This window comes from Xenopus laevis, chromosome 5S (genome assembly GCF_017654675.1).
Source record: "Xenopus laevis strain J_2021 chromosome 5S, Xenopus_laevis_v10.1, whole genome shotgun sequence".
Lineage (NCBI taxonomy): Eukaryota > Metazoa > Chordata > Amphibia > Anura > Pipidae > Xenopus > Xenopus laevis.
Window position 1 is genome coordinate 53,424,397 of NC_054380.1, and position 72,089 is coordinate 53,496,485.

The following is a 72,089-nucleotide window of genomic DNA, read 5'->3' on the forward strand; positions in this document are numbered from 1 at the left end:
CACGGTCAAGAAGGGCGATCTACCAGTGGAAGAATGACAAGCGTTGTTGTGAGCGACATGACTTCTCAGGAATTGTTCCAGTGCTTGGTTTACTCTCTCTGCTGCATCATTGGATTGAGGATGATAGGCAGAGGAGAATTGAAGAGCGATACCCAGGTTTTTACATAAAAAGTGCCAGAACTTGGACACGAACTGGGAACCTCTGTCAGATACAATCTCTGCTGGAAAGCCATGGAGTCGAAAGATGTATTGAATAAACAACTGAGAAAGTTCAATGGCAGAGGGAAGCTTGCAGAGAGGAATAAAGTGCGCCATCTTGCTGAAGCGTTCAATAACCACCCAAATCACGGTATTCCCCTTGGAAGGTGGTAATTCGACAATAAGGTCCATAGCCAAATGAGTCAAAGGATGAGAAGGAATTGGCAGGTGTTGTAAAAGCCCACTAGGGCGAGAGTGGCTGGCCTTAGATGAAGCACAGATGGCACGGGCTGCCACGAAGTCTTTCACATCCTTCCGTAGAGAAGGCCACCAGAGGAGTCGACTGACAAGCTCGAAAGTCTTTTGAGTTTCTGGATGTCCAGCTTGCTTGGAACAATGACTATGGTATGCGGAATTCAGGTGGCACTTAAACCATTCCAATGGGGCCAGAGCAGACAACTGGACTGATAGGATCTTGCTGGCCAGCTGGGGAAATAGGGAAGCTCGTGATCTTCACTGATGTGCCCTTCAGGGAGAATGCTTCGGGATAGGGTATCCGCCTTATGGTTTCTGGAGCCTGGGAGATACGTAAGGACGAAATTGAATCGAGGGAAGTAGAGTGCCATATCCTGTGCCATATAGCCTTTTTTCTCTGCCATTGCTACTCAGCAGCTTGTTTATATGAACTATAGTAGTGTTTCTGAAGCAAACAGATCAGTTTTACCAGTGCAGGGCAACAGTACATGATACTGTCATTACTTTAAAACACTTTAATTTTTTGATGTTACTGGTCCTTTAAATAAAACATATGATGGGCTCCACTGCACACAAAGTTCTGGGCCCCTAGATATCGGCAATTCCTGTCAGTAATAACCCCTGCCATATACATAATCCCCGACTTGTGTTTTCAAAACTCGATAGGCTACAAATTTTTAAAGGGGAAAAAATTGATATTTTATATAAGCTTCAGCATACTGAAATAAGAAACTTTTTAAATACAATACAATCAATTAAAAATTTTGTACTGTTTCTGAAATAATGAAGCTCATCTTCACTGTTCCTCTCTCAGCATCTGTTTCTCTTCATTCTCTCTTCATGCAGCAGTTGGCTGTCAGATCAGTGATGTGAGGGTCGAGAATTTCTCGACCCTAACCGCCCCCTTCCAAACTGCACCTGGCCCGGGCCCGCTGCTGCCCTCTATTTATAAACCAGCGCCCGCAGCTTGACCAGCTTGACCTGGACCCGCCCGTGACCCAAAAGAATTTGTGCAGGAGTCGGCCCGGACCCACCCAACCTGCGGGTTTCGTGCCAGCCAGCATATGACTATGTCAGATATTCATTGACAATTAGATCCAATATATCTTATAGGGGGGCTCCTTTTGCCTAGAATATGTATTTGAGCTCACTCTATTGAAAACTACAAATCATGTCTCTCTACTAGTGATGGGCGAATTTATTCGCCAGGCACGAATTTGCGGCGAATTTGTGCGATTCGCCGCCAGCGAATAAATTCGCGAAACGCCCGCGAAAATTTGCGTCAAAAATTTGCCGGCGTCAACATTTTTTACGAAAAAACTGGCACCGGCGTCAAAAACGGGCGCCGGCGTCAAAAACTAGACGCCGGCGCCGTTTCGCAAATTTTTCGCTGTTTCGCAAATTTCGCGCCCATCACTGCTCTCTACATGCAGAATTTATGCAAAAGGCAGTTATTTTGTTAGCTATTTTGTTAGTTTAGATCAAGTGGTATTTGTGTAATCAAACCCCCACCCCCATAAGATTATTGAATTGAACTGTCAATGACTGACAATGATCTATCGCGAAAATAAAATTTTAATATAAGATAGAGCTCATGAAAATAGTAAATTTTGTAAATATGTTTGATTAAGAGATATGTTTAGTTTATCAGTTATACTTCTTTTTTTCTCATGACTGACTCTCTGCATTCTCTCTCTGTCTGTTAGTACTGAGCTCTAGGTCAGGTCGTGTTTTAAATGACAGATGAAAGCATGCTTTTTATTAGTTGCTAGGCTATGCACAGCTCTTTCACCTGCAACGGTTTTTTTCAAGTTTTTTTTTTACAATCAGAGGGGCACCCAGAACCCAGATGATCAGTGGGGTAATATGGACAATATTGGAGGAGCAGCTCGGAGAGGGGTAGTGCGAATACAAAGAAAGAGCAGAAGTCCTGGCAGCAGCAGCAGGCTGCACAGGGAGCTTCCTTCGAGAGACAGAGTCTCAATTTGCGCGATCAACCTTTGAGACAGCGCGCACTGCCGGTGTCAATTTGTGTCAGCGCGGTGATGAGTACCGCACCTCCCCGTGCAGCCTGTTGAGCATCCGGTCTTCTCCCTGAATCCTGCCATGCACAAAAGAAGGGTCTCACCTACGCCTGAGCCAGTGCCAGCAGTGGGGCATCAGAGCCCTGGGGCTATTAGATTTTACCTTTTTTTTAAGAGCACTTACCTGAGCAAGGAGCTGGGAACGCCCGGTGCTGGCACAGTGGGAGGGTAGGAAACCTTGCTGTGGCAGAGCAAATAGTGACAAAGACAGAACAGACACTCCCTCTGGTGTGAGTGCCCCACTTCCAAATAATACCAACATTGTGTATACTGCAATACTGTATGTTTCTTGTAGAATTACTGGCCAAATATATCCCCACGGAAGGGTACTATAGTTAATATAAGTACAGCTGATGTCACTCCCGCCCCCTGCGGGAACACACACGTGTGCACGTTATGCTGGTACAACTTCGAGGAGTGCAGGAGCGGGTCTGGGCCCAGTCCGACCCTGCTACTATCTTATATCCTTATAATATATCTATTGAATTGGAAGCAATGGTTTTTGCAAAGTTTGTTCAACAAAAGTGTGTGGTTGTACCCTGAAACCATCATGAATTTCAATTTTCTGCATTGATTTAATGCAGCAGAAACAACAATTAAAGATATATGAGGATTTCACATGGTAGCAATCACCTTCCACGCCAATGCCTTATGACAATTTACCTCTTAGGCTATTATACAATATATGCACAGGTGTATTGAGGAAATATAATATACATCAATGAGAATGCCTCAATGCATCAATGAGAATTGAGGAAATATAATATACATCAATGAGAATGCCTCTTCAGACACATTTACCTTCACTAATATGAAGATAGCTCATATTTGCCATTGTTTCATTTTTTTTTACCATTAAAGTATATCACATACTTGTGTTGTGTCTTGGGCTGTGCATTTAAGATATAGATTTGTATTTGACATGTTTTTCCATAAACTTCAGTGCAAATTATAAATGGCTCTGAGTATACACAGAGGAAATTATTTATTAAAGGAGAACTAAACCCTAAAGTTAAAATACCCCTACCCCCTACACTACATAGACCCTCCTCCACTAATCCAACTCAGAGAACATGTTGGTTATTTATATATATGTTGGTTATTTATATATATGTTGGTTATTTATATATATATATATATATATATAAGGGGACTTGTGTTACTGTTTATTCCAATGCTCTCTCTGTGACAAATACTGAGTGTGACCAAAATCCCCTTCTACTGGTCCCATTTTATCCGTAGCTAACTGACTAGTACACATCTAATCCAAGATGGTGTTTCTTCTTTGTTCTACTTTCCCGCCAAAAAGCTTAAAACAAAGGAGCTCCCAGGATAGCCCTCCAGAAGAGTCGGACAAACCCCTCCAAGGTATTTCCCCCTGCCCTAATGATGCAGCAGGGCCCCTGCTTGGGTGGGGTTAACCAGAAGCAAGGCCGGCCTCCCAACCAATCAACCCTGGGGGGTGGTGAAAAGGCCAGAAATACCAGAGGGGAGGGATAGAGAGTTGTTGTTGTTCGTCTGGGGTGTAACCTGGCTGCGGCAGGGCACCCTCCTCTGCGGTTCCTTGGAATTGATCCTAGCTGAGGCAGGAAGACTCCCTCCAACGGTTTGGATTTCCCTACCTCCCAGAGGACTGTTTATACCTGGATCTCCTTGAGGTATTGTTATTCGGTGGATTTACCCAAAGGCACTTTGCTCCTTACCCCTTTGAAATTGCCCAAATGAACTCCCTGACTTTGTATTTGTATTTGCCTGGAGGGTGTGTGCATCTTGCTGCGGATTGCTCCAAGGGAAGCTCTTTCTATCTGACCGGGAGTGTTTTGGACTTGGGGATTTCACATGCTAATTCCGTGTTCCTGATCTACTGCTTGTTTTATATCTGAAATAAACTTCTGTGTAAACCCTTCTTACAAGTGTGGTATTTCCCTGTGTGTGCTAGTTGGTCATAGGTCACACGTTTACTTGACATTTCTGGTGGCAAGCAGTGCGGATAATGGAAACTAGCACATTAGAGAACTTCGCAAACCTTACAGCTCAGGAGATTACTGAGCTCAGGCTACCAACGCTACAAAGGGTCTGCAGCACATGGGGTATTGACACAGTGGGAAAGCGGAGACAGGAACTCATAGAACTTCTCACACCCCATTCTCTACCTACCCAGGAAGGTGATGCCCAGGGTGACCCAGAAACCCCTGAGGAGGGAGAAGAAAACTATAATTTGCACCAAAATGCAGCTGGGGAACCTGAGGACAACACCGTTACCTTGTTTCAGAAACACCTTGCTGCTATTGGTCCAGGGCTGACCGGAGCAGAACGGCTAGAGGTATTGCGCCTAACTATACAGGGAAATCAGCCTAGGAACTTGAGTTCTGGGCCCACGGCAGGGCCAACCATTGCACGACAGCCAGTTGTGAAACTGACTCATGCTGCCTTCCCTGCCTTTGATGAGTCTAAGCAGAGCATAGACAGCTTCCTTCGCTCCTTTGAAGGTTTATGTGAGGACCACCAAGTTCCCCAGGATGAGTGGGTGCTTATTTTGGCTGGTAAGCTCACTGGTAAAGCTAGAGAAGTCTATTTGGAAATTCCATACTCCCAGCGACCCTTCTTACAAGTGTGGTATTTCCCTGTGTGTGCTAGTTGGTCATAAGTCACACGTTTACGTGACACTCTCTCTGTTGACTGTGCCTAATTAACGGCAGCTAAACCTTCAGCCGAGCAGCGATGGTAGCCGGTCAGTGTGACAGGAATTGATTTGATGCAGTTGGACGCAGAGCTTAGGCAATGGGACCAGTCCCTGGATCAACTTGTACTATGAGCTATCTTCCATAACCCTGTATTCCCTCACTTGCTAAACACCATCCAACCCCTTCTTATACCTATCTAATGTATCAGCCTGTACCACTGATTCAGGGAGACAATTCCACATCTTCACAGCTTTCACTGTAACTAACTCCTTCCCAATATTTAGGCAGAACCTGTTTTCTTCTAATCGGAATATGTGACCTTGTGTCAGCTGGAAAAAACTACTTTCCAGCTTTCAAATAGGGCTCACTGACCCCATCTAACAACAAATGCTCGGTAAGACTATAAATGTATTGTTATTGCTACTTGTTATTACTCATCTTTCTATTCAGACCTCTCCTATTCATATTCCAGTCTCTTATTCAAATCCATGCATGGTTGCTAGGGGAATTTAGCTTCCACAGTAGCAGTTAGTGTGAGGATGCTATTCAGCATGAAGGAGGGAGGGACTTTGCTAGTTGCTAAGTGACATCATAGCTAGTGAGAAGCCACTCCCATTCAGCAGTAGCTTGAACTGTCTCTCAGAGAAATCACCCTCATTGCATGTAATAATATATTATTTAACAAAAAAAGTAAACATTTCTGCTAAAGAAATATATTTGAAGATGATATTATTTCCACCTCAACTACCCATTAGGAGAATTTTATTTTCACGATAGATCCCCTTTAAGAGAGAATGAAGAGAAACAGATGTTTCTTATTTCAGTAGGGTGATGCTTATATTGAATTTTCGTGATAGTTCCCCTTTAAAAATGAAGCATATAATACTTCGGCTGCAAAGCAGACCTCATGTTATTCCTTACCTATGTGCCTATTCGAATAGTTAACCTACACACCAATAATATTTCTTAACAACCATCATTAAAATAATACTGTAATATTCCATATTAGCCAGGAATTTACCTAAAATTGCTCTCCACGCTACTGGAAACACTGTAGCGACTAGTTCCTATCCCTGGAAAGGACCGTGTCTCTAGTGGATAGGAAATAGCTGATTCATATGGCAGTGAGCTAGTTTCTATCCCTAGAAAGGACCTAATGCCTCTAGTGGTGAGGTACCAGTAAAGGGATATAAACTAGTCAGTTCATATAAGAACAAGCTAATTCTAGGTAATTCCTATCCTGTCTAAGGACCTTCTCTAACAGAGTCATTGACATACATCATAGGACTGATCCTAGGTACCAGGGTTTAGTAGTCTACTAACAATATCCAATTCCAGGTTCCCTCTGCCCAGTTATGAGTTATGACCTAAGTTTATTTGTCCATACAAAATCCTTGAAATTCTAAGTCTGTCAAGGTTTGTTTAGAGCTGCCAATGGATGAATACTGTGATTAGCATTTCTTTAAGTTGCTCCAAGACACCGACTATAGGGTCTAGAGGCAGCCCTTTGGGGGTAACATAACATCCTGCCTATGATCTGGTGTTTTTATGTTGTTTCCATAAACGCTACTCTAAATGAGCAGACAGCTATGGTACTGGTTCACTTATATTGCTATCCCTGAATTTGCAAATAGGTATGTCCTGTTTCCCCTGTACCTTACCTGGCCAAAGGTGATCAGTGGAAGCCATTAGTCTGGCTATTTCATTTTTACATGATTTTCTAGTAGATTTAATGTATGAAAATTACAGAAAGATCCATTATCTAGAAAATCCCAGGTCCCGAGCATTCTGGATATCAGGTCCCATACCTGTACTATCAACGAAAGTCTGACTTTGACAAGTGTAACATTGTGCAGGGTCTATTTCAAGCCAAGTAGGTAAATTTACCTTTAAACTTCTAGAACTTCTAAAAATTAACTGAAAAAGGTCATTTTATTTATAATTTTATTGAAAAATAAACATGTAGCAGGATCAGACAACAAATCTTTGACACAGTAGCATGGTATAATATAGTTAGGCTGAAAAAAAAAAACACACGTCAATCAAGTTCAACCTTTTAAGTCTAAATATAACCTGCCTAACTGCTAGTTGATCCAGAGGAAGGTGAAAAAACCCTTTTGATCGAAGCCTTTCAATTTGCCTCAGAGGGGAAAAAAATTCCTTCGTGACTCCAAAATGGCAATCGGACTAGTCCCTGGATCAACTTGTACTATGAGCTATCTTCCATAACCCTGTATTCGATCACTTGCTAAAAAGCCATCCAACCCCTTCTTAAAGCTGTCTAATCTATCAGCCTGTACAGCTGATTCAGGGAGAGAATTCCACATCTTCACAGCTCTCACTGTAAAAAACCACTTCCGAATATTTATCCGGAACCTCTTTCTTCTGTCAGCTGTAAAGACCTACTTGTAAATAAAGCATTACAGAGACTATTATATGATCCCCTTATATAATTACACAGTATATAGTATCATTTCACCCCTTAAAGTGATACTGAGAAGTCCCTATAAAAATCATAGCAATGTGTCAGTATCAAGTAGTTGCTGCACCCGGAATAGTTCCCCTCAAAGCAGATGACCCTCTGAAACTACTAATGGATCTTCTGCCTTGCTTCCGTGATGCTGTGCTGGGGGCGGAGTGATCCTTCCATAGGCTGAAGTTCTGTTTTCATCTGTAATTAGCCTATGGAAGGATTGTGCCGCCCCCAGACCAGTGTCACTGAAACAACACAGAAGATCTTTTAGCAGTGTCAAAGGGTTGGGTCAACGCAGGTTCGCAGGGCTGGTGAAGAGGAACTATTGCGGGTGCAGCACCTGATACTGACACGTTCATATGATTTTTAAAGGATTGTGTCAGTATCGATTTTAGCCCCTCTTCTCCAGTGTGAACATCCCCAACTTGGCCAGTCTTTCCTCATAGCTAAGATTTTCCAGCTTAGTTGCCCTTCTCTGTACCCTCTCTAATTCAATAATGTCCTGTTTGAGTGATGGAGACCAAAACTGTACGGCATATTCTAGATGGGGCCTTACCAGTGCTCTATAAAGTGGAAGAATGATCCCCTCCTCCAGTGAATCTATGACTCTTTTAATAAAGCTCAAGACCTTATTTGCCCTTGATGCTGCTGACCTGCATTGTTTGCTACAGCCAAGTTTATTATATAAAAAGACGCCAAGCTCCATCTCCATTATGGATTTGCCTAGTGCAGTCCCATTAAGGGTATAAGTGGATATTTTTTTTTAACATATGTTTTTATTTATTTTCCAAATCAAATAAATAACAAAGTAACAAAATGGAAATTTGGAGTTACACAAATTATACAAGAGAAAAGAATCCATTGTCAATACAAGCTTAGTGATTTATCTGAAAACCTGTCAAATTGTGAGTTAATGTAGGTTCACTAGGACATTTTGAACATGATCCCTTAACAAGCCTTCAAATAACCTGCATCTTTTTTACTATTAATATACTTAAAAAACTTTTTGGGGTTAGTCAGCCTCAGCCGCAATGCTCTCTTCATTTCCTTTCTTTGCCTTCTGGATTTCTGTTTTATAACATTTATTTTAGTGTTTATATTCTTTTTGTCCCAACAGACTTGTAGTTTTTAACCCTGACAGCCGATTTGTTCTAAATTCAAACATCTACTGCCAAGCAGTTTTTAGACAATTTGTACTCTTTCACATTAAGGGCCTTTCCTGTGGGGGTCTTTTAGTTTACCCAGGGAAACAAAATATTGGTTTTTTTTCAGGACAACCTGAGCTTTCAAAATATGCTAGAATTTTGGTTCAATTCCACTTCTGTAAAATGATATAGGCTTCTAAGTGTCTAATAAAATGAAAATCATGTTTCACATAGTACAATCACATATATCAGAAACATAATTTATTTTATGTATGAGAACACAGCAGATTTGTAAAGTTCTCTGTTTCCTGAACGCGCAAATACCAAATAAGGAGATTTTGTGGACTCACCATTAAATCTCTTTTTCTTCAGTCACTTGGGGGACACAGGAAACAGTGGGTATAGCTCGTATCACTAGGAGGCAGGACATAACCAAAAGAATAAGTAGCTCCTCCTCCACTGGCTATACCTCTCCAGTGGGCAGAGCCCTAATCAGTTTGTACCAAAGAAAGTCGAAAAATGTGACCCACGTTGGCTATTGTCAAACCATGTCTAATGAAAACCGTGGGCCTCCAACAGGGAGGGAAGTCCTGTGTCCCCCAAGTGACTGAAGAGAAAGAGATTTAACAGTGAGTCCACAAAATCTCCTTTTCTCCATTGTCTGTTTTAGTGACACAGGAAACAGTGGGGAATACCAAAGCTGTCCCCAACATAGGGTGGGCAAGAGGTCCTATGTGGAAGAGATCTCTGTGGCTTGTAAAACTTTCCTGACAAACCGTGTCAAGTGCTGAAAAGGTGTCAAAGTGGTCCTTTCCTTTCCGAGGATAGGAACTAGCCGCTACCAAAAAAGAAGGCGATTAAGATGGTGGCCTAAGACACGCAGGGACCCTCACCCACTGTCAGACTACTGTGAGGAAGGATCCCGAGTCCATAGCAGGACCTCGCCTCTTCTGTACATTATCTGCATCTGACAGCCCGGGACACTTTGAGGAGTGGTTTCCTCTTGGCCCCCCCCCAAGCTGTCTCAGTGCTTCTCTTTACCGCCTCAGCCCAGTTCCGCCCAGCAGCATCATGGGGGTGCAGGGCTTCCAGGAGTTCCTGGAGAAGTGTTGCCCAGGGGCTGTGGTGTCTGTGGACTTGTTGAAGTTGGCCAGGACCATAGCCAGACAACAGCACAGGGCCCAGGGGTTCCCTAGCACTGGATTTAGTGGGCATGTGGTCCTGGTGCCTGGCCATGCAGTCCTAGCGCCCACATAACCCCCTCCGATGCGAGCGCACATGCAAGCCCCCTGGAGCACTGGGGAGCTATGCTCCCCGGTAAACGGCTGGGCGCCATGCCACCCCTAATATTCTCACCACACACACAGCCCCAAACCCACCCTCACACAGGACGCCAAACCTGCCCTCACAGAGGGCCCCAAACCCACCCTCACACAGGGCCCTCACTCTCTAGTACCACCCTCACACAGTGCCCTCACTCTCCAATACCTGCCCTCACACAGGGCCCCAAACTCGCCCTCACACAGGGCCCAAAACCCACCCTCACACAGGGCCCTCACTCTCTAGTAGCCGCCACCAGCCTCCCCATAGGTCCCTTTACTGGTAACCATAAGCCCCGGATGTTACCGGAGTATGATTCATTAGCCCTTCATTATAGAGGGAGGCCGTGCTGGGTTGTTACCCAGCATGGCCTCCCTCTATAATGAAGGGCTAATGAATCATAGTGATCCTTTCATGGGAAAGAAATAGGTCCGTAGGGGAATGGGACAAATCCCTAGATCTGCCCCCTGTCATGAGACTGACTGATACCAGGCCCTGGCTGTCATATTGTATTGACAAATCTCACATGATCATCTGTAAGGAGCAAGCAACTTCTGCACAGTGGTGTCTTCCAAGGGGTGGTTCACCTTTAAATTAACTTTTAGTATATTATAGAATGGCTAATTCTAAGCAACTTTTCATTTGGCTTTCATTTATTCTTTTATATAGTTTTTGATTTATTTGCCTCTATCTTTTTTTTTCAATCAATATTGAAAAATCAATATATCTAAAAAAAAACCCATAAATCATAAAAAATGAAAACCAAATGCAAATTGTCTCAGAATATCTCTCTTCATCATACTAAGAATTAATTTAAAGGTGAACAACACCTTTAAATGCTGGGGCCAGAAATGGGCTGCAAGATCAATTCTGTGCACCGTTTATAACCACGGCAGGACATACTGGGTGCTAGTAAGGCCTGCTTGTAATTTATCTGGCAACCTCTTATTCTGTTGTTGCTGTTCTCATGCTCTGCAGAGACTCAAAGTTGGGGCCTGTCAGCCTTGCTGCAACCCTCTTCAGTTTTGAGTTGTAGTTCCATAAGAGTTGATTGGGGAAGGGTTAATCTGAGTGGCAATCATATTTTTTTTTTATTTATTTAACCTCTTAGTGACCAATCTGCACTTGGCATTGTTATGTATGTGCTGTTCCCCTTGGCTTGTGTAGCGGATCTATTTGCTAACACTTATTTTTTCAATAAACCCCCAAATGAAATGAAATGTGCTATGCTCCACATATTTTATATTATATTTTATTCCCCCTTTATTCATTTCATAATCGCTGCTGAGTGCTTTTTCTAACCATGGCAGCACCCTGCAGCTCGACTTATCCTACATGGGTCATATAAAAAACTATTAGTTATCAAGGAGGGTTGAAGTGAATTTGAGCGAATTTTCGAAGTAAAAAAATTCAAAATTCAAAGTAATTTTTTGGATACTTTGACCATTGAACAGGATACTACGACTTCAAATTTACTTCGACTTCGCTTCGAAGTTAAAATCGTTCGAATATTCGACCATTCGATAATCTAAGTACTATCTCTTTAAAAAAACAGAAAAAATATAGTATCCCAAAACGCTCCGCCCGCTTGGCTCAGGAAAAGGGTGCAACTTTCCTCGATCAGGTCACCAGTATCCTGATATCTGTAACTTGATTTGTAGAGAAATGAGGAGAGCACTCTGCAAGCAAATATGCTGTGGTTATCTTTTTATTGCTTGACTACTTGTACAAGTAGTCAAGCAATAAAAAGATAACCACAGCATATTTGCTTGCAGAGTGCTCTCCTCATTTCTCTACAAATCTCTTTAAAAAAACGTCGACTTCAATACCAAATTAAACCTGCCGAAGTGCTATGTTAGCCTATGGGGACCTTCTACAACATTTCAGAGGTCGAAGTAAAATCCTTAGATTGATCGCTGAAATTGTTCGAATTGTTTGATTCAAACGATTTAATCGTATGATCGAATGATTTTACTTTGATCGTTTGATGGCCAAATTCGGTGAAAAATACTTTGACTTCAATATTCGAATTAGAAGTATTTTAATTCGATGGTCGAATTTCTAAGTATTTTACACTTCGAAATTCGACCCTTGATGAATCTGCCCCTTAAAGCACATTATTGTGACCAGCTTATAGATTTAGGCAATAATACATGTTTTATGGGCCCGTTTCATGGCTGAGATACGACCACAAATCCCACACCCGAGTGCTGCTTTGTGCTAAAGGTAAAACATAGATATTCTGTTTCATATGAGTTTTCTGATGAGTCTCTTATTAGACTGGCACTAGCAGCTGTCCCTTGTAACCATGAATATGGCCTCCCAAGTAGAATACCCGGTACAACCCTCTGTATTCCTGCGGGCCCTATGCATATTTTTTTTAAAAAACTGTACCCGCAGAGCAAGTGGTTCCCCCTACATACAATATTTAGTGTTTCACAATTCATTGTGTTGGTGTTTTAAAGGAAAAGTATAGGTATGGGACCTGTTATCCAGAATGCTCAGGACCTGGGGTTTTCCGGATAAGGGATCTTTCCCTAATTTGGGTCTTTGTACCTTAAGTCTGCTAGAAAATCACGTAAACATTAAATAAACTGAGTAGGCTGGTGTTTTATATATATATATATATATATATATATATATATATATATATATATATATATATATATATATATATATATATACTGTATATATATATATCTTAGTTTGGATCAAGTGCAAGGTACAGGTATAGGACCTGTTATCCAGAATGGTTGGGACCTGGGGTATTCCGGATAAGGGATCTTTCCCTAATTTGAGTCTTCGTACCTTAAGTCTACTAGAAAATCACGTAAACAATAAATAAACCCAGTAGGCTGGTGTTGCTTCCTATAAGGATTAATTATATCTTAGTTTGGATCAAGTGCAAGGTACAGGTATGGGACCTGTTATCCAGAATGGTCGAGACCTGATGTTTTCCAGATAACGGATCTTTTCTTAATTTGGATCTTCATACCTTAGGTCTAGAAGAAAATCATGTAAACATTAAATAAACCCAATAGACTGGCTTTGCTTCCAATGAGGATTAATTGTATCTTAGTTGAGATCAAGTAAAAGCTTCTGTTTTATTATTACAGAAAAAAAAAGGAACTCCCTTTTTAAAATGTGGATTATTTGGATAAAATGGAGTCTATGGTAGATGGCCTCTCTGTTATTAGGAGCTTTCTGGATAATGGGTTTCCGGATAATGGATCCCATACCTATATTGTTTTATTATTACAGAGAAAAAGGAAATAGTTTTTGGGTGATTTGGATAAAATGGTGTCTGTGGGAGACGGCCTTTCTGTAATTCATAGCTTTCTGGATAATATGTTTCTGGATAACGGATCCCATACCTGTACATCCTGATTTAAAGTGGCTATAATTTGCTGTTGCACAAGGTGACCTGGAACCCCATGAAAACTGCGGTACAAATGTCTGATGTTCGCATAAGCTTATGCTTTAAGAAGCAAAGACATCCCCGTACAGTGAAATGGAATGTATTTGCTACATACAGTATGCCTGGTGTTGTACAGTAACGCGGTCTCTAGTTTGTGTAGGTTTAGGCCTGGTCTTTTGGGTTATACCTGGGAATTCGTGAATTTTCAAATTGCATTGGGGGGAGGCTTCTGCAGATATAATATCAAGTTACAGATAATAGTAAGGTGAACGTGCTCCACTGAATTGTAAGTTACTATAATTATGGTACAGTTATGGGATCCGTTATCCAAAAACCAATTCTCCAGAAAGATTCGCTTTATGGAAAGGCCGTTTCCCATAGAAACGAAAATAGAAATTTTATACAAATAATCCAGATTTTTTTAATGGAATCCCTTTTCTCTGTAATAATAAAACAGTACCTTGTACTTGATCCAAACTAAGATATAACTAATCCTTATTGGAAGCAATATCAGCCTATTGGATTTATTTAATGTTTACATGGTTTTCTAGTAGGTATTAAGAGCCAAATGATGTACAGGTATGGGACCTGTTATCCACCTGTGATCCAGTACGGGTATGGGACCTGTTATCCAGAATGCTTGGGACCTATTTACCAGAACAGGTATGGGAACTGTTATGCAAAATGCTCAGGACCTGGGGTTTCTGGATAATACATCTTTCCATAATTGGATCTGCGTATCTTAACCCTTTAAGTGCCAAGAACGTAGCTCCTACGTTCTTTTAAAAAAGGCTTTAAGTGCCAAGAACGTAAAAGCTTTACTAAGTCAGCGCTCCCTCTGCACGCGCAGCAAAAACAGCGTGCAGAGAGGAGCGATCAGCGCCACAACCCCCTAGGCAACGAGCTTACCTGCAGCAGATCGCCGATCCTCGCCGACACCCTTCTCCAGGAGCGACACAGACGCAGCAACAGCTTCCTTGTCGCAGGACCCGGACCTCACGTGTTCCAGCGCCGCCCACGCACTTCCTGCTGCTCTGACTCATCGATCCTGGACCCTACAGCTCTGAAAAGGACCCCCTTCATCTAGATTCGGTAAGTGCCCCTTTTTTTTTTACTTATTTAGTACATTTACAAGCATTTACATGTACACAATGCACATATTAGTAAAAGTATTTTTTTTTTTTTTTTTGCTTTTCTGACTTTTCTGATTTTTTTGATTTTTCACACTTTGGCACTTATTTACACACTCACATACACATATGCACAAATGTATACACTTTTTAGAGCTGTACATCCATGCATACACAAACACACACTTATAGGGGTTTTTTGACTTTTTTTTTTTTTTTAGCTCTTCATTTTCAAGTTTCCCTCTTGTTATTTCCCCAAAAAACGTTCGATTTCATAGCGTGACTACTGGATCAAGCATTCTGACCACTAACCACGCTGTCAGAAAAGTTATTTTGTTATTTCGTTGGTTTTCCTAATTGTATTTGATTTTTTGTGATTTTTATTGCAGTTTTATGCTTGCATTGTTTTTCCTTGTGTCATTTTTTAGCATCGTTTACACTTTGATCATTTGGGGCTGAAACACATTTTTAGCAATTCTGTGTTCGTCAGAATGTGTACTTTACAAAAATATATGGTTTTGGGGGGTCTTTGTACTGTTAGGGGGTTTTACGGCACATTATATGCAGTCAGGCGAATTGACAGCCGAGAAAATTCTTATGCACTGTTTTCATTTGGGGTCCGCACGTGCCCACCTGCTTTGGTATATCTATGCATATTGGGCATCATACTGTTCAGTAGACCCTTGGCGTCAATATTTATGGTGTTTTCTAATTGTATGTAAGAAATTGGGTGAGATAAATGCGACCAACTGCAATATTTTTAGGCGATTTTCAGAAATATCATAAAAACTGCTGCCTTTAGCGTTGCTTTGCAGTATGTACGTTTGGAGTAGAAAGACAGTTTTAGCAAATTTTTATTCGGCAGAATGTGTACTTTCCAAAAATATATGGTTTTGGGGGGTCTTTGTACTGTTAGGGGGTCTTACGGCACATTATATGCAGTCAGTGTGCTATGTTCACAGAAGGCGAATTGACAGCCGAGAAAATTCTTATGCACTGTTTTCATTTGGGGTCCGCACGTGCCCACCTGCTTTGGTATATCTATGCATATTGGGCATCATACTGTTCAGTAGACCCTTGGCGTCAATATTTATGGTGTTTTCTAATTGTATGTAAGAAATTGGGTGAGATAAATGCGACCAACTGCAATATTTTTAGGCGATTTTCAGAAATATCATAAAAACTGCTGCCTTTAGCGTTGCTTTGCAGTATGTACGTTTGGAGTAGAAACACAGTTTTAGCTAATTTTTATTCGGCAGAATGTGTACTTTCCAAAAATATATGGTTTTGGGGGGTCTTTGTACTGTTAGGGGGTCTTACCGCACATTATATGCAGTCAGTGTGCTATGTTCACAGAAGGCGAATTGACAGCCGAGAAAATTCTTATGCACTGTTTTCATTTGGCGTCCGCACATGCCCACCTGCTTTGTTATATCTATGCATATTGGGCATCATACTGTTCAGTAGACCCTTGACGTCAATATTTAGGGTGTTTTCCATTTGTATGTAAGAAATTGGGTGAGATAAGTGCGACCAACTGCAATATTTATAGGCGATTTTCAGAAATATCATAAAAACCGCTGCCTTTAGCGTTGCTTTGCAGTATGTACGTTTGTAGTAGAAAGACAGTTTTAGCAAATTTTTATCCGGCAGGATGTGTACTTTCCAAAAATATATTGTTTTGGGGGTCTTTGTACTGTAGGGGGGTCTTACAGCACATTATATGCAGTCAGGGATGCTATGTTCACAGAAGGCGAATTGACAGCCGAGAAAATTCTTATGCACTGTTTTCATTTGGGGTCCGCACCTGCCCACCTGCTTTGGTATATCTATGCATATTGGGCATCATACTGTTCAGTAGACCCTTGACGTCAATATTTAGGGTGTTTTCCATTTGTATGTAAGAAATTGGGTGAGATAAGTGCGACCAACTGCAATATTTATAGGCGATTTTCAGAAATATCATAAAAACCGCTGCCTTTAGCGTTGCTTTGCAGTATGTACGTTTGGAGTAGAAAGACAGTTTTAGCAAATTTTTATCTGGCAGGATGTGTACTTTCCAAAAATATATTGTTTTGGGGGTCTTTGTACTGTATGGGGGTCTTACAGCACATTATATGCAGTCAGGGATGCTATGTTCACAGAAGGCGAATTGACAGCCGAGAAAATTCTTATGCACTGTTTTCATTTGGGGTCCGCACGTGCCCACCTGCTTTGGTATATCTATGCATATTGGGCATCATACTGTTCAGTAGACCCTTGGCGTCAATATTTATGGTGTTTTCTAATTGTATGTAAGAAATTGGGTGAGATAAATGCAACCAACTGCAATATTTTTAGGCAATTTTCAGAAATATCATAAAAACCGCTGCCTTTAGCGTTGCTTTGCAGTATGTACGTTTGGAGTAGAAAGACAGTTTTAGCAAATTTTTATTCGGCAGAATGTGTACTTTCCAAAAATATATGGTTTTGGGGGGTCTTTGTACTGTTAGGGGGTCTTACGGCACATTATATGCAGTCAGTGTGCTATGTTCACAGAAGGCGAATTGACAGCCGAGAAAATTCTTATGCACTGTTTTCATTTGGGGTCCGTACGTGCCCAGCTGCTTTGGTATATCTATGCATATTGGGCATCAAACTGTTCAGTAGACTCTTGAAGTCAATATTTAGGGTGTTTTCCATTTGTATGTAAGAAATTGGGTTGGATAAGTGCGACCAACTGCAATATTTTTAGGCGATTTTCAGAAATATCATAAAAACCACTGCATTTAGCATTGCTTTGCAGTATGTACGTTTGGAGTAGAAAGACAGTTTTAGCAAATTTTTATTCGGTAGAATGTGTACTTTCCAAAAATATATGGTTTTCTGGGGTGAACGTAATGTTTTGTACCTTTGCCTTTCACAAAATACTGTATATGTGCTGATTTTGCAGTACCTGGAATTACAGAACTCGTATGGGGTGTCTTCTTTCTGGTGCCCCTATATGCCACATACTTAGGTGTACCTATGCATATTGGGTATCATACTGTTCAGCGGACCCAGACTTTCAAGTTTAGGGAGTTTTATCTTGGTATATAATGATATGTAGGAGATACAATGCTTTAGAGTTGGAGTATTGAGGAGATTTTTGTATATGTCATAAAAACTGCGAAATGTAGGAAAGCTTTGCTGCTTGGTAATTTGGAGTAGAAAGACATGCATACCCATTTTAGATTCGTCAGAATGTGTACTTTCCAAAAGTATATGGTTTTCTGGGGTGAACATGCATTTTTGTACTTTTGCCCCTCATAAAATGCTGTAAATGTGCTGATTTTGCAGTATTTGGAATTACAGAACTGTCTTCGTTCTGGGACCCCTATACGCTACATACTTAGGTGTACTTATGCATATTGGGCATCAAACTGTTCAGCGGACCCTGGGCTTTCATATTTAGTGTGTTTTATTTTGGTATATAATGATATGTGGGAGATACGATGCTTCAGAGTTGCAATATTGAGATGATTTTCGGTAATGTCATAAAAATTGCCAAATGTAGGAACGCTTTACGGCTTGGTACTTTGGAGTAGAAAGACATGCATACCCATATTAGATTCGTCAGAATGTGTACTTTCCAAAAATATATGGTTTTCTGGGGTGAACATGCATTTTTGTACTTTTGCCCCTTGAGAAATGCTGTAAATGTGCTGATTTTGCAGTATTTGGAATTCCAGAACTGATAACTCATATGGGGTGTCTTCGTTTTGGGGCCCCGATACGCCACATACTAAAGTGTACCTATGCATATTGGGCATCAAACTGTTCAGCGAACCCTGGGCTTTCATATTTAGTGTGTTTTATCTTGGTATATAATGATATGTGGGAGATACGATGCTTCAGAGTTGCAATATTGAGATGATTTTCGGTAATGTCATAAAAATTGCCAAATGTAGGAACGCTTTACGGCTTGGTACTTTGGAGTAGAAAGACATGCATACCCATATTAGATTCGTCAGAATGTGTACTTTCCATAAATATATGGTTTTCTGGGGTGAACATGCATTTTTGTACTTTTGCCCCTTGAGAAATGCTGTAAATGTGCTGATTTTGCAGTATTTGGAATTCCAGAACTGATAACTCATATGGGGTGTCTTCGTTTTGGGGCCCCGATACGCCACATACTTAGGCATACCTATGCATATTGAGCATCAAACTGTTCAGCAGACCCTGGGCTTTCATATTTAGGGTGTTTTATCTTGGTATATAATGATATGTGGGAGATACGATGCTGTAGACTGGACACTTTGAGGTAATTTTTCAAAAATGGAACACATTTTTATAAAAACTGCTAACTTTAGGAAAGAATTGCAACTTGGTAGTTTGGAGTACAAATATATATTTACCCATTTTGAACTCGTTAGAATCTGTTCTTTCCAATAAGGTGTAGTTTTTTTAGGGTAAACCTACTGTTAGTGGAATGTTTGGTCTTGAAATCAGATGTATGCAGTTTTGTAGAGCAGTGCTTTGGAAATTTGGTAGTTTACTGCTTCGAAGTTTTTGATCTATAGAAGTAAGAAATCTCCATAAAACTATATATATTTGGTATTGGCGCGTTCAGGAGACACAGAACTTTCCAAATCTGCCATGTTCTCATGCATAAAATAAATTATACTTCTGATATATGTGTTTTTATCATGTGAAACTGTTTAACTGTTTTTTTTTTTTTTTTTACATTTAGAAGCCCATATCTTTTTACTGGAGTGGAATGACAACAAAATACTAGCATATTTTGAAAGCTTAGGTTGTCCTGAGAAAAACGATACCTTGTTTTCGTGGGTAAACTAAAAGACCCCCCCAGGCAAGTCCCCTAAAGTGAAAGAGCAAAAAATGTTCAAAAACGGTCTGGCAAAAGAAGTTTCAACTTGGCCAAATTGGCTGGCAGCGAAAGTGTTAAGTCTACTTGAAAATCATGTAAACATTAAATAAAGCCGATAGGCTGGTTTTGCTTCCAATAAGGATTAATTATATCTTAGTTTGGATCAAGTACAAGGTACTGTTTTATTACTACAGAGGAAAAGCAAATTGCTTTTTAAAATTTGCATTATTTAAATAAAATGGAGTCTATGTCCATGCTGTAATACTTTGTTGCACAAAACATCTCTCCATATCTGTGGCAGTTGTACTTGGGTTTTATGGTGGGAACATTACAAGAAGAGTATGACACACAGCTCCGACATGCATAGGGCAGGCAGAGTATGGCACACAAAGGAGGCATAGAGCAGGCAGAGTATGGCATACACAGGGAGCATACGGAAGGCAGAGTATGGCACACACAAGGAGCATAGGGCAGGCAGAGTATAGTACATACAGGGAGCATAGGGCAGGCAGTGTATGGCACACACAGGGAGCATAGGGAAAGCAGAGAATTACACACACAGGAGGCAAAGGGCAGGTAGAGTATGGCACATACAGGGAGCATAGGGAAGGCAGACTACAGCTGGAGACAGGGAAACCTATCAGGACGACTCTAATATGAGCAGTTCACAGGCCCGGATTTGTGGAAAGGCCAGAAAGGCCTGGGCCTAGGGCGGCAGACTTTTAGAGGGTCGGCATGTGCTACATACAGTGACACAATGCTGGTGCCCCTCCAGCAGTTTGCATTAGGTGTGAACAGTGTGGGCACTTTCAGTCTGAGATGTGAACAGTAAAGGGCTTTAGGAGTGTGAACAAAAGAGGGGTTACAGGTGTGAACAGTGTAGGATTTTACAATCTGAATTTGAAGTCTGTGCAGTGGCCAGTTAATCTCAGTACATTTTAAAGCTTGCACCTGGTAAGCAGGTTTTAAATGATGTATTATGGATAAAAAAAGTGTTGGAATAGAAATAATGTTTCTTGTGCTAGGGGTGATGTTACCAGTTCAGATACACAGCAGCCCTAATGCAGTAAAGGCCCATGTTTCCTTGTGAAGCTCCATATGTCTTATCTTGACCAGCCTTTTTCTTGGTTCTTTGGTGCCACCCGAGCTCCACATTTTCCACTTGTACAGGGCCGCTGGTGCTTTCTAGGAAACGTGTCAATCATGTGCATGAAGGCTTATGTCTTGGGTGGGGAGAGAGTCAGAGACTACTTTCTAGTCTTAAAATATAATAACATGAATTGAATATATTTACTGAAACTCTGTTTCTGCATTCCAGGTGTGTTTTCAGTACTGTGAACATACACCAAACCACTCCAAATTGCCACCCCACCCAATTAATTTCTGTAGAAATTGCTTGTGCCTGTAAATACATTATTGCATTAGCTAGCACTTGCAAGCTGTTCCCATAAGAATGAATTGACAAACATTTTGCTCAACAAAACCTTTGGTGTTGCATTACACTTATAGGAGGGAAAAGATATGTTATCTCACGTTCTCCACAAAGTGTACACATACATTCACTTTATCCTTTCCCTTCAGTTTGTCTATAATTTGCCTTCATCTCCCTTGTGCAGCTAAGTTTTAACCATATCCTGTCCTGTGTAGCAACCCGTTCCACAATAACTTCTCCCCACTTATTGAAATACATTTTGCATATAAATGTAGCTGCAGCCTACAAGTGTTTACCAGCCCTGTCAAGTCTCTATAGTAAAGACAATGGGATGACAGAACTTATCTTTAAAGGAACAGTAACACCAACATTTTTTAACACTTAATTCATCCTCAAATAAGCTATAGAACTAGGTCTGGTTTACTCAAATTTTTTTTTTTTTAAATCTTGAGCTTGAATCTGACTTCCAAAGTGCTCCATAGCAGAAAGGTGATGGCAGCTTGAATTCCTCTGCTATGCTGAGCTTAAAGGAATTGTTCAGTATAAAAAGAAAAACTGGGTAAATAGATAGGCTGTGCAAAAAAACATGTTTCTAATATGGTTAGCCAAAAATGTAATGTATAAAGACTGGAGTGACTGAATGTTTAACAGAACAGAAAACTACTTCCTGCTTTGAAGCTCACTTGGTTCCCACTGATTGGGTTTCTTATAAAACAAGAACATGAGTAGATTTCACTTTCATTCTTCTTTAACTTTTTAGTGTTTCTTATTTGTTCCATTCTCACCCCACCCACCCCATCTGTTACCCCTCCCAAATGTGACCAATACCCTGAATAAAGACACACACAAAGCAACTTGATGTTAAATCTGTGTAAGTCACAGTTTTATTGATAATAATTAGATAAACTGCACTATTTGATCCAGAGGAAGGCAAAAAACCTCTGGCAAGCTTGGGACAATCTGCTTACTAGAGGGAAAAATTCTTTCCTGACCCCTTAACGGCGATCGGATTAGCTCCCAGGATCAATGCGCCAAATTAAATCAAGTGAAGCAGGATGAAGGAAACAGAAGGGAATATGGCAGCATACACATGCGCGCCTTTAAGCTACAAGGTGAACACTACATTCCATTCTATTGGACCCCAGACAGCCTGTAGACCCGGGCTTCTGCAGTCTGAGGGATGGAGTGGACAGAAATGCAGGGTCTACCGAGTGGCTTGAGGGTGCTCTTGTCTATGGAACAATATTTTAGGTGTAAGTGTGGCACCACTGGTGGAATTACAGTAGAAATAATTGGGGAAATTAGGGACACTGTGGTTGGAATTGCGGTGGAGGGAACTTAAATAGAAGGGAATATGGCTGCATAAACATGAGCACCATTAAGCTACAAAGTGAACCCTGCATTCCTGTCTTTCCATTGGGCCCCAGGCAGTCTGCAGACCCGACTTCTGCATTTTGAGGGATGGATTGAAAACGATGTGCGGTACAGTGTAAATTTCGACGGTGCTTGTGGCTGGTGGGCTCTCTGCAAAACCAAACAAAATAACGTTAAACTTGTACCCAAGGGTTTTACCTTAGCAAGTGATATCTCTGTAGAAATTCTATAACATTTTGGGGGATTTTAATCAGTAATATGGCAGTTATGCAAATTAACATCACTAAATGCGAATGTACCATTTCCCTCTGTGATTATGGGACAAGTTGCAAATCACAAGTTTCTCTGCATTTTCAAGCAATTTGATCCCAATCCCTTGCCAAAATTATGAAGATACACTTCCTATTAGTTTCTATGGCATCTCAATAGGTTTCAGCTGCGCAGGATTTATATGTTCTTTTTGTGATTGTTTTTCACAAAATCACAGCATTGCAATGACTTTCAATACATCAGCCCTAATACAAAATAGTAATAATTGAACAAATAAATTCATTAGATACTGTACCTGGATATGTTTCCATGTACTTGAAAATTGCCCAGTTTATCTGTTGTTTGTAGAGGGATTTAAGCCGAATCATTTATAAGGTACAAGGAGGCCAATAAATCATGCAAAGAAGCTATAAGGCAAGCTAAAATTGATATGGAAAAAGATATTTTTTTAAAAAGAATCCAAAATAATTTTTTAAATATGTTAATAGTAAAAAAATTAAGCAGGAAGGGGTGGGACCTTTAGTATCAGAGGGTGGTCTGAACTGTTTTTCATCTGTCTACACAAATGAGGAACCAGTTAATGAAGGTTTCCTTCTTAATAGTCCCAATTTTAGTAATAAAACTAATGATGCATGTTTAACACATGAGGAAATTCAAAAGAGACTAGAACATGTTAAGATTAACAAAGGTCTGGGCCCAGATGGTATTCATCCCAGGGTACTTAGCGAGCTTAGCTCTGTGAAAATTTACTTAATTTTTCAGGATTCATTGAGGTCTGGCATAGTGCTGAGAGACTGGCAAATTGCTAATGTGGTGCCTCTATTCAAAAAAGGATCCTGTTCTCCCGCCTCAAAACTGTAGGCCAGTTAGTCTGACATCAGTGGTAGGAAAGCTTTTCAAAGGGTTAATAAAAGATGGACTTTATAGCAAATCATAATACTATGAGTGTGTGCCAGCATGGTTTTATGCGTAATAGATCTTGCCAGACTAACTTAATTTCTTTTAATGAAAAGGTAAACAGGGACCTCGATTCTGGGATGGCAGTGGATATGATTTACTTAGGCTTTGCTAAAGCATTTGATACAGTGCCACACAAAAGGTTACTGGTTAAATAAAGGAATGTTGGCCTGGAACATAGTATTTGTACCTGGATAGAGAACTGGCTAAAAGATAGACTACAAAGTGTGGTGGTAAATGGAACGTTTTCTAATTGGACCAGTGTTGTTAGTGGAGTACCACAGGGCTCTATACTAGGTCCCTTGCTTTACAACTTGTTTATTAATGACTTGGAGGTGGGCATTGAAAGTACTGTTTTATTTTTGATGAAACTAAATTGTGCAGAAAATGAGGTTCAATGTTAATAATTGCAAGTTTATGCAAAATAATATAAATGCAAGTTATACACTAAATGGCAGTGTGCTGGGATTTTCTATAAATGAGAAGGATCTAGGGGTTTTTGTAGATGTCTAATTCTGGGCAGTGTCATACTGTGTCTACTAAAGCAAATAAAGTTCTGTCTTGCACAAAAAAAGGGCATTAACTCAAGGGATGAAAACATAATTATGACTCTCTATAGGTCTCTAGTGAGGCCTCATCTAGAGTATGCAGTGCAGTTTTGGACTCCAGTCCTTAAGAGGGATATAAATGAGCTGGAGAGAGTGCAGAGACGTGCAACTAAATCTGTTAGAGGGATGGAAGAGGTTGGGGTTGTTTTCACTGGAAAAAAAGGCATTTGCGAGGGGACATGATTACACTTTACAAGTACTATGTATACTATGTAACTATGATCTCTACAGACAGAGCAAATAACATGGCAACTCTCACTAGTAAGTTTTAACTGTAAATATGGGAAATGTAACGCTCAGGGCAAACACTAAACTAAACCCTGTTATATTTCTATTTAATGACATTAACATGAAAGATACACAATGTTAATAATTGGGTTAGTATTCCCTTTAACCCCTTGGGTACCTTTGTCAGCAGCCACTTTAGAGAGCAGCCTTACCTGGCGATAGCCTTTTATGTAAAGGCGGTCCTTGCTTGAACACAAGCCCATCTTCGACACCCCTGCAATATTATATAGAGATTTGGGAAGGTTAGAGTTAATGTGGAGAGGTGCCATATGTATAGGGACAGCACATAGGAACAAGCACGTTTACTAATATGATTTATCTGCCACGATATTATGCCTCTTTTTTGTGCTTCTACTGAACCTGTTGAACTGGAACTATTCAAATGCTCCGATTGGTTGCCCACCTGCCTTAAATTACATAATATATCATTTGCCCCACCCTGGAAATTTTCCAAGGGAGTCCCATGTTAGGGGTGCCCTGGAATAGAAAAGCATACAGTCTAGTTTATAGTAGTGGTATAAAGTACATTGCTGGGATGGGGACTGTACATTGGATTTCAGGGACAATAGTGGGTTGGGACCAACCAAGGGTGACTGCAGGGACAGATAAATCCCCCAACTCACAAAGGTGAGACTAAAGAAGAACAGCTATAGCTACATCTATAATGAGCAGCATGGCAACTTCTACAGCCAAGGGATAAGCTAACCTTACTGTTGCAAGCGCATATTATAGAGGGGGAAATACAGGACCAGTACCTTTGTCCAGAGGATCCCAAATGAGAAAATATTATTAATCTCTGGCAGGGGGTCACTCAAGGTCTTCTTTCTTCTTTGTCTTCTCTCTTCTCTTTGCTTCTCTCTCTCTTCTTCTTTTGCGGTCTCTCTCACAATCACTTTCTCTCTCAAATCGGTCTCTCGCAAATCGCTTGGAATATTTCACTTTTTGGGGAGAAATAATAAGAGATTGTGAGCAGGAGCATAATGGGTGCTGTGGACCCTGACACTTCTAGAGCCCCAGATGCCCTAAATGGCAGTCAGCTCTTTATCCTTCTACACTGTGATTAAAAATAGTATGCCAATGCATAAACTACAGATCCCATAATGCATTCACTATAAGGCTGTAATTGGAAGTGAGGGAGTCTGACTGCTGTTGGGTGTGCTATTTAGCTAACAAAAATGTTGGACAATCAGGATGTAGGCTTTTATCACTGGCATGTGGAAAGGGCCTTCATCATCTCCCATTATGTACTATAAGGGTTGACCATAAGAGGTAGGTAGCATTTGTATTGCTTATAATGTCATGATCATGGTGGGCTTGTAACAGCACTACAGATCCCATCATGCCCTATTAATCCTTGGTTATATTAATACAGGGGTCATCTCCATATTCCTATTGGGTTCCCTTTCCCCAGTGTGCCTGCTTCCCATAACCAGCTGTGTTCTGATCAGTGCCCCTGCACCCATAATCCCAGGAATCCTAAGGGCAGATATTTATTCTTCTGATTTGTGCTACTTGTCTTTCTACTTAAGCTGAACTGTCACCCACTCTAGTTCTAAGGCCACTGACTGTTTCTAGGATGAGTGCGACCGTTGTAAAATGACAGTTGGCAAATGACCGTTGGCATTTACAGCAGAGGCAGAACATTTTTTCTAATGCTTCAAATGCAACAACAAATAAACCAAACACCCATTGCCTTAGAACTATAAGTTTTTATGGTCTCACTCCTATTAGAGATGGCATATGGGGAGATTTTAGGCACTTTGACACCCACATGTGTTAGTTGATTGGGGGTCAGGGCTGCCATCAGAAACCCATTTTCAGGCGATACCCTGTATAAGTTTAATATCTAGGTATCTGTATCCAATTAATACTGAGTTTATTTGAATATATGTTCCGTGCTTCTCAACAGGCTGCAGTTCCCGTGTACAATTGCAGAAACTTCACATGTTTAGAAAGTAATACCCAGAGAGCACAATGTATCTTATACAATCATAGTGTATTTATTGCAGGAATGTAATGCCAAGTTGCCTTAAATTACCCCCCCCCATTTCTGCTTGTCACACAGATGCCATTTGGAACAGCTTCATGACAAGCAGCTCCCCAAGCAATTAGATTGGTAGGCAGTGTGGCAATTTTGGGAGCGATGGCCCCACTACCCAAGCTACTATAAATGATGGGTAACAAAACACCCAATATTGCCCTTTGTGTAATCTAAATATGCCCCCTGTTCCCCGTGAATGGATCTGCTGCACTCCAGAAATGAAATAACGGTCATCTGTACCTGAGCCGTTAAATCACCTTCCTTGCAGCTTTCAGCCAATCAGAGCTGAGCTGGGAGTGATGTCACTGAGATAAGGCATGATATTCCAGTAACTGACAGCCAATCGCATACATATCAAACTTGCACATTCTGAAACAACACTAATAAACTATAAACAGCAGCTTTAGAACCAGGGCCCCCATCAGATCTCCTGTGACCCCTGACTAGACCGCCCTGTTCCCATTTAATGATGGCCCTGCTTAGATCTCTGTCTGTAACTGAACTACAGCTCAGCTACTAGTTATCACGGGGACAGCTGGGTAGTTTAGCAATGGCTAGAGACATACAGAGATCTCTGAGGCAGTAACGGGGCCCCCTCTGAGGGGCTACAGGGGGTTCTGCATTTAGTGTAGGAAGTGTAAATTCAGTAACAAATTTCACATATAAAACAAAAAGTTTGATCCTGTTGTGGCACTTCCACATATTCCTGCACTAGCAGGAAGGATGCTGGTTGTTGTATGCTCCTGTATCTGAAATAACATTTTTTCTATCATATTCTTGCATACCAGCTTAGTTATTACCACATTTGACTTTGTCTAGCGGCAGGCTGTGCCCTTACATATGTTGTCAGGGTTGGGCTGGGGCCCACCGGCATTACTGTCTCAGGGCTCTGCCCCGGCCGTACCCCCCCCCCAGTGTTAGCAGCTGTCAGTGAGCTTTTGAAAGACACATAGGTTCAGAGGTTTTTCTGCTCACAGTGAAAGCTGCAGGGGTCTGTTCTGAAGCACTCACTGAAGCACTTAGTTAATCATGTCCAGAGAGAGTTGCTGACTAAAAGGTGGCCATACACTATTAGAGGTCGCCAAACGAGCGAATCCTAACCCAATATACCCACTAACAGCTGGGCGATATCAGGTTAATCCGAACATTTGGCCCTGGGGCCAAACGATCAGATTACAATGCTGTGAATGGGCGCCGACGGGTCACAGGACCGCATCAACTAGCCGATGCGATCCTGGATCAAAGAAAAAAATCAAACTTGCTCGATCTGTATCTGCCCAATTGTTGGCCTGATATCGATTGGGGGGGACCCGTTGGGAGTCCCCACACACGGGCAGATAAGATGCCGAATCGGTCTAAAGGACCCATATCAGCAGCTTTAATCTGGCGTGTTTGGCCACCTTAAAAGCTGAAAAGCAGGAAGTTGGGTTCTGTTCTATTCTGTTTGACATCCAATCACTCCAGCCTTTATACATGACATTTTTGGCTAACTATATTGAAAACATTTTTTTATTTTGCACAGTCTATTTACCCAGTGTTTTAACTTTACACTGATCTGTTCCTTTAATATATATATATATATATATATATATATATATATATATATATATATATATATATATATATATATATATATATATATATATATATATATATATATATATATATATATATAATGATTCCAAGTGGGCAGCACACCGCCTTTGCAGCTTACCTCAGGTGCAAGGTAAAATAGGTAGATAATGTAGTAAAGATGACCAGCAACACGAGTTTTTTGAAAGAAACAAATTGTATTCAAGTTACATGCAAAGCCGACGTGACGTTTCGGTCCCTGAGTGGACCGAAACGTCACGTCGGCTTTGCATGTAACTTGAATAAAATTTGTTTCTTTCAAAAAACTCGGTGTTGCTGGTCATCTTTACTACATTATATATATATATATATATATATATATATATATATATATATATATACTCACAATATTAACCCCAAAGCAATGATCCTCTCCTTAAATAAAAGTCCCTCTCGTGACCGTTATCCCATGTTCTATTACTTGACTGGGCGCTCCACATTTTCCGTCAGCTCATGAAACACCAAGGCAACAGTTTCTATACAATTTATTGTTCCCAAGTTGTCCATTACATTATTCTCCATTAAGGGAGACTTTCAGTGCATGGCAGAAAAGCAAACCTGTTTATGGTTAATGAATCTTGCCATTGTTGCACCGTAATTGTGTGAGAGTAATGGTAAAAAAAAACCCCCAGCTCCAACAACAATATTGTAGCTGCATTTGGGTGTCTAAATATTGAATACAATCTACCTGACATAAGTTCAATGTGATCCCCCTCATCCCACATAAATTCAGAGGCAGTGATCCCTTCAATCCATACAAACATCCAGCGACAAAATGAACTGCCCAAAACCTGAGGTAGAGGTTGCAAACTGTACTAAACCTACAATACAAGTTGACAACCCTGGTAATTTAGTTGCAGATCCTGTCAAGAGTCCGCACATAGGCGGATTTTCTATAATGCTAGGGAAGGCTAAGCCTCCCCAAACCTGTCTGACACTTTTATAAGTGTAAAGTAAAGTAATAAAAAAAACAAAAAAAAAACAGAGGAAAACAACATATAAAACCCTTTTCCCTGACCTTTGCTAACTGTGTGGTGAGAAGCATGGGAGGAGTTTGCAGGGCCCCCTGTATTTTCTGGCCTGTGACACTGCAGTGTAATCAGGCATCTTCCTTCATTTAGGCAAGCTTGCATGCTGATTGGTTTGCCCTGAGAGTTTAAGTCCCAGTACTACTTCTGAGCAATTAGATTGGCTTGAAGGTTAGCTTTGAACCTCTCTCCAACCAATCCAATTCCTGCACCGGGAGTTAGACTTTGAGGGCAAAACCAGCAGCATGGAGTGGAGATGTCACAGAGAGCTGGAATTTCTGTAAGGATTTATTACATTTCTGCTGCTGACACAGAGGTAATCAGCCCTCCACCCCAGTGACCCCACTCCTCTGTTAGTTCTATAAATAATGCCAGTTTTAGACCTTAACCCTTTTAAGTGCCAGCAGAATTTCACATTTTGGTTACGCGAAATGCCAGCCGTTTTTAAGCATTTTGTGCTCTCTCACTTTAGGGGCATTTTCTGAGGGGAAACCTAGTTTACCTAGGAAAACTATACATTGTTTTTTTCGGTAGAAACTGAGCTTTCTAAATCTGCCTGAGTTTTCATGTATTTCCACCTGTGCAAAAAAATTTATAGTGCTAAATACCAAAAAAAATGAAAAATCACCATTTTTCATCGTATATCAATTTATACCAAAAAAATATTTCATTTTACGGATGAAAATCCAACTGATTTGGAAAGCCTTATGTCTCTCGAACGTGCCAATACCAGATATGTATAGTTTTATGGAGATTTAGGACTTCTGTACAGCAAAAACTCCTGCAGTATATTACCAAATTTTGAAAGCACTAAGGCAGAAAATGGCATGCTTTAGATTCCAAGGCAAAAAATCCTGAAACCGTAGGTTTACCCGAGAAAACCATACATTTTTGAAAAGTACACATTCTGCCGATTACATAATGGGTAACTATGTCTCTCTACTCCCAACTACCAGACATAAAAGCTTGTCTGAACATAGCAGTTTTTCTAAAAAAAATTCAAAATTCTGAAAAATCACTTCAAAGGTTTTATTTTGCTGCTCCGCATATCCCAAACTATATTAGGTACCAAGAAAAAGCACCTGAAATATGATTGCCAGGGGTCCACTGAACAGTTTGGTACCCATTATGCATAGGTTTACCAAAGTATCTGGCATTTAGAGACACCAATATGAAGGAAATTATTATCGGCTTAGTCCCCAAATAAAGCCAAAAGTTAACTGCTCACCCAGCGCAGAGTAGGACCCAGGTGTAAAGACCCTGGGTCTATCGTTGGAGGGTGTAGTTTCAATCAGTACACAACATTCAAGTTTCAAACACGGCAATCTTTGTATATATGAGAACTCACCGAATTTGCAGAGTGGCCCGGGTGCAGCGCCCCGAACCCGTAGCTGGGGGAGTAATTTCAACGTAGATAGCGAAGAAGCACGCACTCCATGGACCAACAAATATAATAACAGATCTTTATTGGAACAGCTAAAACAATGATCCTTACGCGTTTCGTATCCAAAGATACTTAGTCATAGGCATAATTGAAAACAGCCGTGAACTGACATTTAAACAGGTAAAAAGGATATGACGTATAAATCAGTGATCCTAAATTTTTAAATTTTAACCCTAAAATTGTTTCAGCTGAAACGAAATTTCTGCTCTTATACATATTCTTAAATCAAGTTAAATAATTATATAATTCTAAATTAATTTACAAAGTCACCGTTAATATGATATTTCTTCACATATTTTTTATATAAGACCATCTATTATATACCCAGATAGAATGCTAAAAAATCATAAGTTACGTAAGTTAAGATCGTAAGTTACATAAATTTTAATCGCTTCAAACTTAGCATCAAATTCAAGAGTATTCATTTACGTCATGAAACTTATATTAGATATAGATTTGTATCACATTGTATTCATATCATGGACTCGTATCACATTATATTCATATCATTATCAAACGTTGAATTTAAAGGAGAAAAGACGGAGGCGTAACTCAGATCATATTACAGCAAAGACTCAGAGAATGGCGATTAGTTGAGCTTCATTAAAATGTCTATCGGTTGAACTAAAGTATTAAATCTGATCTATTACCAACTTCATTATGCTTTAGATCGAAGCACTATGCCAAATTAGATTACTATCATCTTGAAACAAGTTCCCCAAAACTTAGTGTGTTTTTACAGATTTAATTGCAACAAATAAATAATCAAATAAATAAATAAATAAACAAATCCATTCGTATATATAAATAGTGCTAATAATAAATCACTGATAATAAATAAAATCATAGTGATGTCAGTGTCCTTGGTGAATAAAATTTTGTTTTATTTTATTATTTTATTTTATTTATTTATCTAATGTGCTATTCCGTTATTTTAAAGTGAAATACCATATTTCATTTTATTTAATTAATCTTAAATTCAATTATACTTTAACTAGTGTCTAAAAAATATCACAATTTGTGCTTATGTGTTAATCCATTGATTATTATATCATTTTACAAGAATGTGTTTTAAATAAACTAATGTGCTAATTAATGTTCTAATTTTTAAAATTTTAAATTCAAATTTTTTAAAATTTTTAACATATTAAATCATTAAATTATTACGTTATTAAATTATTAAATTCTTAATTTTCAAAAGTGACTTCCATATATCTATATCAAGTTACTAATTCATAATATAATATAGACTTGCCCAAACAACCCACTTAATGTAAATCATATGTCGTACTAAATCTTGTCTCATGATTCATAGTGCTTCATATCCATCTAACATATCAATTCCATACGAAATTTAGAATATTAATCATTAATCCAAACCAGTCTACAATCAAAAACGAAACCCATTTTCATATTATACAGGACCTTAAACGTGACAAGAGATGTCAAACCGCAAGTTCAAACCTAATGGCTGTCTAGTTTCTAATGTAAAAATCCAATATGCTTTCCTGTAAAACAGTCTCTGCATCCGATCTCCACCTCTTGTGGTTGGGGTAATTTTCTCTATCCCTTGAATTCTTAAATGTGAGCAATCACCATTACTACAGACGAGGAAATGCCTCGAAACCACTGTAGAAGAACTGCGTGAGACTATCTGGCTGATGTGTTCCCGCATCCGACATTTAAGCTTTCTAGAGGTACAGCCTACATATTGAATACCACATTTTGTACAGGTAAGTAAATAAACAATATAGGTCGAATTGCAATTAATAAAATCTTTGATCTTAAACTTCTTTTGGGTATTTCGGCTAATAAACTCCTTCGATTTAAACATAAAAGCACAAGTTATGCATCGCATTGCACCACACTTAAATGTTCCGGTAGTATTCAGCCAAGACGTTCTCACTACATTTCTGTTAACCTCACTTGGGGATAGAATGTTGCCCACTGTCTTGGCTTTCCGCGTCACAAATTTACAGCCTTTCTCCAGGACCTTTCTTAAGTTTCCATCTCCATTCAAAACAGGGAGATATTTCTTAATTATTTGCTTAATTTTATAGTACTGCTTACTAAAAGTCGTAATAAACATTGGCATTTCCTCCTTCATTTTTCTCTTCTGATGGTTACTACTCATATGATCGCATAAGAGCTCAGATCTCTCCGTTTTTAACGCTCTACCAAAAGCCTCTACTAAGTGTTCTAAGTGATATCCTCTTTCAAGAAAGCGATTCCGCAGCTTGATAGATTGCAATATAAATTCTTTATCTGTGCTGCAATTTCTCCTTAAACGCTGAAATTGACCTATGGGTACAGCCTTAAAAACATGACCAGGGTGGCAGGAATCAGCCCTCAAAAGTGAATTTCCTGCTATTGGCTGTCGAAAAACTGTGCTATTAATTCCGTGATTCCCTCCAGTGAGTTTCAAATCTAGGAAATCTATAGAGAATCTGTGAAAAGTGCAAGTAAATCTCAGGTTCCAATTATTATTGTTTAGTGTTTTTACAAAATCCATAAAATCAATTTCAGTGCCCTGCCATATATATAAAAGATCATCCACATATCTTTTGTAAAATTTAATGTGTTCCACTCCGTGCACCAATCCATCAAAGAAGTGCACCTCCTCCCACCACCCCATATAGAGGTTGGCATACGTGGGAGCGAATTTCGCACCCATTGAGGTGCCACATCTTTGAAGATATAAAACGTGATCAAATTTAAAAAAAATTATGTGTAAGCAAAAATTCAAGTGCATTCAAAATGAAAATTTTAATATTTTCTTCATAATTACTATAATGATCCAAGTGATACCGTACTGCTTCAATCCCCTTGTCATGTGGGATGCAGGAATACAAACTCACTACATCAACTGTAGCCCAGCTATAAAAACCGTCAATCCAGACAAAATCTTTCAAAATCTGCAGCACATGTTTTGTATCTCTTAAATATGAATCAAGCCGCTTTACTAATGGTTGCAATAGCATATCAATCAGCTCAGCCAAATGCTCATTAAGCGAACCTATACTCGAAACAATAGGTCTACCTTCAGGGGGACGCTGTTTCTTATGTACCTTTGGCAAAACGTGAAATATGGGGATTTTAGGATTAGCAGGTAACAAATAATCTCTTATCTTTTCATTGTAAATACCATTACAAAACCCAATATTCACCAAATCCGTCAGTGTACATTTAAAAGAGCTTTGGGGATTTATACTTAGAACCTGATATGTACTTCTGTCGTTCAATTGTCTTTCCACTTCATTTATGTAAGTCATTCTATCCAAAACTACAACTTTTCCCCCTTTATCAGCTTTCCTTAATACGATGTTAAAGTCATTTTTTAATGTATCAATAGCTAACCTCTCACCTGCAGTTAAATTGGTTCTATAGTCCTGTTTCTCTAAGTCATCAAACTTCAACTGCCTTAAATCTCTTTCAACCAAATCCTGAAATGCATCAATATGCAGTCCCCTAAAATGAACTGGATTTGGTTGAAAGAGATTTAAGGCAGTTGAAGTTTGATGACTTAGAGAAACGGGACTATAGAACCAATTTAACTGCAGGTGAGAGGTTAGCTATTGATACATTAAAAAATGACTTTGACATCGTAATAAGGAAAGCTGATAAAGGGGGAAAAGTTGTAGTTTTGGATAGAATGACTTACATAAATGAAGTGGAAAGACAATTGAACGACAGAAGTACATATCAGGTTCTAAGTATAAATCCCCAAAGCTCTTTTAAATGTACACTGACGGATTTGGTGAATATTGGGTTTTGTAATGGTATTTACAATGAAAAGATAAGAGATTATTTGTTACCTGCTAATCCTAAAATCCCCATATTTCACGTTTTGCCAAAGGTACATAAGAAACAGCGTCCCCCTGAAGGTAGACCTATTGTTTCGAGTATAGGTTCGCTTAATGAGCATTTGGCTGAGCTGATTGATATGCTATTGCAACCATTAGTAAAGCGGCTTGATTCATATTTAAGAGATACAAAACATGTGCTGCAGATTTTGAAAGATTTTGTCTGGATTGACGGTTTTTATAGCTGGGCTACAGTTGATGTAGTGAGTTTGTATTCCTGCATCCCACATGACAAGGGGATTGAAGCAGTACGGTATCACTTGGATCATTATAGTAATTATGAAGAAAATATTAAAATTTTCATTTTGAATGCACTTGAATTTTTGCTTACACATAATTTTTTTAAATTTGATCACGTTTTATATCTTCAAAGATGTGGCACCTCAATGGGTGCGAAATTCGCTCCCACGTATGCCAACCTCTATATGGGGTGGTGGGAGGAGGTGCACTTCTTTGATGGATTGGTGCACGGAGTGGAACACATTAAATTTTACAAAAGATATGTGGATGATCTTTTATATATATGGCAGGGCACTGAAATTGATTTTATGGATTTTGTAAAAACACTAAACAATAATAATTGGAACCTGAGATTTACTTGCACTTTTCACAGATTCTCTATAGATTTCCTAGATTTGAAACTCACTGGAGGGAATCACGGAATTAATAGCACAGTTTTTCGACAGCCAATAGCAGGAAATTCACTTTTGAGGGCTGATTCCTGCCACCCTGGTCATGTTTTTAAGGCTGTACCCATAGGTCAATTTCAGCGTTTAAGGAGAAATTGCAGCACAGATAAAGAATTTATATTGCAATCTATCAAGCTGCGGAATCGCTTTCTTGAAAGAGGATATCACTTAGAACACTTAGTAGAGGCTTTTGGTAGAGCGTTAAAAACGGAGAGATCTGAGCTCTTATGCGATCATATGAGTAGTAACCATCAGAAGAGAAAAATGAAGGAGGAAATGCCAATGTTTATTACGACTTTTAGTAAGCAGTACTATAAAATTAAGCAAATAATTAAGAAATATCTCCCTGTTTTGAATGGAGATGGAAACTTAAGAAAGGTCCTGGAGAAAGGCTGTAAATTTGTGACGCGGAAAGCCAAGACAGTGGGCAACATTCTATCCCCAAGTGAGGTTAACAGAAATGTAGTGAGAACGTCTTGGCTGAATACTACCGGAACATTTAAGTGTGGTGCAATGCGATGCATAACTTGTGCTTTTATGTTTAAATCGAAGGAGTTTATTAGCCGAAATACCCAAAAGAAGTTTAAGATCAAAGATTTTATTAATTGCAATTCGACCTATATTGTTTATTTACTTACCTGTACAAAATGTGGTATTCAATATGTAGGCTGTACCTCTAGAAAGCTTAAATGTCGGATGCGGGAACACATCAGCCAGATAGTCTCACGCAGTTCTTCTACAGTGGTTTCGAGGCATTTCCTCGTCTGTAGTAATGGTGATTGCTCACATTTAAGAATTCAAGGGATAGAGAAAATTACCCCAACCACAAGAGGTGGAGATCGGATGCAGAGACTGTTTTACAGGGAAGCATATTGGATTTTTACATTAGAAACTAGACAGCCATTAGGTTTGAACTTGCGGTTTGACATCTCTTGTCACGTTTAAGGTCCTGTATAATATGAAAATGGGTTTCGTTTTTGATTGTAGACTGGTTTGGATTAATGATTAATATTCTAAATTTCGTATGGAATTGATATGTTAGATGGATATGAAGCACTATGAATCATGAGACAAGATTTAGTACGACATATGATTTACATTAAGTGGGTTGTTTGGGCAAGTCTATTATATTATGAATTAGTAACTTGATATAGATATATGGAAGTCACTTTTGAAAATTAAGAATTTAATAATTTAATAATTTAATAACGTAATAATTTAATGATTTAATATGTTAAAAATTTAAAAAAAATTGAATTTAAAATTTGAAAAATTAGAACATTAATTAGCACATTAGTTTATTTAAAACACATTCTAGTAAAATGATATAATAATCAATGGATTAACACATAAGCACAAATTGTGATATTTTTTAGACACTAGTTAAAGTATAATTGAATTTAAGATTAATTAAATAAAATGAAATATGGTATTTCACTTTAAAATAATGGAATAGCACATTAGATAAATAAATAAAATAAAATAATAAAATAAAACAAAATTTTATTCACCAAGGACACTGACATCACTATGATTTTATTTATTATCAGTGATTTATTATTAGCACTATTTATATATACGAATGGATTTGTTTATTTATTTGATTATTTATTTGTTGCAATTAAATCTGTAAAAACACACTAAGTTTTGGGGAACTTGTTTCAAGATGATAGTAATCTAATTTGGCATAGTGCTTCGATCTAAAGCATAATGAAGTTGGTAATAGATCAGATTTAATACTTTAGTTCAACCGATTTTAATGAAGCTCAACTAATCGCCATTCTCTGAGTCTTTGCTGTAATATGATCTGAGTTACGCCTCCGTCTTTTCTCCTTTAAATTCAACGTTTGATAATGATATGAATATAATGTGATACGAGTCCATGATATGAATACAATGTGATACAAATCTATATCTAATATAAGTTTCATGACGTAAATGAATACTCTTGAATTTGATGCTAAGTTTGAAGCGATTAAAATTTATGTAACTTACGATCTTAACTTACGTAACTTATGATTTTTTAGCATTCTATCTAGATGGTCTTATATAAAAAATATGTGAAGAAATATCATATTAACGGTGACTTTGTAAATTAATTTAGAATTATATAATTATTTAACTTGATTTAAGAATATGTATAAGAGCAGAAATTTCGTTTCAGCTGAAACAATTTTAGGGTTAAAATTTAAAAATTTAGGATCACTGATTTATACGTCATATCCTTTTTACCTGTTTAAATGTCAGTTCACGGCTGTTTTCAATTATGCCTATGACTAAGTATCTTTGGATACGAAACGCGTAAGGATCATTGTTTTAGCTGTTCCAATAAAGATCTTTTATTATATTTGTTGGTCCATGGAGTGCGTGCTTCTTCGCTATCTACACCAATATGAAGTTAGCACATCCAAATTGTTCAGGACTTTACTTCAGCTACTGAAAAATCAACACATTGGGGTAAAAACACAGAAATATATGTTTACCCCCCAAACCCATATATTTTTGGAAAGTACAAATTCTACAGAATCTAAAATGGGTACCCATGCCTTTCTGCTCCAAACGACTGAGTCGCAAGGCTTTCCCAAAATTGTCGGTATTGGTGAAATATCTGAAAATTGCCTCAAAGCTTCAACTTCCCAGCACCATATCACCCATGTATCATTACGTACCAAGAAAAAGCACCCTAAATATGATTGCCAGGGTTCCTCCGAACATTTTGGTGGCCATTGTTCATAGGTTTACCTGGCATTTAGAGGCCTCAAAATGAAGTTAGCGCATACAAATAGTCCTGGGGGTAACTTCAGCTAATGAAAAATCAACACATTGACTGCATTTTTGTGGGGTAAAAACACAGAAATATATGTTTACCCCCCCAACCCATATATTTTTGGAAAGTACACATTCTACAGAATCTAAAATGGGTACCCATGCCTTTCTGCTCCAAATTACTGAGTCGCAAGGCTTTCCCAAAGTTGTCGGTTTTGGTGAAATATCTGAAAATTGCCTCAAAGCTTCAACTTTCCAGCATCGTATTGTCCAGGTATCATTACCAGCATAAAGCATCCTAAATATAAACATAGGGGTCTACTTAACAGTTTGATGCCCAATGTGCATAGATATACCAAACTATGTGGCGCACAGCGACCACCAAATGACAATAGTGTATATACATTTTCACGGCTGACACGGTGGCTGTTGCAATATAAGCAACTGGTGTGTGTATTATGCGACATTAGACCCTTCTAATAGAACAGAGACCCCAGAAAACCATATATTTTCAGAAAGTACACATTGTGACGAATCCAATATGGGTAAATATGTGTTTCTACTGCAAACTGCCAAACTGCAAAGCAATGCTGGACGTAACGGTTTTTATCAAATTTCTGAAAATTGTCACAAAGCTTGAATTTTACCCCATTATATGCCCCACATTTTGTAACGTATCAGCATAAAACATCCTAAATATGAACGCCGGGGGTCTACTAAACACTTTGATGCCCGATATGCATAGATATACCAAACTATGTGGCGCACAGAGACTCCCAAATGAAAATAGTGTATATACATTTTCACGGCTGACGCAATGGCTGCAGCAATATAAGCAACTGTTGGGTTGTATTATGCGACATTAGACCCCCTAACAGTACAGAGACCCCAGAAAACCATATATTTTCAGAAAGTACACATTCTGACGAATCCAATATTGATAAATATGTGTTTCTACTTCAAACTGACAAACTGCAAATCAATGCTGAACGTAACGGTTTTTATCAAATTTCTGAAAATCGTCACAAAGCTTGAATTTTACCCCATTATATGCCCCACATTTCATAACGTATCAGCATAAAACATCCTAAATATGAACGCCAGGGGTCTACTGAAAACTTTGATGCCCAATATGCATAGATATACCAAACTATGTGGCGTACAGAGACCCCTAAATGGATATATAGTAGATAAAATTTACAAGGCAAAACAAAATAAGGCAGTAAAGAGTGAAATGCAAAAAAATCCAATAAAACCACAAAAATCAATGTTTTTTTTCCAGACTAGTGTAATCGGCCGTCAGAATCACAGTTTGGATATTTTAGCTGGGCCAAATAGGTTATACGGCTAGAAACAAGTGAACACAACATATGCAGAGCTGAAAATGCAATAAAATGGCTAAAAATGCACCAAAATGCCCAAAATTGCAATATGATCACCAAAATAACATACAAAAGGTATTGCACAGTACGGTTAGCGAATACGCTATTCGTAATGGCAATAAAACATTTTTTTCAGCTAAAAAAAGAGACGATGCGATAAGAAAAAAAAAAAAAAACAATGCCATGTATGTGCGTGTGTACAATTGGTAAATTACATGTTATGTGCACTTGTACACGTGTGTGTGAGTGCAGTGAGTGTAAGTGACCCCCCCAATCCCCAAAAATGTATGTGTAAGTGTGTGTAAGTGTGAATCTAAGTGTGTATTACTGTAATAAGTGTGTGTTGGTGTGTTTGTGTGTGTACTAACCTGAAAAAGTTGCTGGAGACTGTTGCAAACGATCAGGAAGGGCCCCAGGAAGAGATCTGCGACGTGATTCCTGTCCCTCTGCTGTGGGGGCGGAGCTGATCTCGGCAGTGTAGGCTGCAGCAGCAGGACACGTAAGTGACACGTGCCTGCTGCTGTTTTGGGGCCCCTGGGCGATCGCGCCCCAGGGGCCACTCGATCCCCTGCTCTGCTCGTTGCCTAGGGGCAGGGGATCGAGGAGGAACGGAGCGAGCGGCTCTAACAGCCGCTCCTCCGGTCCAGAACCCGGCATTTCAAGTACCTTTGCCACAGAACGTAGATTCTACGATCTGTGGCATTTAAAAGGTTAAGGAGGCAAATGCTTTGATAATCCTGTTTATATGTGTTTGCGGCTTTCTAACTTTTCCCACCATACCAGCATTAACCCTTCTCATGCCATAGCAAACCCTGCTATTTTTTTACTAAAACCCTTCCCATGTGGATTAAACATTGGTTTTAATACATATTAAAAGCTATAAATACAAGATAGCTGCTTAAATGGTAGAGTGATAGATATGAACAGCAGATTAACATGTATGGGCAAGATAAGGGTTAATGCTGAATGCAGTATTCATTCATCCTGATCTGAGAAGATTATACATGAAATTACCTTATACATGTACTGAGTCTCTTCAACAAGAAACTGCACTGCAACTGCACTGCATTAACCTATGATTTTACTGAGGTAGTTTATACAGATGGCATTAGCATTGGATTTCTCCTTCATTGCTTTCTGGTGGCATGATAAATACAATTTGCACAGCATTTACTGTATGTTACCCAGTGTTCAGGGGGGCATTTTAAGTGATACTGGCTACTCATTTACCCTGGATCCATCTAACCCTAATGTTTCTGCATCCATTAGATAATGTGCCTGGTGTACCATTATTCGCTATACTGAGGGGGTGTCACTGCCTACTGCCACTCACTATATATAATATGCCTGTTATGAAATTATTCACTCTGATTATTCACTGGATTGGATCAGCTGGTTGGGAAGGCAGTTAGGCGAATTTCATTTAAAGAAAAGGTTTAGTCAGACTTTTTTTTTTAGTTAAAAAATCCACTTTATATGCACATTACATAGTTAAATTGGGTTGAAAAAAGACAAAAGTCCATCAAGTTCAACCCCTCCAAATGAAAGCCCAGCATCCGAACGTTGGGCAACAAAACACCACAAAATATTTTCTTATTGCCCATAAGGAGATTTACTTACCGATAAATTCCTTTTGCGTAGGCCCGTACTGTCAGTGCAGGACGTCTGGGGTTAATGTTCTCCCCTCTGGAGGCAGGACAAACAGTAACTCTTTCTTGAGCTCCTCCTCTTCCCGTTCTCCACTTCCTCCCATCAGTTTGTTATAAAGTCTGCGAGTGGAGAACTGATATCTTACTAAGTTACGCAAAAAAACGCGGCATCCGCAAAAACAGGGTGGGATGCTGCACTGACAGTACGGGCCTACGCAAAAGGAATTTATCGGTAAGTAAATCTCCTTTATGCGGTCGGCCCTACCTGTCAGTGCAGGACGTCTGGGGATGTCCCAAAGCCGTCCAAAAATAGGGAGGGAACTATATACATGTAAAACTGAATTAAACTGAATTAGCTGCTTGTAGAACCACTCTGCCGAATTGAAAGTCGGCTTTGTGTTGTAAATTCAGTCTGTAAAATCTGGAAAAAGTATGCAGCGAAGTCCAAGTTGCAGCTCTGCAAATGCTCTCCGGAGAAACATTGTTGAAAAATGCCCAGGAAGTACCGACCTTCCTTGTAGAATGAGCCTTAGTATGAACAGGAGACGGTTGATTTGCTAGTGAATAAGCTGTATGTATGGTGGACACTATCCATCGAGCAATAGTTCGTTTAGATGCTTTGTTACCTGCACTATGGCCACCATGTAAACAAAGAGAGACTCTGACTTCCGAAATGATTTGGTCTGAATGACATATTTCTGTAAGGCCCTGACTGGATCAAGGGTATGGAGATTGGAATGTTCTTCATGTGCAGCACACAAGAACCTTTTCTTGTCGTATTCTGGCTTGATAAAATTCTAAAAATTCTGGAGAGGAGGAAAATATGTCCGTCCCCGAGCAGGACAAACAAAAAACTGATGGGAGGAAGTGGAGAATGGGAAGAGGAGGAGCTCAAGAAAGAGTTACTGTTTGTCCTGCCTCCAGAGGGGAGAACATTAACCCCAGACGTCCTGCACTGACAGGTAGGGCCGACCGCATAAATACAGTTATTTCAGCACAGGTACTAGTAAATCAGAGGGTATTTATTAGGGATGCACCGAATCCACTATTTTGGATCCTTTGGGAAAGATTCGCCCAAATACGGAATCTGAATCCTAATTTGCATAAGCAAATTAGAGGTAGGAAGGGGAAAACATTTTTCGTTTTGTTTTGTGACAAAACGTCACACGATTTCCCTCCCCGTCCATAATTTGCATATGCAAATTATGATTTGGTTCAGCCGGGCAGAAGGATTCGGCTGAATCCAAATCCTGCAGAAAAAGGCAGAATCCTGGATTCAGTGCATTCCTAGTATTTACTGGATTACCGTAAGCACTTTCCACTGAAGTCAGTGGGAACTGTGAGTAGTTATCGGGTTGATAATTATTATACAAATTACCTTGTAAGTTAGTCTGTGTATAGCCAACTTTAGCCTCCCCATATAAAAAAAGCCACCCTCCGGTATGAGTCCGCAGCCGGTCACTAGAACCCATTAACAATTTCCCATGTTTGAATTTGCCGCTCACGAATAGGTAAGGCGCAATGGAGCGGTCACATGTAGGATCACATGCCCGTGACGTCAGGTCCTTTCCTAGGATTAGGAACTAGCCGCTACACTGGAAACACATTTCGTCGCGGGTTTATGGCGTATGTGTACGAGCGACGCCTTTTCTCTATTTTTTTCTCCAAGGGTGTAGAAGGAGAGAGGAGCCTTGTGCTGGTTCCCTAAAGAGATCGTCACTCCCTCGTGGATAAGGAAGTAGCAGCATGGTTGTTGTGGGGAAGACGAGCGCCTTTGCGGCAGGTGTTTGCGGGGCATTGTTCCTCGGGTATTGCATTTACTTCGACAGAAAAAGGAGGAATGACCCCAACTTCAAGAACAGGCTGCGAGAAAGTAAGAGATTTGTGGTAGGCGGCCGGCATTGCGCGTAGATAAAGTGGGACACGGATTATCAGTCTATAGACCTAAACCGGTTATTGTCCAATTATAGCACGCTGGTCACTGACAATTCTAATCGGGTGTTGAGTTCTTTTTCACCAGTAGTATAAGTGGTCTAGATTGGATGTGATTGCTATAGGCGAAAAACTAATTCTAAATGAAATGACACATAAATTCATATTACAGTGTAAAACTTTTTTCACTGATTGTACCCTGCCAATGGAATGCTTTACCATCCTGCATTAGAAAAGCCCCCACACTAAGGGGCAAATTTATCAAGGGTCGAATTAACTGTCAAATTCGACTAGGGAGTTATTCAAATTCGATTCAAGTTTTTTTAAAAAAACTCTAATTAGATTTTTGAGATTTAAAATACTCTGGCCCTTTAAAAATTCAAATTTGACTATTTGCCACCTAAAACCTGTCGAATTGCTGTTTGAGTCTATGGGAGATGTTCAGGGATCAATTTGTAGTTGTTTGCAGCCTTTCTGACATTTGATTTTTTTTCGGAGAAAAAACTCGAATCAAGTTTTTTAAATTCTAATTGAATTTAATAGATTTTTTTTAATAAATTTCAATTGGTCAAATTTATGGGAGCTATGGGGAGTTTTTAAAAACTGATATGAATTCGAAATTTGACCTTTGATAAATGCATCTCTAACACTTTTCTCGAAGCTTCTTAAAAACCACCTACTAGATTAAGCACTTCTCTAGCCGTCCTCTGCAGCAACACATTCTTATCTTACACACTTATACCCACCCTCCTTTTTGTTTGTTTTGTTTCCTCCACCTAAGGGCTAGTCCACACGGGGAGATAGCGACGCGTTTGCGGTCGCGGCGACAAAGCGCCGCGACCGGCGCAGGCGACAGTTTTGTATGGGCGCCTATGTAAAAACGCCTGTGCTAACCACACGAGGCGATGCGCTTTTCAACAGTCGCCTGAAAAAGCCTGGCGAGGCATTTTCAGGCAACTGTTGAAAAGCGCATCGCCTCGTGTGGTTAGCACAGGCGTTTTTACATAGGCGCCCATACAAAACTGTCGCCTGCGCCGGTCGCGGCGACTGACCGCAAACGCGTCGCTATCTCCCCGTGTGGACTAGCCCTAATAGATTGTAAACTCCTTGGGACAGGGGTCTCATCCAAACTTTTGAAATCTCTTGACTCTTAAGCATTAATTTTTCTATTCTTACTATATAACTTCATTATTACTTTACCCCTGTTTGTGCTCATACATTGTAAAGCACTGTGTACAATGGTAGTGCTATATAAATATATACATAAATACCTTTGTCCTGTTTTAGATGTATTTAATACATTGTCAGACTTTCTTTTGTATCACAAAACTGTTTTGCTAAGCTGTGGTTGTTTGGGTTTTGCAGAAAGAAGAAAACAAAAGATTGCCAAAGAGAGAGCAGGACAGTCAAGGGTAAGATACACTGAAGACAGTGCTTTGGGCAATACCACAGTACTGAGTACTATATTCTAATAGTATATATTTTAATTTGAATTAAATTATTATTATTTATGTTATTAAAGGAATTATTATGCACATAGGAAAAGTTATATTGTTTGAGTCTATTTGTATGTGCTTTTCTTCTAATAAAGTTTAAGGAATTGTTCAGTGTAAAAATTACTAACTGTGTAAATAGATAAACTGTGCAAAATACAGAAATATTTTTAATATTTAGTCAAAATGTTATCTATAAAGGCTGGAGTAAACAGATGTCTAGCATAATAGCCAGAACATTACTTCCTCCTGTTGCCTGTACATAACCAATCTGTGATTTGAAGAGGGACCATATGGGACATAACTGTTTAGTTAGTTTGCTTTTGAATCTGACCTGTGTGCTAAGAAACAAAAGCAAACTGAACAGTTACAGTATATCCCATGTGGCCACCTTCAAGTCGCTGTCTTAAGAGGTTAGAGAACTGCAAAGTAGAAAGTTGGGTTCTGGCTATTATGTTAAACATCCAGTCACTCTAGCATATAGATTACATTTTTGGCTAACTAACTGTAATAGGAAAAAAATTTTATGATTCATTTACTAAAAGTATTTTTTCTTACTTGTAGTTACCAGATCTTAAAGATGCAGAGGCTGTCCAAAAATTTTTCCTTGAAGAAATTCAGCTTGGAGAGGAGTTGTTGGCTCAAGGTAAGAATCATTTTATAACACCTTCGCCTTACACCCTTTATTTATTTTTTGTTGGTTATTACTAAAGTCTTCAGTGGTCTAAATCATGCATTACTAACAGGCATTATAAGCTGAAGTCTCGTGAGATATTTAGCTATGTTTAAAAGCCCAGTTTGCTTCTTCTTTGACATATAATACTCTTTGTAACCAGTGACTAATATTTCACATTGAAAGATTAGCTATATAGAGCTAGTATATTTATTTATTTTTTTTTGCCCCATATTACTTTTCTGTTAAAAAAAGAAAACAACACATTTTCTGTGATGAATAATTAACCTTATAGCTAACCAGATTTAGTTGAGAAATTAGACCAAATTTGACCACACAATCTCACCATGTATGTCACCTACAAGGGCAATTCCCAATGATGTATCTAAATAGGCAGGATATTAAAACACGATGATGTGAAAGGAGGACAGCTTCTCCGCACTTCCTCTCATGTCTGCTTTTTCTGCCTGAACAGAGTTATTTGACCATTTGTGTGGATGACTTAATGGTGCAACTGCCTTAAAGGGCACCTGTTGTGTAAAAATGCTATCCCCGCATTCCGGTTGGGGATAACGGTAGTTTTTTTTTTTTTTTTTTTTTTTTTTAAATGCCCCCCGCCAGTGCTATCCTACCCGCACCGGAAGGAAGCTCTCGGTGCAAGCAGCCATGTCCGGTCACTCGCATGCGCACAATGAAAATGTGTGCTGAATTGCTCGTTATGCGTGTGACGTGAAATGCGCATTATGCGCATGTGAGTGACACAACATGGCTGCTCCCGGTGCGGGTAGTGTTACATAGTAACATAGTAAGTAAGGTTGAAAAAAGACACATGTCCATCGAGTTCAACCTTTTTTTTTTTTTTATTAACTACCTATCTGCCAGTTGATCCAGAGGAAGGAAAAAAACCCATCTGAAGCCTCTCCAATTTGCCTTAGAGGGGGAAAAATTCCTTCCTGACTCCAAAATGGCAATCGGACTAGTCCCTGGATCAACTTGGACTATGAGCTATTTCCCATAACCCTGTATTCCCTCACTTGCTAAAAAGTTATCCAACCCCTTCTTAAAGCTATCTAATGTATCAGCCTGTACAACTGATTCAGGGAGAGAATTCCACATCTTTACAGCTCTCACTGTAAAAAACCCCTTCCGTATATTTAGGCGGAACCTCTTTTCTTCTAATCAGAATTGGTGACCTCGTGTCAGCTGGAAAGACCTACTGGTAAATAAAGCATTAGAGAGATTATTATATGATCCCCTTATATATTTATACATTGTCATCATATCACCCCTTAAGCGCCTCTTCTCCAGCGTGAACATCCCCAATTTGTCCAGTCTTTCCTCATAGCTAAGATTTTCAATACCTTTTACCAGCTTAGTTGCCCTTCTCTGTACCCTCTCAAATACAATAATGTCCTGTTTGAGTGATGGAGACCAAAACTGTACGGCATATTCTAGATGGGGCCTTACAAGTGCTCTATACAGTGGAAGAATGACCCCCTCCTCCCTTGACTCTATGCCCCTTTTAATACAGCTCAAGACCTTATTTGCCCTTGATGCTGCCGTCTGGCATTGCTTGCTACAGCCAAGTTTATCATCTACAAGGACTCCAAGGTCCTTTTCCATAATGGATTTGCCTAGTGCAGTCCCATTAAGGGTATAAGTGGCTTGGATATTTTTACATCCCAGGTGCATGACTTTACATTTATCAACATTGAATCTCATTTGCCACTTAGCTGCCCAGATTGCCAGTTTGTCAAGATCATGTTGCAAGGATGCCACATCCTGGATGGAATTAATTGGGCTGGATAATTTTGTGTCATCTGCAAACACTGATACATAACTTACAACACCCTCCCCTAAGTCATTAATGAACAAGTTAAATAAAAGTGGACCCAATACTGAGCCCTGGGGGACCCCACTAAGGACCTTACTCCAAGTAGAGAATGTCCCATTAACAACCACCCTCTGTACCCGATCCTGTAGCCAGTTTCCTATCCACGTGCAAACGACTTCATTAAGCCCAACAGACCTTAGTTTAGAAAGCAGTCGTTTGTGGGGCACAGTATCAAACGCTTTGGCAAAATCCAAATAGATCACATCTCCTGCCCCCCCCATTATCCAGAATCTTACTTACCACATCATAAAATGCAATCAAATTTGTCTGACATGACCTATCCTTCATAAAGCCATGCTGATTGTTGCTCATAATGCCATTCATTAGGACAAAATTTTGAATGTGATCCCTTAACAAGCCTTCAAATAATTTGCCCACCACAGTTTACTGTTTACTGGCCTATAATTGCCAGGCTGAGATCGTAATCCCTTTTTCAATATAGGAATAACATCAGCTTTTCTCCAATCCATAGGCACCATACCAGATGACAGTGAATCTGAGAAAATCAGAAATAAGGGCTGGTCTAAAACTGAACTAAGCTCTCTTAGAACCCGGGGGTGTATGCCATCAGGCCCTGGAGCCTTGTTTACATTAATTTGTATTAAAGCTTTTTGAATCATATTCTGAGTCAGCCACTAACTAGATTGAGCTTAACCATTCGTGCAGTTATTAAGTGAGCCTGTGAACCCAGACTCCTCTATTGTATACACTGAAGAAAAGAACTGATTTAACACATTTGCCTTATCTGTATCTGTTACAACCATACTGGTACCATTATTTAAGGGAGCAACACTCTCAACCTGCATCTTTTTACTATTAATACATTTAAAAAACTTTTTAGGGTTAGTTTTCACCTCCACCGCAATTAACTCTTCATTTCTTTTCTTAGCCTTCCGGATTGCTGATTTACAACATTTATTACAGTGTTTATATTCATTAAATGCAGCTTCTGTCCCTACAGATTTGTAGTTTTTAAATGCCTTTCTCTTCTTTCCCATTAACTTCTTTACTTCTGTATTAAGCCACACAGGATGATTCTTAGAGCTTCTATGTTTAGTCCTTAAGGGAATAAATTGAGAACAGTAATGATTTAATATCATTTTAAAGGACAACCATTTCTGTTCTGTGTTTTTAGCTGAAAACCTAATGCCCCAATCAATGCTCTGTAGGGCAGCCCTCAAGGCACTAAAATTAGCTTTTCCAAAATTCATGGTTTTTGTTGCCCCAGTATATTTTTGTTTTTTGCACCAGACATTAAAAGATATAACATTATGGTCACTATTACCCAGGGGTTCAATGACTTGCACATTTGCTATAAGTTCTGTGTCATTTGAGATCACTAAATCAAGAATAGCATTTTTTCTGGTAGGCTCCTCAACAACCTGTGCTAAAAAATTGTCGTGCAATAAGTTGTTCCCATTAACTGATCTAGCAGTACCGTTGCTCCAGTCAATATCTGGGTAATTAAAATCCCCCATTATCATTACTTTACCTAAACTAGCAGCCTTTTCTATTTGCATGAGGAGCTTCGCCTCCTCCTCCTCACTTACATTAGGGGGTCTATAGCATACTCCTACAATTAATTTGCTGGATTCTTTACAATTGGTGAAGAACTCCACCCATACGACTTCTGCCCCCTCATTTTCTAACATAACCTCCTTCTTTATATGAGCTTTTAAATCCTGCCTAACATACAGACATACCCCATCTCCTTTTCTATTGCCTCTGTCCCTCCGAAACAAAGTATAGCCACTGATATTTACTGCCCAGTCATGCGACTCATTCAGCCATGTTTCGGCCACACAATCACATCATATTTTCCTTCCAACACCAGCAGCTCCAGCTCTCCCATTTTTCCCATGGGATTGTTTAAATAAATATAAAAACTTAGGAAGGAATTTCATTTTAAACAGATTTATCCTACCGATTAATGACAGCGGGCGCTTAAGCCATTTATCAATGGTTTTTTGGAGTGATGCCATTAGCGGATCAATGTTTAGTTCCTTAAACCTTAACCAGCGGAAGAGTGGAGTCTACTACCTCAACGGCCCTGGGGTCTAGTGCCAGCAATGAGGATTTAGTGCAGTTGATCCTAAGACCTGAGTAAAGAGTATGATTATCAGTTAGCTGCAGGGCCAGTCTAAGTGAGGGACCAGGATCATTTAAATAGAGTAGAGTCATCCGCAAAAAGAGAAATCTTTTCCCTAAGACTGCCTACTTCAAACCCTCCGATCTCTTCCTTGGCCCGGATTAGGCATGCCAGAGGTTCCATGGCCAGAGCAAATAGACCTGGTGACAGGGGGCAACCATGCCCGGTGCTTCTGGTTATGGCTGTTGGGGGGGGGGCAGCTGAAGATTAGATAGAATTTTGGCCCTGGGATTTTTGCATATCACTTATAGCCATGTCAAAAAATTTTCAGGGTTTCCCATAAGTAGGTCCACTCTACCAAGTCAAATGACTCTGGTGCCAGGGTTATCAGGGGCTACAGTCATGTTTGTATACAACCTCCTAATATTGCATTCGGCTGCTTTATGTGGCATAAATCCCACTTGGTCTGGGGCAATTAGGGATGTAATTACAAGATTCAGTCGTCTTGCTAGTACCTTTGCTAAAATGTGTGAATCAGAATTGATAAGCGATATGGGACGATAGGAGGAATGGGACAAGGGGTTCTTGTCCAGTTTAAAATGAAGACTATTATGGCTTCCACAAATCAGGGCAGAAGGGAGCTTGAGGTTAGCGAGTGGTCAAACAACTCTGTGAGATGTGGAGCTAAGGTGGCGGCATAGGTCGAGTACCAGGTATTGGGGAGTCCATCAGGGACTGGGGTTTTGCCAGGGGGCAGTGCAGCTATGGCCTCCAGGACTTCCTGCTCCTGGATTTGACATTGCAATTACATAGTTACATAGTTAAATTAGGTTGAAAAAAGACAAAGCCCATCAAGTTCAACCCCTCCAAATGAAAACCCAGCATCCATACACACCCCTCCCTACTTTTACATGAATTCTATATACCCATACCTATACTAATTATAGAGCTTAGTATCACAATAGCCTTTGATATTATGTCTGTCCAAAAAATCATCCAAGCCATTCTTCTTAAACGCATTAACTGAATCAGCCATCACAACATCACCCGCAGTGCATTCCACAAACTCACTGTCCTGACTGTGCTAGCAAGACTCAGTGCATCTGCCATATGAATGCAGATTTCGAACAAGAGATCCAAAATGCTTACCTCTGTGGTGGTTGTGAGCAAATTGCCACTTTGGAGGCTCAAGTTAGAGCACTAGAGCAACAAATTGCAGCACTGCGGTCGATTGACAATCTTGAAAGGAGTCTTTTGCTCACTGAGCAGGACCTAGCGGGGTCAGATAGTTTGGGGGGGAACAGAACAGCAGCAGGATGTTGAGGCAGCTAGCTGGGTGACTGTTAGAAAATCTAAGGTGGGCAAAAGGAAAATGGAGGCTGATCCGGAGCTTATACATCGCAACAAATTTGCCAGATTGTGTGCAGATGATGGGAGTGTGAACTCTGGATTGGCAATTTTAGATGGGACTGATCTCTCTTAACAGCCGGGAGACCAGTTTCTCTAGTAGTGGTCGGGTGGAGATTAGAGTCAGGCCTAAGCAGGTTGTGGTTGTAGGGGACTCAATTATTAGGAAAGTGGATAGGGTAATTTGTCGTCCGGATCGCTACAACCGAACAGTTTGCTGTCTACCTGGTGCCAGGGTTCGGCATGTGGTTGATCGGATAGAAAAATTATTGGGTGGGGCTGGGCATGACCCAGCTGTCTTAGTGCATATCGGTACTAATGACAAAATAAATGGTAGATAAAGAGTGATTTTCAGGGATCTAGGCTCTAAGATGTCATCTTTTCTGAAATTTTGCCCGTGCCACGTGCAAGTTTAGAAAAACAGCGGGAGTTTAGGGAGCTAAATGCGTGGCTCAAGTCTTGGTGAAGGAAGGGTTTGGGTTCCTAGAGCACTGGGCTGATTTTTCGTTGGGGTACAACCTATACAGTCGTGACGGTTTGCACCTCAATGGAAGGGGGTCCAGTACTAGGGGAAAGAATTGATAAGAGGTTGGAGGAGTGTTTAAACTAGGCAAGGGGGGGTGGGTGAGATAAAGAATTATGGGGAAGCTAGGGTAGACGGGGCAGTGGGGTTAGTATGGGGTCATGGGGGAGGAGTGAGGGGGGGCATACAGTTTACCAGCTAAGGAGGTCCCTCTGTTACAAGGAAAACAGAATAATACTAACTTAACATATAATTCTCCACTAAGTAATGCAAAAGTAAAAGTAGTAACCTCCGCTGTATGCTGGCAAATGCACGGAGTTTGTCAGGTAAAATGGGAGACCTAGAATTAATTGCATGCTCTAAAAATTATTAAATAATTGGTATCACTGAGACCTGGTGGGATGAAACATGTGACTGGATTGTGAATTTAAATGGTTACACCCTTTTTAGGAGGGACAGAGGGATTGAGGAGTGTGTGTGTGTGTGTGTATGTAAAGCCTGAATTAAAGCCATGCGCTAAAGAAATAACAATAGCCGGCACTATGCTATAAATGGTGTTATAAATGGTGTATGCTATAAACCACCTTGTATAAGTGTCGAGTATGAAACCCAGCTACTCTTGCAGATACAAGCGGCTTCACAGCTGGGTCAAGTTGTTGCTATGGGTGACTACAATTATTCAGTCATTGACTGGGGTAATGGGGTTGCTAAGAGAGAGAAAAAGCTAGTAGGTTTGTAAATATGCTGAATGACAAATTTTTATTCCAGCTCGTTCAAGAACCTACTAGGAATAACTCTCTTTTGGACCTTGTAATAACTAACAATACTGAACTCATCTTTAACATTTGTGTGGGTAAGCATTTAGGGAATAGTGATCATAACATGGTATGATATAACATGATATAATGCATAACCTTGCATTTATCAACATTGAACCTCATTTTCCAGTTTGCTGCCCAGTTTTCCAACTAAGACAAATCACTCTGCAAAGTGGCAGCATCCTGCAAGGAACCTATAGTTCTGCACAATTTAGTATCATCTGCAAAAATAGAAACGGTACTTTCAATGCCCACCTCCAGGTAATTGATAAACAAGTTGAAAAGCAAGGGATACGATACAATTTGATATCTAGGAAGACTCTATACTCTAAAGGGAGATCTATTTTTTTTAATATCTGTAGGAGTTTTCTTTAGTCTAGATGTATATAAAGCCTGGTAATAGTCTGCTAGACTTTGATTGATTTTGGCTGGGTAAGTGATACTCGTGTTATCATCTTGTTGGAGTGCATGGATAGCTGTTCTGGCTTGGTCCTCTCTAGCCACAAATGCCATTTTTGTCTCCCTTTTCATATAGGACAAATTTGTAATGTAACTGTTTTTTGTAGGCGCTTTTCCATTGGGCCTGAGCAAACTGCCTCTGTGCCACTACATGTTGGTCCCTAAGCTGTTCCGTGGGACTTTGAACATATCTCGCCTCTGCCTCTCGTAGCTCCTCCTCTGCCCTAGTCAGGGTATAGACAGCTTGCCTCTGTGTAAAGGCTATGTTGGAGATAAATTCCCCTCTTATGCTTTCATTGCATCTCAAACCAGGGCCAAGGAGGTTGTGTTAATATTCTCCCGGAAGTAACTTTCGAGTGCGTTCTGTATAGTTTTTTGTATATCTGGATGGTTAATCCTTCTCCCGGAAGTAACTTTCGAGTGCGTTCTGTATAGTTTTTTGTATATCTGGATGGTTAATCCACTACGCACTAAGTCTTCATACTTTATGTTTAGGGTTTGGATGCAATATCCAGGAGATCTGTAATGGTGCGTGATCAGAGATCCCCCTAGGGAGAAACTCTGCTCTAGTCATTTTGGAGGACATTTCAGGGGAGGCAAAGGCGAGATCAATTCTTGACATAGCTCCCCTAGAATAGCATGAAAACATTCGTTTGGTGGGGTTACAGGCCCTCCAGACATCTACAAACTCAACCCTCCCTGTATTGGAAAGAGTGAGATGGTCTTTCTCTCCATTCATAACTGTGTTGAAATCCCCCAGTACCAGTATTAGGCCAGGGGATAGGTCCGCTATATGTCTGAGCAAATCATATAGAAGTGAGTCTTGAAAGGGGGTGGGAGATATAGGCTGACTGTAATGTATATTGTGCCAGCTAAAGAGGCCTGGATTAATGTAAATCTAACTCATTTTGCAAATGCAGTAATTGGAAGGGAAGTTATTTACTTATTAAGATTGAGGTCCCTCTATAATAGTTGGAGTATAGTGCATGATATGCTTGTGCAAGTTTTTTTTTTAACAGATTAGGATTAGTGGCTTTTCAGATATGGGTCTCCTGGAGGCAGCGAATATGGGAATTATACTTTCATAAAAAGCTAAATACCAGGGACCATTTTAGTGGGAAATTCAATCCCCTAACATTCCAAGAGATTGCTGTTACCTCTGTCATTTTGTTCTTCTTGTGCATAGATACCATCTCCCCCCCCCCCTCAGAGAGATTAGGATCAGGAAGCAAGTAGGAAAGAGAGTAGAGATAGGGATAGAGAAGATATAAGGGGACAGAAAATTCTTAACAGTTCCCACCCTACTTCTCCTATTAATGGGGAAGTGTAGTGCCTGTAACATATCACAATCAAGGAGGGTGTACCTAGAGCATACAACTAATTTTTAGATTAACTAAGCAATAAAAACTAGGACAAAAACAATTCAGTTAAACAAATTTTGAACAGTGCGATTGTACAAATGCACAATCGCTCCGTGGTCCCACTTAAGACCGGTGTTTTCAGACTAGCAGTCTATATGGGGTTCCCCATAAGTCTAGTAATGTAAATAGGGCAAATACTTTACCAAACAGTTAGGCTGTATAGAGCTGTTGTAGAATCATTGGGGTTACATAGGGGTCGTTGATGTAACCATGTGGTTGTGCCTGCCGAGATCCTGATTTTGGCTGGATACAACATGGCATACTGCAAACCTGATTCCCTGAGGCACCTTTTTACAGCTGTAAATTGTTGTTGTTGTTGTTGTTGTTGTTTGCGTAATTCGGGAAAATCTGGGTATAGAGATATGGTTGCATTCTCATACCTTAATTTGCCCTTACGGCGAACGGCTGCCAGTGCTGCACCCCTATCCATGTAATTCAGGAAGCACGCAATAATGGGTCGCGGGGGGAGGGGGCTCCAGGTAGTGGCGGTTTACCTGGAATCCAATGTGCCCATTCAATAATGAAAGCATTGGTTCCAAACTCTCCCTTGACCTAAATTTCGGCTCTCTCTGCAAACCCCACTATCCTGATGTTATTTCTCTGGAGCCGATTCTCGAGGTCATCAGATTTCACCTCCGCAGCTTCAAGTCTGTGACGCAGTTGATCTATGCGATCTAGCATGGGATTGCAGAGGTCCTCCAACTCACTGATCCTCCTCTCTGTCTCAGTGGTGCGCTCCCTCACATTTTGTAGATCTTGTCGTAGTATCGCAAAGTCTACCCTCCTCAACCACTGCCATTGTGGCCGCATGGCAGGACTGTAGAGTGTTTTTTAAAATTGTTACCACCTTTATCAAGGTGAGGTCATCAGCCCCAAGTGGGTCTGTGGGGAGAGTGGGGATGATGTTGTCTTGGCCGGTGTGTCTGTTACTCCCGAGTTGCCCCTGAGGCCGCTCTGAGTGTCTGAGAGGAGCTGGCGTGTCTCTGAGCAACTGATCTGCGTAGTTCCGCCATCTTAGCAGGCCTCGCGGGGCCTTGAGAAGTGTTCGGATAGCTGAAGTTTCGGCAGCTATTTTGCCTCCTTTTGCCCATCTGTCAGTTGCCTTGGAGTCGGTTGCCAAGTTATATGCTAGAATGGTCAGGATAATTTGCCAGATTTAGTCGCCTTACAACGAAGGCACGTCTGCTCACAGTTGGCCATGCCCCTCACGGTGATTTTCTTTATGGGTAAAATGGTCCCCTGCTATTTGTCCATAATGTCCTCTAATGAACTTGTAAAGTTTAACCATGTCCCCTCAAAGTACCTTTTTTCGAGAGAAAACACCCCCAACCTTGACCGTCTACCCTCATAATTTGTCTTCCATCCCCCAAACATCTTTGCACCAGCTCATTTATATCCCTCTTAATGACTGGATTCCAAAACTTCACTGCATACTCCAGATGAGGCCTTACCAGGGGCCTATAAAGCGGCACCATTATGTTTTCAGCCCTTGAGTTAATGCCTTTTTTTTTTTTTTTTTTTGCAAGACAGAACTTTTATTTGCTTTAGTAGCCACAGAATAACACTGTCCAGAATTAGTCAACTTGTTATCTACAAAAACCCCAAGATCCTTCTCATTTAAGGAAACTCCCAACACACTGCCACTTAGTGTATAACTTGTATTTATATTATTTTGCCAAATCACATTACCTTGCATTTATCAACATTAAACCTAATTTTCCAAATTGCTGCCCAGTTTCTCAACTTAGACAAATCACTCTGCAAAGTGGCAGCATCCTGCATGGAACCTATAGTTCTGCACAATTTAGTATCATCTGCAAATATAGAAACAGTATTTTCAATGTCCAGCTCCAGGTCATTAATTAACAAGTTGAATAACAAGGGACCTAGTACAGAGCCCTGCGGTACTCCACTAACAACACTGGTCCAATTAGAAAATGTTGCATTTACCACCACTCTATGTAGTCTATTTTTTAGCCAGTTCTCCAGGTACAAATAATAATAATTATATTCCTTTTTTCCAGGTGATTTTGAAAAGGGTGTTGATCACTTAACAAATGCAATTGCCATTTGTGGTCAGCCTCAGCAGTTGCTACAGGTTTTGCAGCAGACCTTACCCCCGCCTGTTTTCCAGATGCTACTGACTAAGCTACCAACCATCAGCCAAGTAAGTGACATGTTTCATTTCTGCAGTGAGCAGCTGTCTAATAGAATAGAACACTACTTCCTACTTTTCAACTCTAACTCTGAGTTAGTCAGCGACTTGAAGCGGGGCCACATGGGACATAACTGTTCAGTGAGTTTGCAATTGCTCGGCTCAGACTGAAAAGCAAACGGTTATAATCCATGTGGCCCCCCCTCAAGTCAGTGATTGGTTAGTGCCTGGTAACCAATCAGTGGAAACCAAGAGAGGTGCAAAGCACCAAGTAGTATTCTGGCTATTATGTTAGACATCCAGCCAATCTAGCCTTTATACATTACATTTTTGGCTAACTATATTAAAAATATTTTATATTTTACACAGCCTATCTGTGTACCTAGTTTTTACACTGAACTATTCCTTTAAAGGGGCTGTTTACCTTCCAAATGGTTTTTTCTGTTTGGTTAGTGTCAGAATAAACTTCTTTTCAATTGATTTCTCCTTTTTTTTTTTTTTTTTAAGATAAACTTTGCTGGTTACTTGGTGCTCTGATGTTTCAGTGTGGCAGCTCAGTAGTCCAGGTGCAGACTCTGAACAGTTACAAATTGCTGCATTAGTTGATATTTTTTAGCAGTATCTTTGCCACATTAGCAACTACTGTATCAATTATAAAAGCGTACTTCAATAAAACTGATTATTCTTCATACGGTTTAAGTTAAAGGGGTATTACATCCCCTTGTTCAACATTTGCACATAAAATCCCCCTACATAATGGACTTGTAGACTGTATAGTGTCACCATTTTCTTTGTGACACAAACTCCTTGTTTACCAGAACAGCACTTGGTCTTTTCTACATTCTTAGCACAATTACTAGCCAGCGGTCTGCAGAATGCTATTCCCTTTAGAGTTCTAGTTACAGCTGGATACATACAGTATCATTTTATATACCCTAATTTTAAGTTTTTTCCATATGTTATACCATTTGTTGTGGTCCCACCAATATATAATGCATAATACATTTCCCTGATTTTACACCATTTTTTCTGGTCCCCTGTAAAAATGTAAAATGGGGGATCTACTATACATAAAGTAGAGTAACAACAGCACAAAGAGGTTGTTCACAACAAAATATCACTAGTATAGAATCTGTTTATACATTCTGTTTTAATCTAGGGGAAAGTTGCATTGTTCCCAGAGTGGCAGAAGGGTTAAAAGATAAGTCATCCAAATAGTCTTGCTAACTTGGTAGGGGAGTGGGGTTTTATACTGGTAATTTAATTATTGTCCTTGCAAGGACCAAATACAGGGTAGCTTCAATTTTCCTGTTTGTCCTCTATCTTAAAACATAACAAAAACACATTTTTCATGATTAAAACAAAAGGCACACCGTATGTTCAGCAAAGCCTTTTTCATTGAACTCTAGTTGAGCAAAGTGTATACTGCTCCCTTAAAAATGCATTGACTTGTGTATCAAATATATTCGAAACAAATGGAATGAAAAAGTATTTGAAAGATGAACTATGCTTTGAAGGCCCAACCTTTGATGAGGGCCCAATTTAACTCATAAATAAGTAAATCTATAGGAAAAATTTGTGCATCAGTCATTTGGTCATATTTTCAAGAAAATCTATGAGAGCATATGAGTATTCACCCAAATGTCAACCCAAGTGACCTTCAATACAGCTTTTGTGTGTAACTAGATCAGCAAGTATAAAAATTGCAAACTGTGTTAGAATCAACTATCAATGGCTACATCCTAATAAAACTAAATATCATGATGCAGCTTCTCTGTTAGGATTTTAAGCCAGTAACTACTAAGTACCTTGATTTTCTTCTTTTCAGAGAATTGGAAATGCTCAGAATTTGGCTGAAGATGATGTGGAGTAGGATTTGATATACCGTACAAGATGTGCAGAAAAAAATCCCACTTCCCCACAGTAGTAAACAATACAAATAATGTTGACAGTATAAATATGTTAATGCAAAGAAAGAACAGAGAGGGTTATACTTTTGGTTTTGGCTAAAATAGTAGGATTTTAGTTACTGTGTTTTTGGAAAGTGTGTGTATTTGATAACATTTTTGTTTTGTTAACATACTAGTATATCTGTAAATGTTATGTTTTCCTATAAAATAACTGGTAAAGATGTACATATCATCACATTCTCCTTTGGTTTTTGAAAAAGTGACAATAAAAATAATCCTTTTATGTTCTGTTTGGAGTAATTTGGAACTTTATATCAAGTCCCAAAGAAAAATATTGTACACGTTTTATGTTGTTGCACAAGAAACAGTTCATCTAAGACATACACATTGATGATCCATTTTAGAAAAAACTTTCCATGTACACTCTGTAAGACCGATGTAAATACACTGGAAAACTGGCTAGATGTACTACAGTACATGGCATCTTCCTAAGGACAGTAACAGCTCTAAAATTATGGTATATTCTTCTTGGAGCAGTTGTACCAGCAGATGCATTGAATGACTTCAAAATGGGTTTGTATACCTTTTTAGCTAAGTAGGAAATACAAGAATGCCTTAAGTATAAGTCGTTACAGGGACCAGTTGGAATTACAAAGAATTTATATTTCTCCCTCTGAGGAAAATTGGAGAGGCTTTAGGGTGAATACACTCCAAGCTACTAGTATCACCTACTTGTCACAGCTACAAAATAGACAATAGTTATAATTGACTTTGCTAAGACATTACATGTGTTTTAGCAGAGACTATTCTAAGTATTGCCTATGGCTGGTTATTTTTTTTTTTTTTTTTTTTTTTTTTTTTAGCATTTAGTAGCTGCTACTAGTAACTCCGTTTGTTTCACCCTTAGATAGTTTTATTTAGCAGTTAGGCAGGTTTCTGTTTGGCTACGGGCACACAGGCTGAAGGCTCTGAGGCCCGTAGGGCGGCCGTATCGCGGGACCTCATCAATGCACAGTTACTCAGGGCAGTGCTACAATCTGAGCATGCTTGTGAACTCATTTGCGTGTTATAGTCACAGTATGGACTCCCTCAGTGAAATAACCCATTTGACAAAGTAAGGGATTTTTTTATTAAAAAACTGTGTAGTTTGATTAAACATGTTTAGGTTGTACTGGTCAGATTGTTAATATGTGTTTGATTTTGGCTGTGATATGTGCCCTTTAACCAGTTCTCAAATAAACAATTATGATGATCTGCTGCTACAATATTAATGTTGTAACAACAGAAGAGCATAATCCCCCAAATAGTTTCTGGTTATGATAAGCTTATGTGGTGTAGAATGGAATCTACTTGAGAAAAAATACAGCACATCACTGGTGCACATGGTTTCAGGCATTGTTGTATGAGCCATTTAGCCATCTTTCTGTAGAACACCAAATGAGTTTTCATTTTGTATCATTTCCTAGCTGACCTTCATCTTGGGCTTCGTGGAGTATCTAGAGACCAATTGGGCATTCTTATTTACAAATTATTCGCAAGAAAACAAAACACACCATTTGGCCCAGTGACTAATTCATGCAAAGCTAAAAGATGCAATGCCCTGTTATAATAGATAGTTATAATAGATGTGAATGTGTTAAACAGTATCTGTCTCTGGGTGAAAAATATTTTAGCACAAGCCAGTTATTGAACTTGCAAAACAATGGTCCACAAGCCAGCCTTGTTTATAATAAGCAGTGGCATATAAGACCAAAAACAATGCATGCAAGGCAGAAGCAAAGGGTAGCTGTAAAGCCGACAACATATGGCCAACCGCAGCTGCTGAATACCAATCGGCAACAAAACTGTTACTATGTAACCAGAAGGATTGTAGAGAAGACAAAACCAATGGCTTGCCGCAAGGCAAACAGACATGCCCACCAAGGGCCACAGCAAAGAACAGTAGCAACGCCTATCAGCCGCCACCCCATAGCCGGTGGCCTGTGCACCATAGCTTACAGCAAAGGCTAGCAGCTACATGACAGCCAGCAACCACAAGCCCCCAAGGATATATAATAAAAGCTAGCAGCCACCTTAGCCAAGGGCCATGGAAAAAGGCCAACAGCCCCAGAACCCTGGTAAAAGGCCAACCAAACAAATGTGTAAAGGACCACATGAGCCAAAGGTTCATGCAACAGGCCAGCAGAACCCTGAGCCGAGGGCCATGGTTTAAAGGTCAGCAGACCCATGAGTCGAGGGCCATGGGAAAAAAGCCAGCAGACGCATTAGCCATGGACCAAAACAAGGGCTCTAACACAAGCCAAGGGCCACAATGAAAGCCAGAGGCCACACAAACCCAGCTCCCTGGCAAGAGGCCACACAAAGGGCCATATACTACAAGCTGGCTTCAAGCCTGTTAAGGTGCCAGCTGGCATTACAATAAGTGCCCTTCAACATACCAACAATTAAAGAAGAGAAACATATAGCCACCAAACCTCAGTTGATGTAGTAGAACAACAACTGAGCTCCCAACAAAAACCACCAGATGGAAATAGAATATCTAAGAGAAAGCCTACATCACACAAAAATACACCATATAAATCGGAAAACTCATCGTCATCATCATTATTTATTTATATAGCGCTGTCAAGATACGCAGTGCTTTAAAACTGCCTGTTAAGTGTGGAAACATGGGGTACAATGCTGCTACAGCAGAACAAACCCCTAGCCAGTCCTGGAAATACCAGGTGTAATAAGAGCACACTTACCTACTGGGTCTGCCCAGAGAACTCGGGCTCACAAACCTAAGACCTCAGATGACATCAATACAAGAAGTCAGAGGAACACCGGCACCCAACCAAATAATATGAGCTAGACAGTAGGAATACTCCAGTCAGAGCCTTGGTGGCAGGCTGCTTCTTAGGAGCAGACTCAGGCGCGTAACTACAGAGGAAGCAGACCCTGCAGCTGCAGGTGGGCCCAGAAGGTATAGAGGCCTCATGAGGCCCAAATAATAATATATATTGGTAAAACAGCACAACCTCTGGATGTTAGGGGCCCTAAAATGAATTTGCTGTGGGGCCCAATGACATCAGGTTACAGCACTGAGCAGACTCATTGCAAGAAAGGAAGAGGATACCATACTGCTTCAGCCAACCCTGCAAGCACCCTGTGTAATAAAAGGCAAATATAACCTCTTTGTCTGCACAGAGGAAAATAGAAACAACAATAGCAAAGAGGCCCATAGGAGTATCTGCACCTTACCTGATAGCAGTGACTAGTCTGCAGGATGGATACTTCAGCTAGAACCCTGATAGCTTTCAGCTGAGGGACACAATTAGCTTATTAACATGCAGACTTCCCAGTGTAATGAAGGTTTCAAACACACAGTGGATACTGAGAAATCATACTCAACGGATTCAGATACCACACTGCTTCAGCAGAGAGATTCACCAGCAATATCTTGTGTAACAAGAGCCAATACTGCATTTTGCACAGATGACTCCAGCTCACAAAATAAGACTTCAGATAATACAAGAAGTCAGATAAACACAGGCACCTTACCAGATAGCTCAGACTTGTCAGCAGGAATATCCAGTCAAGTGGAACAGTGCTTGTTAAGAGCAGACTCAGAAAAAAGAATGGAGGTACCATACTGCTTGAGCAGTGCAAACCTCTAGCCAGTCCCGGAAGAGGCTTTGTAACATGAGCCAATATAACTTCTGTGTCTGCACAGTGGATGCAGGTTCACCCATACAAAACTTAAAATATTAAACAGCAATAGCAACGGGCCCGAAAGGCACACCTGCACCTTACCATATAGTGACTATTAGCTGGATGGAAACTCCAACCAAAGCCCTGATAGCTCTCAGGTGAGGGACATATTACCTAATTAGCCTGCAGACTTCCCAGTGCACTGAGTATTTTAAACACACAGTGGATACTGAAGAATCATACTCACCAGCTTCAGGCTGTTATAACTAGCCCATATGCATACCTATGGCCCTTTTGCAGAAGTTCTGTAAAGCCTCATGTAACTCAAAAGAAAAAAGTAGGCCAAAAAGCTCACAGGTAACAATGTGGGAAGCCCACACCTGTGTCTCTTCCCAAAAAGCACTAGATTGAATCTTGTGCCTCGTTGGGCATATAGCAGGGGGGCTATTTTAGCACAGGGCTAGGACCATGGGTATGCCCACACCTGCATTTCTTCCCAATAAGCCATAATTTACAGATTATGTGTCTTGGGGCATCAGGTAAATCTTCTCCATTACCTGGGAATCATCCCTCTGTGTCCACACAGAGGTAAGAAATAAACAAAAAATACAAAAGAAAAAACAAAACTGTGTTTGATTTCAAGAGTAATTAAGGCAAACCAATAGTTATGGCATAACAGATTGGAACAGACCGAAGCCCCAAAGCAAGCACAGTAGAAACTATAAAAACAGTACTGGGACAGTATAGGGGAACAGAAAGAAAGGTAGAAACCAGATACTGGGGAGGGGACACAAGTTACAGGGGTGGGATGCTATGAAATGCAAGTCACTGATTAAGCATAAGCTCTTACCACTGAGACAGAACAATACACAGATCAGAACAGTGACATTACTAGAAGTTAATGGGCCCCACAGTCATTTTTTTAAAATAATGCACCTTAAAACTTCACGAATACACATGTTCTCTAATAACATACTGTATACTGAAACTGAAAACCAGTCAGAACCTCACAGGGCCCTTTAAACAGCTATTTCAAAAATTACGATATCCTTTTGAGATATCCTATTTATTATTTTAAAAAAACCTAAATCTCACAATATACCGCCAGATACTTGCAGATACTTCAATTAGCCAGGTCATTCATTCTGTGAAAAAACAGGTGTCAATTAAGACCCTTATTTAAGGAAGGGAGGCAGCAAATGTGCATCCTAGTTATAGTGCATTTCTCTCTGAAAATCTAAGTAGAAAAGGTTGTTCCAGACATTGTTCAGTAGAACAGGATATTTTGATAAAAAAGGGGAGAACATAAAAAGAAGTGCAAGAAAATGATAGGCGGCTCAGCTAAAATCATCTCAAATGCTTTAAAATGGCAACCAAAACCTGAAAGACATGGAAGAAATGGAAGAAAACTGAAACAACCATTTGATTAGCTCCAGGAAGATCAATGAAGTTCTAAAGTTACCTGTGAGTACTGTTGCAATTAGAAGACGCCTATATGAAGCCAAGCTATTGGCAATAATCCCCTAAAAGTCCTATTGTTGAAAAAAGACAATTTGCCAAAGAACACATTGACTGGCCTAAAAAGAAGATGAAAGCAATATTGTTCTTTTCAGTCTAGGTGGACCCCCAAACACTGAATTTAAGCCACAGTACACTGTAAAGAAGCATGGTGAAGCAAGCATCATGATTTGGGGATGTTTCGCATACTATGGTCTTGGGCGTCCTTATCGCACACCAGGGTTCATGGATCAGTTTCAATACATTAAATACTTTTAGCGTTATAGACAAATACAAGAGTCCTCTGCGCTCAACCCATTATCAATATATTTAAGACAGATGCAATGTCCAACAGACCGCAGCACACTGACACGTTGTTTCTGTGAACTTTTGTAATTTATTGGCTCATTATCGGTAGACAAAAATGCAACGTTTCGAGTCTCACAGGACCCTTTATCAAGCATGTGGTTACATTCATTACTCTGTGTTAAATAGTGATCAGTGAGGGCGGGGAAAGGTCAGGGGAAGTGATGGGCAGGAACATCAATTACAATGAATCAAACTTTGGATACTTATAGTACACACTTATCAGATTGTTAGTAACCATTGTATTTTTGGAACAGTGTCCCATATTCATTACTTGTGTTTCTTAGTACATCAATCTGATATTAATATAAACAAGTTTTTTGTTTTAACAAATGCCAAACAATTAATCAAATTGAAATAAAGAACTAAAAATTATTTATTCCACTGAAAATCCCTTGCTTTAAGCATAATCCTGTACACATAATTTTGTATTCATAGATTTGTATTATAGGAAGAACTGAGATGCTTGTATTACCTTTCTTGCAACATTCTATTCCATGATTTCTTATGCAGAAGGTAATGACTGCACTCAGAATTATCCGATTCCCAAACCATTCTTACTACCCTTTAAAGAAAAAGAAAAAAATGTCAGTCTTCAAGGAGTAAGTGTAAACATCAAAAGTCTACTAACCTACTGATGGATAAATAAAGCAGGAGTGTAATCTCCATTCAATCCTCTAGGCCAAACTGTGAATCCACTGCATCTCCGGCTTGTGTAGCAGCATCAGTCTGTCACCCCCTCTTCTAGGTGGTTCAGCTGAGTCAATTATTTGAAATTTTAGCTGACTTATTGAATGTTTTGCTTGCTGAAAATGAGCAGGCACAGGTAATGTCGTTAATCCCTTACGGATAGTGGATTTTTGTTTCAATATTCTATCCTTAATCTTTTGGGTCGTTTCCCCCACATATAAAAGTCCACATGGACATTTGAGTAGGTAAATTACAAAAATGGATTCACAGGTATAGTATTGTCTGATAGCGAATTTCTTACCCGAATGTGGGTGAACAAATGTGTCCCACACTGTGTGCAGTTCAAACACGGGAATGTCCCGAATTTTGGTTTCTGCAAAAAGCGAGTATTTTGTAGTTTACTTCTTCCCACATCTGCTCTTATAAGTCTATCCTTAAGGTTTTTTGCTCTTTTGTACGCTAACATTGGTGGAGACTGAAAACTGGACACATCTGGTAGGCATAATTGTAATATATGCCAATGTTTATGTATAATCCGTCCAATGTGTTTGCTTGCCGTATTAAAGTTGCTCACAAAGGCCAACCTGTTGTCTTTTTATTTCTCTCTTGCTTCTCCTTTTATTAGTGCTTCTCTACTCGTTTGTTGTACTTTATCTAAACTGGTACTTAAAACCTTTTTACTGTATTCTCTTTTTGTGAATCTAATTGACATATCCCTCAATTGTTCATCACATTCTAAGGGGTCACTGGTGATACGTTTTACCCTCACGAATTGTGACACTGGAAGTGAGCATTTTAATGGTTCTGGATGGAAACTAGCAAAATGTAAAAAGTTATTTTTGTCTGTAGATTTTCTGTAAAGGCTAGTTTTCAGTTTGTCACCCTCCCTTGTGATTAACACATCCAAAAAACTTAGGGATAATTTGTCTGAGACTACAGTAAATTTTAGGGTATTCTCCATATAATTGAGAAATTGATGGAACAGATCTAGGCTATCACGGGAGCCTTCCCAAATTAACAACAAATCGTCGATATATAAATATAAGAGACAATGTGATTTAAAAAGGTGATTACTGTAAACCAAGGTGTCTTCCAAAAAGGCCATATAAAGATTTGCATATGTGGGGGCCACATTACTGCCCATGGCCGTACCCCTCAATTGCATGAAAAATGTGTCCCCAAACAGAAAATAGTTCTGATGCAAAACAACCTCTAATAATGAGAGAAAGAAGGACGTTTGTTCAACTGTATATTGTGTAACATTTAAATGGAAATCAATGGCATTTAGACCGGCATCATGAGTAATAGACGTGTATAGACTAATAACATCAAAACTGACAAGTAAAATTTCTTGTTTTGGTAATACGACTCTCAAGCAATTCAAGTAAATGAGTTGTGTCCTTAACATATGATTTAGTATTCTGAACTAGAGGCTGTTATACTTTTTCAAGATATCGCTAAAGGGGACAGAACTGAATCTGTGCCCGCTACAATTGGGCGGCCTGGTGGGTCGTGGAGATTTTTGGTAAAATATAAAAAACCGGTGTAATGGGATTCTCCATAATGAGAAAAGCTTTGAGATCTTCCCCAATAACTCCGTTCTCCACGGCAGTCAGAACTATATTCATAATGCATTGCTGAATAGATGTTAAGGGATCTGATTCCATTTTTTTGTACACATTTAAGTCTGATAACTGTAACATTATCTCATCCATGTAAAATTCCCTTTTCATCACTACCAAGGCCCCTCCCTTATCAGCAGGTTTAAATATGAGATTCTCATTATTCTTTAATTCCTGCAAACATTTACATTCCTTGTAAGTAAGATTAGGTGAAAAACCCAGTGTTAAAAATATCAGAGTTTTTGGGTGCAAAGCATTTGCTTACATTCCAGAAGAGAAACGCAGCAAACTGCAAAATCGGGCAGTGGAAGGTATCCTTGTTGGATATGCAGAAAATTCCAAAGGATACAGAATTCTGGATCCTAAGATTGACAAGGTGGTGATCAGTAACAGTGTAACATTTATTGAAGACCTAAGAGATGGTTTAATGACTTCACTAGAACAAAGACGAGAAAAGGTGAAAAATACTGAACAAGTAACATGTACATCTCAAGAACAAATAGTTGAAGTTGGCACTGAATTTGACACCACAAATGAGCAGACACAACCAAGCACTGACAATGAACCAAGGCGTTCAACAACAGAAAATAAGGGCAAGCCACCTGCTCGACTTTCATACAAAGCAAATACAGCCTGCATATGTGAACCTACATGTTGGAAAGACATATCACAACTTCCAGAAGGGGAAGCCAATAAGTGGATAAAGGCTGCTGAAGATAAAATCTCTGCATAATAACCACACCTGGAAGCTAACAGAACTACCAACAGGAAGAAAAGCTATTGGCTGTAAGGCGACTTTTAAAATCAAGTATAACACTGATGGTACAGTTGAGAGATACAAAGCAAGACTAATAGCCAAAGGATATTCTCAAAAATATGGAGAAGACAATGATGAGACATTTGCTCCAGTAGTTAAGCACACTACAATTAGGACTCACTGAAGCAGCTGCAAAGAAAATGCAGATAAAGCACTCTGATGTCAAAACAGCTTTCTTACACAGTGAGCTAACAGAAGAAATCTACATGGAACAGCCACATGGATTTGAGAATCCACAAAAGCCAGGCCTAGTGTGCAAACTCCAGAAAGGGCTCTATGGCCTCAAACAGGCAGCTAGAGCATGGAATATGAAAATTAATGATGTGCACACAAAAGAAAAATTTCAAAGGAGCAAAGCAGATCCCTGTTTGTATACTAAGAAACTGACTGACAGGTGGATCTTTGTGCTCATATACGTGGATGATCTGTTAGTATGCTTTGAGGAAGAAGGGGATCACATCAAACTACTACAAGCTCTAAATAAGGACTTTGAGACCAAAGACTTAGGTGACATAAAACATTATCTTGGCATACAGATTGAAAGAGAAGACGATGGCAGTTATATTCTGAACCAAAGTCACAAAATACAAGAAGTGATTGAAACTTTTGGGATGAATGATGCAAAACCAGTTAACTCTCCTATGGAAACAAATTACTTAAAAGAAATGAACAATGAAGTTAATTTGCTACCAAATAACTGTCAATACAGAAAAGCTATAGGAAAACTGCTTTACATTGCTACAGTTGCAAGACCCAACATTGCTACAGCAGTGGGATTTTTATGCAGAAAGGTGTCTAAGCCAAGTCAGGTGGACTGGAATGCTGTAAAATAGGTCATACGGTACTTAAAGGGAACAATACATTTTAAGTTAAAGTTGCCTGCAAGGGGCAAATGTAACCTGATTGGATATGTTGATGCTGACTGGGCTGGAGACTCAAGTGATAGAAAATCTACTAGTGGTCACTTGTTTCTACTCCCTGGTGGACCCATTAGCTGGACCAGCAGAAAACAGTCAACTGTGACACTTTCTTCAACTGAAGCAGAGTATGTTGCAGCAGCACAGGCAAGTCAAGAGTTCATTTGGCTAAGACAACTGTTAGCAGATTTGGATCAAAAGCAGATGGAACCCACAAGACAACCAAGGGTGCATTGCACTTGCACAGACAGAACGAGTCAACCCAAGAACCAAAAATATTGATGTAAGGTATCATTTCCTAAGGGACTTGCAAGAGCAAAGACAGCTTGACTTATAATATTGTCCAACTGAGGACATGGTTGCAGATATGCTTACCAAGCCTCTACATGCAAAGAGACACTTGGAACTGTTAAAGAAGAGTGGATTGTCAGTTTAACCCTTTCGCTGTTGAGAAGGGGTGTTGGAATACATGCAACAGCATTCATGCTTAAATACTGGAGTATTAAAATGGTCACAAGGTGGCGCTGTGAATATTGTTAATGTATGATTGCAATGATCTTTGCTGTTGTATTACTGCACTCTGTTTTTCTTTTGTCTCCACCATATTGGTTTTGATCTTTCACACTGTTAAATGTGCTCTGTATTATCCCTGAGTGATTCACAAGTAAATCCTTTCCCAAGTTGCTGTGCTGAGTGTTCCCTGTGTGATCATCATAAAGACCACCTCTGCCAACAGGCACAAAGTATACCGCGAGGTTTGAGGGTTAATTTAAGGCCCACCATTTTCTCTGATGATAAAGACTTTGCCAAACGTTATGAGCAGATTGTTAATAAGTGCTCTTTTGATATTCTACTTCTTGCCGAATTGGTACAACAGTTAAAAAAAACAGTACGCCCAGAGGAATTGGCATAATCAAGCAGCAGAGAGAAGGCAGCAACCACAACGCTCAGCATGGAGGACTCAAGCGAAACGTTAGTATACAACATTTCTGACAATGTATTGACTCCCTTACAAATGCAAGTGCTTCAAAAAGGTCTTTCCTTTAGCCCCACTAGTGTATGTGACACATTCTCTTTAGACATAGATTTACAGAGATTTTTCCGCAACTTGAGATTGAAGAGACACTTTTCGAAAATACCCGCATTTCCTGATACTGTATATAGTAATGGGGGACTGGGCCATTCACAGTTATCACTTAAGAGGGTTGGCTTACGTAATAAAAGCAGTTTTGTACCCCCTTCAACGGACAATGTGGTTGAAGCATATATAAAATTGGTTAACAAGGACGTGGACAAACTAAAACAGTGAATTAAACGCAATCCTATGTTGGGAGTTAAACCTAATCTTACTTACAAAGAACATAAATGTTTGCAGGAATTAAAGAATAATGAGAATCTCATATTTAAACCTGCTGATAAGGGAGGGGCCTTGGTAGTGATGAAAAGGGAATTTTACATGGATGAGATAATGTTACAGTTATCAGACTTAAATGTGTACAAAAAATGGAATCGGATCCCTTAACATCTATTCAGCAATGCATTATGAATATAGTTCTGACTGCCGTGGAGAACAGAGTTATTGGGGAAGATCTCAAAGCTTTTCTCATTAAGGAGAATCCCATTACACCGGTTTTTTATATTTTACCAAAAATCCACAAAAATCTCTGCAACCCACAAGGCCGCCCAATTGTAGCGGGCACAGATTCAGTTCTGTCCCCTTTAGCGATTTATCTTGAAAAAGTATAACAGCCTCTTGTTCAGAATACTAAATCATATGTTAAGGACACAACTCATTTACTTGAATTGCTTGAGAAAGTCGTATTACCAAAACAAGAAATTTTACTTGTCAGTTTTGATGTTAGTAGTCTATACACGTCTAGTGATGCCGGTCTAAATGCCATTGATTTCCATTTAAATGTTACAGAATATACAGTTGAACAAAAGTCCTTCTTTCACTCATTATTAGAGTTTGTTTTGCATTAGAACTATTTTCTGTTTGGGGACACATTTTAAATGCAATTGAGGGGTACCGCCATGGGCAGTAATGTGGCCCCCACATATGCAAATCTTTATATGGCCTTTTTGGAAGACACCTTGGTTTACAATAATCACCTTTTTAAATCACATTCTCTCTTATATTTAAGATATATAGACGATTTTTTGTTAATTTGGGAAGGCTCCCGTAATAGCCTAGATCTGTTCCATCAATTTCTCAATCATTTGGAGAATACCCTAAAATGTACTGTAGTCTCAGACAAATTATCCCTAAGTTTTTTGGATGTGTTAATCACGATGGAGGGTGACAAACTGAAAACTAGCCTTTACAGAAAATCTACAGACAAAAATAACTTTTTACATTTTGCTAGTTTCCATCCAGAACCATTAAAATGTTCACTTCCAGTGTCACAATTCGTAAGGGTAAAACGTATCACCAGTGACCCCTTAGAATGTGATGAACAACTGAGGGATATGTCAAATAGATTCACAAAAAGAGGATACAGTAAAAAGGTTTTAAGTACCAGTTTAGATAAAGTACAGCAAAGGAGTAGAGAAGCACTAATAAAAGGAGAAGCAAGAGAGAAACAAAAAGACAACAGGTTGGCCTTTGTGAGCAACTTTAATAAGGCAATCAAACAATTTGGACGGATTATACGTAAACATTTGCATATATTACAATCATGCCTACCAGATGTGTCCAGTTTTCAGTCGCCACCAATGTTAGCGTACAAAAGAGCAAAAAACCTTAAGGATAGACTTATAAGAGCAGATGTCGGAAGTAGTAAACTACAAAATACTCGCCTTTTGCAGAAACCAAGATTCGGGACATTCCTGTGTTTGACCTGCACACAGTGTAACTCAGTCATCAAAGGGGACACATTTTTTCACCCACATTTGGGTAAGAAATACGCTATCAGAAAATACTATACCTGTGAATCCATTTTTGTCATTTACCTACTCAAATGTCCATGTGGACTTTTATATGTGGGGGAAACGACCCAAAAGATTAAGGATAGAATATCGAAACACAAATCCACTATCCATAAGGGATTAACAACATTACCTGTGCCTGCTCATTTTCAGCAAGCAAAACATTCAAAAAGTCAGCTAAAATTTCAAATAATTGACTCAGCTGAACCACCTAGAAGAGGGGGTGACAGACTGATGCTGCTACACAAGCTGGAGATGCAGTGGATTCACAGGCTTGACATAGTTTGGCCTATAGGATTGAATAGAGATTACACTCCTGCTTTATTTATCCATCAGTAGGTCAGTAGACTTTTGATGTTTACACTTATTACTCCTTGAAGACTAACAATTTTTTCTTTTTCTTTAAAGGGTAGTAAGAATGGTTTGGGAATCGGATAATTCTGAGTGCAGTCATTACCTTCTGCATAAGAAATCATGGAATAGAATGTTGCAAGAAAGGTAATACAAGCGTCTCAGTTCTTCCTATAATAAAAATCTATGAATACAAAAGTATGTGTACAGGATTATGCTTAAAGCAAGGGATTGACTGCTGGTATTTTCAGTGGAATAAATAATTTTTAATTTTTAGTTCTTTATTTCAATTTGATTAATTATTTTGCATTTGTTAATACAAAAAACTTGTTTATATTAATATCAGATTGATGTACTAAGAAACACAAGTAATGAATATGGACACTGTTCCAAGAATACAATGGTTATTAACAAATCTGATAAGTGTGTATATGTATCCAAAGTGTGATTCATTGTAATTGATGTTCCCACCCATCACTTCCCCTGACCTTTCCCCGCCCTCACTGATCACTAACACAGAGTAATGAATGTAACCACATGCTTGATAAAGGGTCCTGTGAGACTTGAAACTTTGCATTTTTGTCTACTGATAATGAGCCAATAAGTTACAAAACTTCACAGAAAGAACGTGTCAATGTGCTGCGGTCTGTTGGACATTGCATATGATTTAATTAACCCATGGCAGAGTGGGTGATTGATTGCTAAGCACCTGGTCCCAAGTGAAAAGAAACGGAGGTGAGTGCTTCATTCTTGTGTGGTATATTTAAGACAGAGACATTTTGTGCATACTGCTACTGAAAAATGCCTTACCCTTTAAACAAAACAGGGATTGTTTGTCCATATATTGCAATATATTTAAGATGGCTAACTACGTCAAAATCATCCCATATCTGGCCAGTCCTATGCTCAATTTTCATCTGATTCATTAAGAATTCCATTGCTTCATTATACATTTTACAAAGGGACTAAGTTTTACCTGCAACTTACTAGCTGCTTTCAAAGTAAAACTCCCAAACTTGGCTGCCCTTTTATTAGACACCAGTGGGATCACCTGATTATAGCTGTGAAGGGTGGGAGCTACAACATGGAGCTGGTCACTGCTCCTGTATAACTATAACAGACAAGGGAAAGTTGTGCTCACCACTAATTTTTAAAACCATTAGGCGGGGGTGCAATGAGGCTGTGACCACAAAATACATATAGACAAATACAAGAGTCCTCTGCACTCAACCCATTATCAATATATTTAAGACAGAGACATTTTGTGCATACTGCTACTGAAACATGCCTTACCCTTTAAACAAAACAGGGATTGTTTGTCCATATATTGCAATATATTTAAGATGGCCAACTACATCAAAGTCATCCCATAATCCTTCCCAGCTACAGTCAGGTGGTAAATCATTTTTCAGTTTATACAGTGAATGTTTGGGTTTGTAAAGATGAATGCAG

The 72,089-nt window shown here is 39.5% G+C and overlaps 1 protein-coding gene and 1 long non-coding RNA gene across 5 annotated transcripts; one reads left to right on the top strand and one right to left on the bottom strand.

Moving 5' to 3' along the window:
* Nucleotides 1-21,846: 21,846 nt before the first annotated feature.
* Nucleotides 21,847-42,500, bottom strand: LOC108704888. 4 transcript variants are annotated; one of them, XR_001933689.2, is made up of 5 exons: nt 42,361-42,500; nt 25,244-25,426; nt 24,641-24,702; nt 22,931-23,054; nt 21,847-22,515 (listed from the first exon to the last, which is right to left on the bottom strand). It is a non-coding gene; the product is annotated as an uncharacterized LOC108704888 (long non-coding RNA). The 4 variants fall into 4 exon arrangements; XR_005961562.1 differs by having other exon boundaries at nt 21,847-23,054; XR_005961563.1 differs by lacking the exon at nt 42,361-42,500 and adding an exon at nt 40,954-41,820 and having other exon boundaries at nt 21,847-23,054.
* Nucleotides 42,501-42,549: 49 nt separating this feature from the next.
* On the top strand, nt 42,550-58,039 carry tomm20.S (translocase of outer mitochondrial membrane 20 homolog S homeolog). The gene is made up of 5 exons (XM_018241600.1): nt 42,550-42,855; nt 44,280-44,326; nt 44,972-45,053; nt 55,716-55,858; nt 57,675-58,039. The coding sequence occupies exons 1-5, from the start codon at nt 42,729-42,731 to the stop codon at nt 57,717-57,719; spliced, it is 444 nt and encodes a 147-aa protein (XP_018097089.1). The 5' UTR covers nt 42,550-42,728; the 3' UTR covers nt 57,720-58,039.
* Nucleotides 58,040-72,089: the final 14,050 nt, after the last annotated feature.

What these genes read in the sequence shown, in the direction of transcription:
- tomm20.S (XM_018241600.1), top strand. Translation starts at nt 42,729, where the DNA reads ATGGTTGTTGTGGGGAAGACGAGCGCCTTTGCGGCAGGTGTTTGCGGG. An exon ending in CAAGAACAGGCTGCGAGAAA is followed by an intron (nt 42,856 to 44,279) that starts GTAAGAGATTTG and finishes TGGGTTTTGCAG; the next exon opens with AAAGAAGAAAACAAAAGATT. An exon ending in AGAGGAGTTGTTGGCTCAAG is followed by an intron (nt 45,054 to 55,715) that starts GTAAGAATCATT and finishes CCTTTTTTCCAG; the next exon opens with GTGATTTTGAAAAGGGTGTT.